The 70,125-nt window shown below is 48.5% G+C and overlaps 3 protein-coding genes across 7 annotated transcripts; all 3 read right to left on the reverse strand.

Moving 5' to 3' along the window:
• Window positions 1-2,888: 2,888 nt before the first annotated feature.
• Window positions 2,889-24,802, reverse strand: BUB3 (BUB3 mitotic checkpoint protein). 4 transcript variants are annotated; one of them, XM_023637695.2, is made up of 8 exons: window positions 24,513-24,711; window positions 23,896-24,090; window positions 23,273-23,342; window positions 21,139-21,290; window positions 18,457-18,615; window positions 16,513-16,690; window positions 16,032-16,248; window positions 2,889-3,174 (listed from the first exon to the last, which is right to left on the reverse strand). In XM_023637695.2, exons 2-8 carry the CDS (start codon window positions 24,088-24,090, stop codon window positions 3,123-3,125), a joined length of 1,023 nt encoding a protein of 340 aa, XP_023493463.1. In that variant the 5' UTR covers window positions 24,513-24,711; the 3' UTR covers window positions 2,889-3,122. The 4 variants fall into 4 exon arrangements, with proteins under 4 accessions (XP_023493463.1, XP_005602229.1, XP_005602228.1 ...); XM_005602172.4 differs by lacking the exon at window positions 2,889-3,174 and adding an exon at window positions 10,398-12,729 and having other exon boundaries at window positions 24,513-24,743; XM_005602171.4 differs by lacking the exon at window positions 2,889-3,174 and adding an exon at window positions 12,357-13,820 and having other exon boundaries at window positions 24,513-24,802.
• A 3,471-nt stretch (window positions 24,803-28,273) lies between these two features.
• HMX2 (H6 family homeobox 2) lies at window positions 28,274-36,733 on the reverse strand. 2 transcript variants are annotated; one of them, XM_070256029.1, is made up of 3 exons: window positions 36,581-36,733; window positions 30,301-30,569; window positions 28,274-29,399 (listed from the first exon to the last, which is right to left on the reverse strand). In XM_070256029.1, exons 2-3 carry the CDS (start codon window positions 30,566-30,568, stop codon window positions 28,846-28,848), a joined length of 822 nt encoding a protein of 273 aa, XP_070112130.1. In that variant the 5' UTR covers window position 30,569; window positions 36,581-36,733; the 3' UTR covers window positions 28,274-28,845. The 2 variants fall into 2 exon arrangements, with proteins under 2 accessions (XP_070112130.1, XP_001916060.3); XM_001916025.6 differs by lacking the exon at window positions 36,581-36,733 and having other exon boundaries at window positions 28,277-29,399; window positions 30,301-30,925.
• Window positions 36,734-39,599: 2,866 nt separating this feature from the next.
• HMX3 (H6 family homeobox 3) lies at window positions 39,600-42,970 on the reverse strand. Its single transcript, XM_001915038.4, has 2 exons — window positions 42,276-42,970; window positions 39,600-41,650 (listed from the first exon to the last, which is right to left on the reverse strand). The coding sequence occupies exons 1-2, from the start codon at window positions 42,673-42,675 to the stop codon at window positions 40,974-40,976; spliced, it is 1,077 nt and encodes a 358-aa protein (XP_001915073.2). The 5' UTR covers window positions 42,676-42,970; the 3' UTR covers window positions 39,600-40,973.
• Window positions 42,971-70,125: the final 27,155 nt, after the last annotated feature.

Below are 70,125 nucleotides of genomic sequence, written 5' to 3' on the forward strand. Positions count from 1 at the left end.
AAATTAAAAGTCTTTTTAGACTAGGAAGAGAATATTAGATTTAATGAGTCCTGTAAGTCTGCAGAATGACACTCCTATAGACCAAAAGAAAAAGGAACAGAAAAAATAAATAGGAATTTGTGTTTATTTTTGTCTTTGTTGGTCAAAGACTACCTTCAAAAGGAATATTTATATATATTATATGTAATAGCCAATAATGTATAATATTAATATAGTATATAACTAATTAGCATGAACTGAGCTCTCACTATACGCCAGGCTCTGGGCTAGGTACTTTACATACATTTTCATTTAATCCTCCTAACAAATGCTTTTACAGAAGAGGTGGTTGAAGCCTGGGACCTAGGAAAGTTGCCCAGGATCATACAGCTAGTCACTAGCCAAGCTGTCTGGTTTGGAATTTTCCATTCCATAAGTCATAAGGTTTCAAGATTTTTTCCTACTGTTTCAATTGTCTTTTTTGTAAAACTTAAGTCCAAGCCCTGCTTTGCTCACCAAGCTACTCCCACGCACTTCAGAAAACGGGAGCCCCTCTGAAGAGGGAGGATTTCTATCAGCCACGCTGCAGTTCTCACATGAACTCGTTGCTTCCCACTTACTGACAAAACCTTTTTCCAGTGAGAACATGTATAGCACACACTCGATTGGTTCCATTTGGATTGTCCCACACATTACATGCTAAAGGTACAGGACTGGACCACCTTACGGACTCACAAGACAGTTGGGTAGGGTTTGTGCCTCCAAAAATAAAGCTCCCAATATTTAAATGTAATAGCATATATCTGGCAATCAATAGTCAAGTGATTTTTTAACTACGCTGCAGAACAGAAAAACAGCCTGCAAATGAGCCTGTAGAACTGCATCCCAGAGACCCCAACAAAGTATGCAAGAAATGCAATAGAACGCACAGCCCAGATGCCGCTGCAAAAAATATCCCTAGACCAAATGTTGGGGTGGAAGCAAGATCTCCACATCTCAGGGACCCCATGGTCCCTGCTCCTCAACGTACATCTCTGCTCCCTTCTCCTCAACTTACTTACCTGCTTGCAAGTAGACCAGAAGTGGCTCCCCAAACCCCTAAATGTGTAGGACCCTCCATTCAGCTGCAGAGCCCACCACCAATTGGCTCAGTCTCTTTAGTGCCCCAGGAGTGAATTCTAGTTGATCCAACTCATCTTTCTTGAGCAGGACAACAAAAGTCCAAGGTAACTATCCTAGGTCCAACCAAAAGATCAGATGCCCTTGGGCCAAGTATCCATCTCAAGTCCCTTTAAATATGGGGTGGGGGTTGTATATAGAGTTCTGTGGCTTTGGGTACCATCCAAGTTAGGGACTTGGTCCAGGACTGAAAGAGCAACTCTGCAGAAGATATGTTGGGGAGGTGATAATTTGGGAGACTTTTTTTCTTTCTAACAATGATTATTATTACAATTATGCAATATATTTAGACTTTATATGTATCTACATGATGTTCATCCACTATGCCACCAATATTTCTAGGCTTAAGAGAAAAATACCTTTTATATAAAAAGGAAGAAAGACAAAAATGTATGATAATTCAAAAGAAACTATTTATCAGGGAAACTGGAAATGACTTGCAGGAACTCTGGAACTTGTTCTAATGTCTTTGCTCATTCATCTATCTCTGAAGGTTGAGAAAAGAGGGCTTATTTCTAAATGGCATTAATTCATGTCTCCTTCCTCTCAGCCTTAGGCCACTTTGCTGGCTTCTCTGCCTGCCCCAGACCAGTGAAATACAAACTTCTCGAAGACAAAGATTACAGGTGCTTCATCTTTGACTAATAACAACAGTTATATGTCAATCATATCTCAATAGAGCTGGAAATAAACAACAGCAGGAATTAACATTGTGTACTGGTAATATACACATATTGTGCTAATCACTTTACACCCATTATCTCATCTAAACCTTAGAACTACCCTATAAAATAGGTACTGTTATTAATACCACTTAAAGACCAAGGCTCAGAAGTTAAATAACTACCCCAAATTCCACAGTGAGTTATGGCACCTGCATTCAAATCCGAGAGGTCTGCTCCAGAGCCCACCCTCCTGAACCCAATGATATGTCCAAGACAGCTCATTCAGAAGTGTTAGGATCAGGATGTGGGTGGATGGATGGATGGATGGGTGGATGGATGGATGGGTGAATGTATGTAAGGATGGACGGATGGATGGATAGATAGATAGACAGACAGACAGACAGACAGACAGATAGATGGATGGATGTATAGATAGATAGGTGGGTGGGTGGATGAGTGTATGGGTGGAGGGAGGGAGAGATGGATAGATGTATGTATGGATGGATGGATGAAAATGTTAGGAAAACAAAAAGTGACCCACAAAGTGTGTACTTTGGTGGCCAGTGAGCTTAGCGGCATTAAGGCATGTATCTGAACGAGGTTAAAGGCATAGATTTGCTATATTCCTGGTTTAGCTAAAACCTGGACCCCTAATAAAAAGTCCCCACGATTGATCCTAAAAGCATAAGGGTCATATGCGAGGGAGAGAGGGAGGAAGGGATGAAGGACAGAAATAAGCGTGTAGTGAGTGTCAGTTCTGCTTTAGGAGCTTTCACAAATCTGAATTTGTCTGCATCAGCACAAACTCACCTTCACAAATGGGAGTAGGTCAGAAGAGTCATCTTCATATAAAAAAGACATCTCATTATGTGTCCAAGACCACAGAAGCAAGTCAGAAAGGTTTTAGCACCTTCGTCCATCTCTAAACACTGGCCCTTAATGACAACTTTAAAAGCAAAAGGCTTTGAAAGAAAGCCCTTTTGAAAAAAGATTTCACACTTGCTTCTAATTCTCCTGCTCCTTGTGTCAGTCTAGGTTCAGTCAGGGGAGCAGAGATACCACGAGGTCACAGAATAGGGCTTTATTACAGGAATCCAACTGTACACAGTTATGGGAGGAGCTGGGGGAGGGGCGTGAAGGTCTGGAAGGGGTGCTGGAGGATCAGCAGTCAGTCACCAAGCAGTCCATCTGAGAGGGCAGGCATCTCCAGCCACCAACAGGACTGCCAAGGGAAGCTGGGGAGAGGCTTCTGAGTACCTGCCATCCTGGGGTCTGTGGCCATGCATCTCGTGGTGGGCCTTAGGCTCCAGCTGGGCACCAGGGCATCAGGGCCAAGAGTAGGGAGGAAATGCTGGATGCAGATCAGAAGAGAGCAAAGACAAGCAGAAACCCATTAGGTACTTCTGCTGCCATCCATCACCACACCTGACAGCCAACAAACCTCGGAGAGTAATGGCCGTCCCAGTCTGTGTATATTCCTCTTTGGGCCAACTCTAACCTGGAACCACACAGGCAAGGGGATGCTGGGAAATGTAGTTCTCAGCTTAACCAAGGCAACCCAGCACAGTCCACTAGACACCCTCAATTAAATATAGAATACTTAAAGTTATTATTCACATCTTTGGGGAGACTACATTTTAATCATAATTACATGATAAATATTTCATGGAATATATCTTTGTCATATAATTAGGAATAAAAAATGTAATCTCAAAAAGATGCTAAATAATTCAAACGGCTGAGGACGTGATTAAAGCCATGACTGAAATATGGTCAGAAGGTAACTCAAGGTCTTCAAACATGAGCTCCCAAGAAATGTGTCACAACCAGGTGTTTAAAAATAAAATGAATGGAAATGACCCAAAAGAAAACATTTTGTATGGCTTTAAATGTGGGATGAAATCCTAAAGAATATATCCAGGTCATGTTACAATCTGGCAAGAAATAGTCAGTTTATGAAATCAATATCCAGTCTTCTCTGGCCATTGCTAAGTGGTGGCATTCATTTCCCTCAGTCATTCTGAAGATATCATCTTCCATTTTTCAAACCCCTTGAGGTTAGGCACTGCACTATGTTACTTCAAAAGGCCCTCACAGAACCCAGTCCAAGGATGATTGGCACTTTGGAACCATCTCTTGACAAATTTCAACCTAATTCCATATTTGCTGCATCCTACCTCCTATAAAGCACTATGCTTGGTGCTAGAGAGCTGTGAACCAGGGGGGTTCCTGACCTCTAGAGGCTAATAAACGAGCACTAGAGACCACTCATGCACAAAATTTATTCTGAAATAGAAATAAATTGGACTTTGATAAGTGCTGTAACTGGAGTACAAAAAAAACATGCTTTGGGAATACGGAGAGAAGTGAGATTGGCATCACGTGGGGAATCAAGGAAGGCGTCGTACAGAAGCTGGGAGCAGGCCTTGAAGGCTAAAACTTAGAAAGAAGGGGGTGTGTATGTGTAAGAGAGAGAGAAAGACAGAGAGAAGCAGGGAGAGGGGAAGAGTATAGCTGAAGATAAATTGAGGAACTTGTTGGGGGGTAAACTGGGGTGTGACTTATCAATGGATCAACTCAAATATTCTCCATACCTGTGGCTTCCATCATTATATTCTCAAACACAGTAAGAAACACTCTTATCAAGTTTTACATCCAGGGTTTAAAGAACTCATGCCCTATGGAGGAAATTGGAAACTCTTAGACAGGTCAAGCAAACTCTTTTTCTTTTCTTTTTTCCTTTTCTATTTTTTTCAGTGAGGAAGATTGTTGCTGAGCTAACATCTGTGCCAATCTTCCTCTATTTTGTATGTGGGACACCGCCACAGCACGGCTCGACGAGCAGTGTGTAGGTCCGCAGGGCCACTGAAGTGGAGCACATGAACTTAACCACTGCACCACCGGGCTGGCCCCTCAAGCAAATTCTTTTTTTATTTTTTAAAGGTTGGCACCTGAGCTAACATCTGTTGCCAATCTTCTTTTTTTCTTCTTCCTCTTCTTCTCTCCAAAGTCCCCCAGTACATAGTTGTATATTCTAGTTGTAGGTCCTTCTGGTTGTGTGTGTGGGACACCATCTCAGCATGGCCTGATGAGCAGTGCCATGTCTGTGCCTAGGATCTGAACCGGCAAAACCCGGGGCCACTAAAGCGGAGTGCGCAAACTTAACCACTCGGCCTCGGGGCCGGCCCCTCAAGCGAACTCTTGTATCATGAAGTACATCCACTCTTCCAGGCAGTCATTCATGTAGCATGCATATATTTATTAAGCACCTACTCTGGTCCAGGCACTATAAGGAAAATGAAAATCAAGACAGTCCCTGCCCTGAATGAACTCATTACCTAGCACAGAGTCTGGAGCTGGGATGGGTCGATAAACATTAAAGGAAGGAAGGAAGGAAGGGAGGGAGGAAGGGAAGAAGAAAGGCAGGCGGTAAGGCAGGAAGGCAATAATACATGTCATCATCAACCATAAGACAGAGAAACAAAATGGTATAGTGGGTGAAGTGTTCAGGCTCCAGAGTTAAGCTGGGTATGAATCCTGGTCCTACGGGTACTAGCTGTGTGACCTGGAGGATGTCACTTAACCTCTTGCGGCTTTGGTTTCCTCATCTGTAAAACAGGAAATGGGGTTCATAATATCACCCTCGTGGTTTGTTGTGAGAGGGAACACTATATAAGGAAAAAATGATCCAGCGTCCTCTGGGAGGGCTGACAAAGTCATTTAAGAACTCTGAGCAGGACGACGTAGAACACTTCAGTTTTTCTTACTCCAAACCTTCATCTACTGAAATACTTAAGAAACATAACAAGTCCAGACTTGTAGAAGCTGAGAACCTCTGTGTTTCAAAGGCAAAGGGCCAGCAGGTCAGGCCACAGCGGCCTGGAGAGGAGCCTCAGGGAGCCTTTCAGAAAAAGCTGGAGCCTTAGGTCCACGCACCCCGGGGCACCCAGTCAAGTGGGGGACTCGGGCCTCCTGACGAGCCCGAAGCTGTTCCTGCTACTCCACATTCTCCCCAGGAGTCTTATTTCAGGGTGGACACTTTGTTTCAACAACAAGTAAGTTCACAATACCTTCCCAACACCTTCCTCTTCAAAATTACAAGTCTTGGGAAGTCTATACACCACCTAAACAGTCGCCTTACTAATGTGCACTTTTTAACATCCAGTGGTGCCCCAAACACTTGCCTTCCGAAACTACAGAGGCATGTTTTTCTAAACGTGAGCTGCGCCCAGAAGTGGGGATGAGAGCATCTCCTAAGTTACCGCCTGGCAGAATCCCTCCACAACACGTGTTTCAGTGTTTTAATGTACTGCAAGTAAAATGTGCTATTTCACTGTGCCCTCAAAAGGCCCAATCATTTCATAACACGTGCCAGATCAGATCCAATGCTTGGTCTTGTGGGCAGCAATGAGCTGATTTATCCATTGCCACCCACCACCGCCTGGACCAAAAGGCACAATGGAGTCTCAAGCATCTATTTCAAAACTCCACCAGCAAATGGCCACATTTTCCTAAGTCAACTTTTGCACAAATGCCTTTTATTGTCTGCCTATTGATTAAAGGAAAGAAGAGAGAGAGAGGGGAAGAAGTGAGAGAGGAACAGAGGAAAAAAAGAAAGGAAAGACTGCATGCCCTGAATTACAGATCTGTCATTAGCTGTTAGCAGCGACGAAGGGAAGATCTTGAATGACGTGCCATCGGACCATTCAGCCTGGTGCACGGGCCTCTGATCTCTGACGGTTACGAGGCTATCATGAGAGACTCCCGATATTTTTCCCAGCAAGCAATGGGCAGTGATGGATGATTCCATTAGAAGAATGGCCATGACTCCATGTTTTCGATGAGGTGCTCAACACTCAATAAGAGGTCAGGCATCAAGAAGCTTTTGAGATCTCAGTTCTTGGGATGTCCAAGGAGTTGGTATATCCCTCATTCAGCAAGTTCCAATATAGGTCAGAGGAGGCTTGTTTCAAACTGATTTCTTCAGTTTCCAATTCCCAACCTTTATCTGTATTTGTGCAGGGCTAATAAAAGCAAAGATGAACCCTCTTCTCCTAAAGGTACTGACAAATCCACCCACAAATATTATAGGCTTAGACTCTGACACAGCTGTCACCCCTTCCAACATGTCCACTTCCCTTTCTTGCCAGGGTCTTCTCCTGAGTTACCAAAAGAGCAGAACTTTTTACAGGCATTTTTGTCCCTTTAATTTCAAATCTAAAATTAGATGCTCAAGGCAACAAGTATTGAAAACAACTTTCCCTAGGGGCCAGCCCAGTGCCATAGCAGTTAAGTTCATGTGCTCCACTTCAGCAGCCTGGGGTTCACCACTTTAGATCCCAGGTGCACGGACCTACACACTGCTTATTAAGCCATGCTGTGGTAGGCGTCCCACATATAAAATAGAGGAAGATGGGCACAGATGACGGCTCAGGGCCAGTCTTCCTCAAAAAAATAATAACTTTCCCTAATCTTACTTTTCCTTCTCATCTGCTCCACTAAGAAGTTCTAATCAGGGAGAAACCAGTTTAGAATAAAAAGACGAAATTGATCAGGAATGTTGGCAAGAGGAACAGGAATAATCCTCTCTTCTGGATTCCATTCATTTTGGATCAATAATGATAAGAAAATGCTTTCTGAAATTTTGAGTGGTGGCCAAATCAAAATTTTGCCTTGATAACCCGATTTAAATTTCAGGTTAGTCCTACTGTTTCCCAATTAATCCTAAGAGGCTAGTTTCTCTGCACGTTTCCACTGTTTGTCCCCAATCACCAGCTTAGAGGTCTTGGGCAAATCAAACTGTTTCACTGTTTTCAGCCAAAAAGCGTTTCTTCAGAAATATTAAGTGTGCCCAACCACAGTAATGCAGACAGCTACTCAAGTATTTCCAGGCAGAAGCTCTGTCCAACGTACAGATCAAATATTACTACGATTATCAACCATGTGTTAATATCCATTAAGAACTTCCCCATCAAGAGTTAAACATATTCCCTCTGCTCTCATTTGCTTTTTCTCCTAAGTCAAGACAATTTATCACAAATTCTCTGTCAGTGGAGTCCAAATAAATAAGATTTCTCTTACTCTTCAAGAGCTATAGATTTGAGTCAAAAACAAAACCTTGGATAATGATGGGCAGCACGAGCACAGGCCATTTTTGAAATGGCTGCAAGGCAGAGGTGAAGTCCAACATTTAACAATACAAGTTCTATTAACATAAGCACAGTAAGTGGAAAGCCAAGCCACAACCAAGCATCAAGCTCAGTGAAGAGTGCCCATTCTAGATTTCTGCTGGTAACTGAGGTCGCTGTTCACCTGATGAACGGCGACAAAGGGTGACGTGTTGAGAGCCTGACTGTTAACATACTTGTCCGCCACTTCCATGACCACCTTTAAGTCGGTCACATGGGGACAGCTGGGCTTCTCCTTAATGTCACCAGAAATCTTGATGAACTAACAGTGAACCCAGCAAGAGAGCTGCTTCTATATCCAAAGCTTGATGAAGGTGGACATTGCCACTGATCCAAGCAAGGATATTTCTTTAAATGGAGAATGCTAACCACTGACTGCGATGTTAAGTTGTGAAATGATGAAAGAATTGAAGGATTTTTGTGAGGCGATTCAATAAGAATGTTAGGTCTTACTGGCTGAGAAGATGTGTAATATAACCGAAGACAAATTGCCTGGGCTCTTTAAGAATACATGGCTGGTGCTAAGAAAATCTTCAAGAGCCAAGTATTTTGAGAATTATAAAGTGATGTTATAACAAGGTCAGGAGTCTAGGTACATAGGTTCTAAATTACTGCAATAGCCTATAACAGAGTCCTATAAAGGGGATGAAAGGTACTTCGTTACAACCTTGGAAAAGCAAACTGAGGTGCTTCTGAGACCAGTGGGTATAATTTGTATGGCTTCTTCAGGTTTGCGTTAACTACACAAAGTTGGCTAGGATGGTCAGGGCTCAAAGAATATTTCTTCGGAATTTGGTTAACGAAATAAACCATTGGAAATGAACCTTCAATTACCTCAGTCTGACAGTCTACTGCATTAAAGCCCAGTAAAGCAAAGCATCTCTTTTTCCATTTCTCTATTCAAGCCAGGTGATTTGGAAAGTCGTACCACCAGCAGTGTATTCAAGCAAAACAAAATAAAACCAAAAGCTTTTCATTTAAAATAGTTCTAAAAGCTGGTTGCCAAATCATGAGTTACATTAAACGGGCAGGGTAACTCATGTCCTGTTGCCCCAATTCCCATTCTCTATAAGTCACCGTAGAGTCTAATTTTTACCTTCAGATTTCTTTGCATCAGGACACAAAATACTTTCCAACTAAGAAGCCAATACCCCATGACAATCCCAGGACAAGTTCTGTGGGTATCCTTCGAAAATGAAAGCATCGTTGCAACACACCACTGATCAAGGGAAAAGTGCCTTTTGTACTCAACGGTCCAATTGGTATTTGTGGCCACCAGGCTCGGCAGCTTTCATTTCTCTTAGAGCTAGTTCCAAAGCAACGTAGCCAGGTGCCATTTTTAAAGGAAACTGCTGTAACCAGTCCCAACAGTTTAAACCAGTGCTTTCCCTAGTGAAAGATGGGCTACCCAGAGACATTTCAAAGACTTAGGCGGGGAAGCCAAAGGAGAGAAGAACCATGAAAGGAGAGCTACGGTTTACTTCTTGGATGACAACACGGATGTTTTATTTTTAATACACCTAATCTATTGTGTACTCAGCTCGCTCACGTATTTTCCTAGGGGAAAGAAGTGTTACATGATGCCGTTTTCACCCCTGAAAGAACCAACCAGTCAGAGAACTGCCATGCCTTCTGTAATGGTGGCTGAGCTCATACTTCCAGAGAGGAGGGCGCTCAGCTCAGCCACTCCACTGCACAACCTTGGGGCTGCTTAGTTGTCTCCCTACAACTAGGAAGCGATCCTTAGTAGCTTTGTCCCTTTCCTTCTACATCTTATTAACCACACCTGACGTTGAACAGGGGTGGGTTCATGCCAGGATAGAAACAGCACACCATTTATGCAAATTTTAAAAAATATATACATGGATATTACCTGAACATAAAGGCATACATAGGTACAAAGCGTAGTAAGAACGGAAAACGGCAATGGGGTGAGAGAGGGGTACAATTGAGGCTTCAAGTACGTGCAAAGTTTTATTTTAAAACAAAGAGTTTAATATGCCAAAATAACGTTTTAAAATCTAGATGGTGGGTTTCTGGGTGATTCTCTGAGTTTTTCTGAATGTTTGAAATGGTTCAGAAATTTTTTTCTTGTTTTTTGGAGTTTTTTTTATTTTTCCTTTTTCTCCCCAAAGCCCCCCAGTACATAGTTGTGTGTTTTTAGTTGTGGGTCCGTCTAGTTGTGGGATGTGGGATGATGCCTCAGCATGGCTTGATGAGCAGTGCCATGTCCTTGCCCAGAATTCGAACCAGCGAAACCCCTGGCTGCTGAAGCCGCTGAAGTGGAGGGCGAGAACTTAACCACTCGGCCATGGGGCCAGCCCCAGAAATGTTTTTAAAAAGATAAACATACCGGCAAATTTAAGAACTAGAAATCCCATAGATATCTGAGATCTACATTAATTTATTAAAAAGAAAAAACCTGAAATCAGCTGACTAATAAGTGAGCAACGGATTAAATATTTTTCATCCAAAGAGAACAGGGATTTGCTGTTCATTGCCTGTGTCAGGCGCACCCTAATAACCAATGTATATACTCATTTATAACTCCATGAGTTAGGTGTTATCTTCATTTTACAGATGAGGAAACTGCAGCTGAGAAGTTAACTTGGCCAGTGACGCAACGAATTCAGCACCGAAGTCAGGATTCAAAGCCAAGTTCAAAGGCTGGACTTGCCCAAGGCCTGACTCCTCTTGCCACCGTCACAGGATCTCCTGCTTCCAGGCTTCAGATGCTCCAGGGGGTGACCAGCCACCCATTACTTCAAAGAACACTTAGGATGCCCCTCCCAAAGTAAATGTCATGAAGCCACCTGGCCAGTACTGCATGTCACACCATCTCAAACAAAATCTTCAAATTTGTTCACCCAGGCATTTTCACATAAGGCGGTTAACAAAATTCAGAAAGAATGTGCAGAAAATTCTGAAGGATGGATAGACACCAAAATGTTATCTCCTATTATAGGATATAATTATATGACAGTGTAACTCACTTTCTGCATGTTGTCACCTACATTTTTCTACAATGAACATACTCCTCCTCTAATAGTTACTAAGTGCTTATTGAATAAATTAACCAAGCTAACGGTCACATGTCCAGTGCACTGGACACCAAGTGGCTCTATTCCAAAATTATATTGAAAATTATTTTGAAAAAGGGACCATCTCTATCACTCAACAATACCAAAGTGGCCCAATGTTCATGCGCCAGAGTATACATAAAGACGTGGTCCCTGGTCTTGAAAGAATCTAGGAGAGGATCAAGACGTGCACATATGAAAATACTAAAATGCCAGGCAGTAACTGCCACAAGTACATAAGCAGGAGATGCCTCATCCAACTTTTGAGAAAGGGCACACTCATTTGTGAGCTGGAGCAAGGACAGAGGCCCTCATGGAAAACAGGATCTTGAATAAGACCTTGGACCTTGCAGAAGGATTCAAATTAAAACTGTACGAGCAATTTGGAAAAACAAAAAGCCTGAACAGACTGTGAAAATTGGGAACCAACATGGGCATCTGAGTAAAAGTGAAGCGAATAGCCTGGCACTCTGATTAACAGAATCCCAGTAAACTCCAGGGGGGGAGGAGTTGGTGGGGGAGGCGATTACAGAGAGCAGAGGCTCAGGGTCAAAGAAATTTGGGGAAAACTGGGTTAAACGAAGTCACAGGCATTTCTTGTACTGCTTGAGTTCTCCAAGCTCTTAGAGGCTAACGTGGATGGAGTCTCCTCCCACCAAGCAGAGAGGCCTAGTCTTATTTGACCAGAATCCTTTTTTAACTGAAGATGTGCAAAGCACAACACTGTACGAAACCTCAAGTTGAACAGATACAGAAGGCAAAACAATGAAGTGCTTGAATGCCAACGCAAACTGGGTAGTCTGGCCTTGGTCCTTCTAACAGGGCTGGATATCCCCGCCTGCCCGGAACAAAGGAGGACCTGCTAATACACCTTTAAGTTTCTACACAGTAGAACTCAGAACCAGATATTGCTGCCACCAGAACATTCCTATCCAAGTGTCGGAATTCCCAGCGGAGGGCAGCCCAACCCCCATTCTTCTGAGAGCACCTGGCCGATCAGCCGGTCCCTTCCTGGGGATCTGCAGGCCTCGGAAGATGCTCACCTTCTTACAAAGTGACTAAAGGGCTACCACGAGCAAGGGGGAGCTCTGGGGGATCCCACGCATGGCAGGATAAAAAAAGTAAGAGTTTTTAGTCCTGTGTGTAGACAGCAGTTTTTTTTAAGTTAGAGGCGGCAAGGAACTTGTTATAAAATCAGTTCAAGGGGCCATAACCAGCATTTCTTAAAAAAAATTTTAAAAAAAAACAAGCAAGCAAGCAAACAGTACAAAGGGCAAGTAATGTTTTATAAAACTTTTCTCTGTTACACATACTGTATTGACCTCTGTGTTCTGGACTGCGATTCAAACGTATTTCTTATTTGGGTTACAGCTTAAAGGTTTGAAAGTCACTGCTCCAGAAGGTAGAGGATTTAGGGCCGAGACTGGAGGCTGCCACATTCCCCCGGATGGGCGGAGGGGCCCCTTTAAGGCGGTGGGACAGTAGCAGTAGAAACAAAAGATAAACAGAACAGACACTTAACAATAGAGAAGAGCATTTGGCTAAGGGAAACCAGTGAGAACGCCAAGGCCCTGGTCATCTGGGGAAGGCGGCCACAACCATAACAGGCACATCGTGACAGGAGCCGGTTAAGAGGTCCTAGGGGAGGCAGGGAGACAGGGTCAGGGTGAGACACATTTGGTTTCAAGCGACAAGAGGACATCCAGACGGAATTACAAAAAAAGCTCTCCTACACCACGACCTAAAAAACAGGTCCCCAACATTTCTTTAATTTAGTCACCTTTTACGACACCATATTAATTCTCTTTCAGTTAAACAATGTTTTAAATTTATGTTCTGTCCTCAACCAAGTGGTTATGACTTTAAAAAGCACATAATCACACTAAAGAACCAATACCATCAGTTAGTCTCCGGCTATTACATTATTTACCATCCCAAGGGCTTCACTGTGATTTAGCATTTGATGGATAAGGACAGGCGGGCCTGTCATTTGGCTCTGTGTGCGCGCCCGATGACTGCATCAGCACAGGGAGGGGAAGCCGCACGAGCCCGCCTGCACTAGCACTACCCGGAGAGAGCCGTGCCAAAGGGCGCCCGTCAGCTGCCGCTCAGGCTGTGCCCATCCTGGGAGGCGGCACAGCTGGCTCAAGGGCCCTGCTGATCCAGCAAGAGGGCACGAGGGAAATGGCAGAACTCCAACAGATCACTTTATCCAGGGCTGAATCCCCAGCGTAGAGCAGAATAGACGTAATGGAACGAGGCAGTGTGGACCTAAGGGTAAAATGTCATCCCCACCAAGCCCTGGATGAAGGGACTGTTGCTTTACAGAAGCCTTTTTATGAAGTTAATTACATTAATTACCGACATTTAAAAACATGCAACATTTAAGGGTTCTGAATCTCTGATTTATTAGACAGCACGGAAATAACAAGTTTAGATTATTTTACAAAAAGAGCTCAAGCTGCTCATAAACAGCAACTGGGCTTGCTGGAGGAGAAAACAATTCTTCACACTACTGCACAAGGACACAAGACTCGCCATCCTACACAGAGTCAGCACGAAAGGGCACAGAGACAAGGATTTTTAAGACAGAAAACAGAGAAATCCACAGACTAAATAACATGTCCACAATGACTATAACACACCCCTGAGGGGATAAGCACGTATTTGTAGGAAGCAAAACAAAGCTTTCCACAGAGAAACCACTTTGACGAGATGATTAGGTGGACCTGCAATGAAGAAAATACATTTCAAAAGATGGGTTCAGACTTACACTCAGTTTTCACCTTAAAAATAAGACCCTTCTCTGTATTAAAGAATTTTTCTTAAATACACCACGGATAAAATAAATTTCAGTAAAGGTCCAAGTCCCATTCAGAAACATACATTTGCAAAAATATAAACAAAAAACACAAAGTTTGACAACAAAAATACTATTTGGAACCACCCAGAATAGGCCAAGCTAAGTTCGTGTTCTGCTTCAGGGCATTACATTGAAATGAATCTCATTCTCACTGTAATTTTTTTCTTTTTAACCTTAATCACCAGCGGCTGGGCAACTGAAATGGACATGAGAACTATATAAATGTCAGAGAAATATGTAAACCTCATTAATGTTTCCAAAAATTCATTTAGAGATAGAAACAGGTCCAAATAGATGCCTGTCTAAATGTACTGCAATTACGTTACAATTATTTTTCCAAATACACAGATATGCTCTGTCTTTTCTCAGCTCATTACTAACTCAAACAATTTGCCCTTCTGGGATCAATTGTTTGCTAATAAATAATTGTTTACAGTCACAAAATGATGTTAGGAGGTTTTCTTATTAGTTTTCCTTCTGCACCCTAATAAGATTGAAAACTAGCTGATTCCCAAGAGTCTAACCTTAACCTCGCTTTGTTTAACAGCCCAGGAAATGATGAACCATCTGCTTCAGAAAATAATGGACGGCCGAGAGGAAATATTGTTTAATTGTAGATTAACCTCCTCATGAGGCAGTCTGAAGCAGCTTTAGAATTAGCAACTATAACCAGCAAAAGAAACAAATGGCTCAAGAGCCTTTTCCTCTACCGTTTAAGGTCCAGAAAGAAGGCAAAGGGATTTTTATTACCTACATTTATTTACAACATTTATTTCCACAGTGGAAACAAAAATCATCAAGGTCAAAACTGACTCTCAGAAGTGCAGTCACTGCCCTCCACTTTTGTTTGCCCAAGTACCTTTAATGCAGCAAACCATCAAACCATCTCATGCACTTAAGAAAGTGTTCGTTTAAAAAAAAAATCAACAAAAACCTCTTTTCCATTATTTTCAGGTTCTTATATTATTTAAATTAATATTTTTCCCTGGTTTCTTTGTTAATAGTAATAAATCCACCATTGGGGAGTACGAATTGTTTTATTATCATCAACATGGCACTTAAGTAAATGAAATCTTGTCAAGTACATGGTGACCTACAAGTTCAAAAGAAAAAAGAACAGCATGAGATCAAAATGGCCGGCCAGGACAGGAGACACAAAAGTGAGAGATTAAATGCAAACACAGCCCTTTATCCAACAGGCTTCACATACTAAGTCTTTTCTAAAGTCAAACCGGTAAAGGCATACATGCTATTCAATATTTAATACTCTGCCCTCTCAGGGACTCCCCCAATTTAGCAAGGGCACTATACCATTTTAATTCAGGACAGGACAGGAATCTGAAAATAGTCAGTTACTCTGTAAATATTTACTGAGGAATTCCTTCAAGCGCCTGGGTAGAGAAGGACAAGGAACGGGACAAAGACACTTGGCGTGGGTATTTAACGCTTTAACAAGTGCCTGGACGTCAGCTGCCCCTTGAGCCTCGTGCAAGTAATTAAGGACAGAGCTTTGCCCTGTGGTACCAAAAAATGAAATGGTTCCTCTCTGTCAAGTTACAACCAAGAGCCAAAGACATCTATGAAAATTTCAAAACTAAGGAAATTTGCTATTCCAGGCAAGGCCATATTACTCTGCGTTTCCAATAAGACCCGAAGGTCATTCGCTTTGTGTAAATATTAAAGAAACAACCTCTGTGGAGAGGAAAGATTTTTGGCAGTTCAAATTCTTAAATATCTTAAATAGAATTTGCTAAAATAAATTATTCTTGAATTCCTCAACTTAATTTTGAAGCAATGAGCTAGTAATAACTCCAGAGATTCAAATAATAGTGCCTATTCAAGAAGAATGAGAGTTTGACATTCTTCTCTACAAAACAACTAGGCACAATTTTATCCATCAGACGTCTATCAACCTACGGATATTGAAAGCTTGGGAGAACAAGATAAAATCAATTCCAACCCTACAGTCAGCTGTAATATCGGGCAGGCATCAACAACGCTATTCATGAATTTAGAAAATTAATAAATCCTGGGTTGAATGCAAGAAAAGGCTCAAACACAGGTGAAACATACTCACTTGGGTTTTGTTTCTGCATCTGTCACTTGGCGAATGAAGATACCATCTTCTGGATGTTCTGTGTCATCCATTTCATACATATATGATGATGCTATTGCAAGTGTAGTCCCATCATTACTGAAGGCAAGTGATGCGATGCTGGTGGGGTACCGATGGAACTGACACAGTCGCTTTTTGTTAAATGGATCCCAAATATTTACGAATCCATCAGAACCACCTGCAAGTCATTTCAAAAGACTTAAAATGGTTCTTAAAAGCACATACAGAAATAACCATTATCTTAACAGCTAATCTTTAAGGTCATATAGAAGTTACACTTTGCCCAAGGAGCACTGTACCAGATTTTTTTCCCCTAAATACCATAAAAAGCAAGCACAAGTTTTTAAAAAATTTTGCCTAAGCATAAACATCTAGTGTTCAATTAAGAGCAAAAATAATGTTGTCTTAGTAATTAAATACAGGTTAGCATGCCATACTTTACCTGTGGCAAATGTATTGTGGATGTTGTGGAAGGAAATGGCATTGACCGGGTAAATCTGCTCAATATTGTTTTCTTTTAGTCTGTGACACTTGAAGGCGTACTTCTTCTTTTGCACCTCGGGGCTTGGGTCCAGGTACTCAACTGCCACTCGGCCTTCAATAGAGCTTAATACATAACCCTGCCACGAGGGAACCAGAGGACAAAAATGGTGACTCCAGCTTCCAAAAGCAAGGCACTAATTCTGAAATTCAATCCACACTAAAGAAAGATAATTATTTCAGAAAAGAAAAGATGCAGAGCCAGGCACTATTTAACTAAGGGTTTGAGCTGTACTAACACAGCTATGATCATTCCAAAAGCTTAAAAACACTAATACCTGTTTGATTTAAAAAAAAAAAAAAAAGGCTGTCATCACTTGCTTTCTTCACTGTACCAGTGCCTTGCACACTGCAATCAAAAATGTCCAGTTATTTTGTCAAACCTAAACGAGCATTTTAAAGTGTTTCAGTATTATTTACTTATTGTCCTGTCCAGAAGGAGACTCAGATTTGTCCCATCAGCTGCAATGTATTTGTCTTTGCTCTATGCCTCTGCATCTCCAACAACTCTAAGAACCAGTGTGTTTCCTTCACTGGGGCTATCCATAATCTAAACCAACTGGAAAGCCAGCTCTCCCGCTCAGTCTCTCCGCCTCTTGCATTTAACTACAGCAAGTTGAGTTTACACACAAACAACAGATTTTCAGCAACGTTCAAAAGTGGTTTACAATTTCAAACCTCTTCTCACTTTTCTTTGAAATGACACTATGTCAAAGAAAGTACGGGATAACAGAAATATGAAATCTATATTTTATTTAATTTTTTAAATTCTTCAAGGTATAAAAAAGATTCCTGAAAAACTACTTATGTATTTCTTACAAATACATAAGTATACAACTACTTTATATTTCTTACAAAGAAAAATAAAAAACCAAGAAAACCTTACTTTTAAACTTCCATTGTGAACTGGAAACAGTGACAGAAGATTTTAGATATAAGACATAAAAATAATATTTATAAATGCAAGGAAATTTTAATCATGTATTTAAATCTCTGAAGTTTCACATAAGTGCAATTCCTTCTCTTCAGTGGAAATTTATAATTTCCTGAGAAAAAGAACTGTGACCACCATTTGAGGTGCTAGCCTTCTGAGATAAAGGGCCAGAAGAACTGACATAATTGCTTCAAGCTCCACAGTCTGACTAAAGGACAGCCACGAGATTCCAAAGATATCTGCTGTTTTTAATGACTTTTCCTCTTGCAAAATTCCTGTAGCAGCTAACCACACCACCAACTCCCCTTCGAACTTTCAGGATTTGGGGGGAGCAGCTCACTAATAAACAGGGTAACGGCCTTTAACAATGTTGATGGAAGGGTGACCGGCCCGTACACCGCGAGTTAGTCCTGACAGGAGGGGCGTTGCCTCTCTAACTTCAGTGGCATTCTTTAAAAAAAGAAAAAGCCAAGTTCTGCTATCAGGTTGGGGAAAGAACTCTATTAGTATTAGGGTTACAAAGAGGCAAAAAAAAGAGAACAGCAAATTCCATAATCCTAAATATCCAGATTTAAATTTTAATTCACTGGTTACTAAACTGAAACACCTGAAAAGCTCTTGGATCAGTAGACACCTGCCAAGCCTCCTGGACCGGGATCAACAAGGAATCAGAAGACCTCTATTCAAACCGGCAGATGACTTGACCACTCTGAACATCCGGGTCTTCTCTAAAACTGGGTTATTAACACACTACCTTTTAACAAAAGGCTGTCAAAAATAAACCTAACAGCAAATTCTAAATCACTACTCAAAAAGAGAGAGGAAAAAAAGCAAAGCTTTAAAAGGCAGTGACCAAAATCATGATTATATAAGACCATGCTTTCAAATTCCAAAGGGGTGGGGGGTCAGTACCTGCTTGTTCGGAAATGCCCGTATGCAGCGGGTCTGGTACTTGAGGCTGGACTCCCGGCGCTGCTGCACGTAGCCCATGTTCCGTAGGTCCCACACCAACACTCTGCGGCCCGCAGTGCCCACGATCAGCCGGTCTCCAGACACAGAGAGGGTGTACACCTTCAAGAAGGAGTAAAACTTCCAAAAATCATCTATTGCCTGAAAATGGCATTCTGCCCCAAAATAAAGTCCACTAAACATAAAACCACAAAAAAGTTAGCTGATGAGGTTCCCAAATACAAGTACCAAACTTTAAATATTATAGTTACACAAACCAAGTAATTTACAAAAAAGAATAAACCCAAGTAACACTTAACCAAGTATCATGTAATGTACATTCAATTACTTCTGCAAAAAACACTCAAAGACTTAATTTTCTTTGTTACTAAAACAAATTAAATAATTAAACAATTTTTCCAGTCTTATTTAGTGACAATATAAAGGTGTAAAAAATACTCAAAAAGGAGACAACAAAGCCATAAAACAATTCAAGATACCTTTCAATGGGCTTGTGGCTTTTCATAAAACAATCATATTCAAAGTTACTTTTCTACGATCACCTTTTGGAAAATTTCATTTTGCAACTCCAAAAATCTTGACTTTCCCAGCTGCCACACTGAATAAATAAATAGGCTTTTCCAGGAAGAGTGAAGGAGCCATCACTAATTAGCTGCTTAGTTGGTTTTGATGGCATACAAACTCAAAATTAAAAGACAAGGATAGTGGTCTGGCATATGACAAAACAAATTCTTGTGCCTTGATGTCACACTAAACACTCAAGACAGAGTTCATCCTTAGGGAAAATTTAAAAAGTGTTTTTTCCCCTAAAAGCATCTATTTTTTCCCTCTTAATGCCTTTTCTTCAATATTAAAACAACTTCCACAAAAAATCCCTTTATAATAAATCACAGAACTTGCTGCAAGCAAGCATTTAAAGTGGTTTATTTTCAAATATGTTATTTGGGGACCAAACAGAGAAAGCCATTCACAAAAATGATGGCAAAATGTATTTTCCTGATCATGTTAAATCATTTCTTTTTTTAACCTAGACTTTAGATACACAGTTGCTCTGATTACTACTTTCAATTAATAAGCAACTCTAACTTAATCTAATATTTTAAAACCCGAAGAATTGCTACAAAAAATGAAAAGGCCCCAGGACCTGGTAAGATATCTCTTTAACATTCAGTAATTAAACCATATGGTTAGTAATCACTATCATGTTAACTATATACCACCAGCCAAAAAACCTAAGTTAGGTTTAACAATGTAATGACACAACAGTCTCTACCACCTGGCCTTAAAATTCAACAAAGAATTTGACCAAGGGAAAAATAAGGAACTAAAAAGATTCAAAACAGATTTAACATAGGCGTAAGAAAAATACAAGATTTACTGTAATTTATTCAGAAAACAAAATGCCTGCAGAAAAACAGAAACTAACCTAAGACATGAAACACCAAACTTAGAAAACACAGAATCCAGATAGAAATAGATTTATAATAGTACAATCAGGTTGGGAATTTTATCTTAAATCTTTACTATACAGGTGACACACAAGCTTCTAATAGTGCTTTCTATCTCCAATGATCATAAATCAAGTGAAACCACTGTCATGCTACTGACTAGGTATATACATTTATCAAAGAAAGTACTAAAAAAAGTGACATAATGAACCTTGCTGAACCAATAAGCAGCTTGATTCAGTGTGGCTGTCCATTATATGATATTCTGTCAGCAATTTATCACGGCTCTTAACATGTTACATACGACCATAAATCAAAACTAGAAACAATGCAATTATTTTATTCTGAACAAAGGTCTTGCCAGGAGTAGATTCGACTGTGATGTGACAAAAATAATGGCTCTTTGGGTGCACTACAGTATATAATGACGGCTAACAGGAACTGAATAGTATATTTACACTGAGGAAACAGACTCAAGTGAAGGGTACCTTTAAACTGCTAAAACAATCAATCTTTAAAATTAACTACCACCTGATAAAGTCTGATAAGGATACAGCAAGAATGCTCAATTACACTTTCATTGTAAAGATCAAAAGGTTAAAATAATACGGTTTCCGTTTTAAGAAGCTTTGTTCACTAGAGCCTTCAAACTACATCCGTCAATATTAAAAATAAATAAATAAATAAATAAATGGTAAAAGCCAGGGAATATAGGACACCGTTCTCACTAAACTTGAAATGATAACCCATTTCACCCTCTTAACAGTAAACTCAAACGAAACCTCAGGTCGTAAGTGAAAAGGAGTGATGCTCCATCCTACTTTCTGGTTTGGGCACATCAAACCCAATTTAAGGCAATCCAACAGTCTTTGCTAAATGACTTCTCTGAAAATGCAGTGAGTCGCTTTTCAGTCTTGGGACTGAAAGCATTAGCCATTCACAGAAGTGAGTTTATTTAAGCTAGTGCTCTCCAGTACAAATATGACAACTGACAGAAAAAAGTGGATCAACATACCAAAATTAATTTTCCTTTCATCAAAATATTTCTATGTAGGTGGGTGCGTAAAACAGACTGGTCAACTTTTCACTTCTATATTTATTACCATATTCATCAAACATGTACCAAGTCAAATCGCCCCAAGGACGACAAATCCTATTATGAATATAAAGGGCCTACCTTTTCGGGCTGAGAGAAGGTCCCAGCATTACAAGGAGTTCTGGGATCCCACAATTTGACTGTCTGATCCCAACTCCCAGTAACCATCACATTCACTTCTGGACAGTATTCAACACATCGGATAGGGGCGTCATGGGTTCCAACAAGATTTTCTAAAGGAAAAAAAAAAACCCACCTAGGTTTACTACCTCTGCTAAACAAGGATTGCTCAAGTGAACAAGAGAAGGAAACATTCATTCAACTGTAACGAATCCATTTCTATCAACTCCACAGAAAAGTCTGCATACAGAAAAATTTCTCCATGACTACAAAGAGTCATCCATTCCTCTGTTCACCTTACAGTGCATAATTTGATGCGCTGGCATGGTACATATCAAACGCTGACTTGAATTCCAGATTACATTAAAATGGTAGCATTAAAATCTGTTATTTTCTTCACTAGACTCTAGATTCCTTAAAATTAGGAAGTTTGTTTAACTCTGCATAGTCATGTATCACATAATGACATTTCAGTCAATGACAGATCTCATACAGGACGGTGGTCCCCTAAGATTAACACCATACAGCCTAGGCATGTAGTAGGCTATACCACCTGTGTTTGTGTAAGTACACTCTATGATGCTCCCACAACAGATAAAATTGCCTAACAACGCATTTCTCAGAATGCGTCCACGCATGAGCGCAGTTCTGACTGTATCTAGTGCAGGATATGACACACGGTAGGTGCTCAAGAAATACCTGTGGAAGGAACAAATGAACGGAGAACTCTGGTCTTCTGCATCTGGATAAAAGTTACCACATTAAGCCAGTGCTTATAAGAAACTTATTTAAGTGGTAACAGGATTATCTGAGAGCCGGCAACACGAAGGCAAGGAGTCTTATGATTACTCCACTTGGTTTTCATCATGGGTCAAATTTCCAATACATACACAATTTCTTTCCTCTCAATTTCAACTTTTTACGCTCATTCCTTCATTCAACTAACATCTACTAAATGTCTTCCATGTGTCAGAACATATGCCACATGCTAAGGAGACAGCAAAGAACAATATGTGGTCCTAATTTTCAAACAGAAAGACTACATGTTTAAAAACATGTCACTTAAATAAGAAAGAAAAGCATCTCATGAAGTTAGGCAATGACCTTCAGAGAGTAAACAGCTAACTCCCTTCATTTCGGTCTCCAAGATCTTAAGTTCGCTTTTCAGTGTTTTTTTTCTCCTAAGTTTTCAAACAAATAGGACCTAAACCTGCAAACTAACTTACTGTGTAGCGTCAGCTGCCAGCCAACAATAGCAAACACCTGCAGTTCTAAGCTACAGGCCAAAGTCACTTTCTAATTGGGTGCTTATTTTTTTTGACAAAATATTGTGCCCTCCTTCTCACTGTCCAACTCCTCTTCATCTAGTCATCTCTCTGTGCCTTGCCATCTGCTTCAAGTACTTCTATGTCTAATGTACGCACACACCAAAAAAAGCTCTGCTAGAGAGCTCTGTGCATTTAGATTCCATTCCAATCTCTGCTCTGCTCCAAAGTCACCATAAAAACTTGAGTAAGTCATTTCACACCTAGACCTTCTAAGAAATGAACTAAAAGAAAATGTGTCATCTTGTTATTCATTCAACAAACGCCAAGTGAAGCATATTCTATCCTAAATAATTATACAAGCAGGACTAATACAGCACATGGACACGATTGGTTATGTTATAATGCTAGATTCTTAAAAATCTATCTTGCTGTAGTCTAAACTTCAGTAGCTTCTGAAAAGAGAACTCAAACATCAGCACTGTCCTGAAAAGTCCTAATGAAAAGTGGACCACTACAAGAACCAGTCCTCTTCTGAGGACAAGGTGAAGGTCAAATACTGAAGTGTCACTTCATGTAAACCCCTGGGATGGAGATCATTACGGGCTTTACTGAAAAAAACACATGCATAATATTTTGTGATCAGTAACTTAACGGTTATCATTTAAACAAAAAAATCTTAAATTCAAACCACTTCTATTTGTATCCAAGCAACTTAGGAACTAAGCAACTCAGGAACTACTCTATCTAAATAAACATTTATACTCTCATATGCTAGCTGAGAAAACAATAAACTGGTAAAAAAAAAAAAAAAAACCTGGCCATATTACCTTGATCAGTGTTCAAATCATGCATTTTCAGTTGATGGTCTAATCCCCCACTCCAGGCATGCGTTGGATCCTACAAAATAAAGTTTCAAGTTATTTAAAACTTACAGAGCTTTACAAAGTGTTTCAGAATTCCTGTTTCTGCAGCCAACTGTCCAGTTTACACTCAAGATGTACACTGGGCTCAAGCACTCACTGTAAACAAAAACAGCAGAAAAAATAAAGCAAGTGGTCAGAAAAACTACTATGTCAGTAAATTAAGGAAGCACTATTCACCACATAGCCTGAGAGTAAAGAGGCATTCCTACTTCCTAGTGGAAAAAGAAAAAAGTCTTCCCTTTAATGAGGCAGCCAAATTTTACTGTCTTGTTACAAATTTCAAATACAACTGTCCTATGTCCTGAAACTCTGCAAGATGACTCCACTAGACTCCACTTGAAAGGGGAGACCGAGTTTCCGACGTCTGCATGTCCCCAGAGCCAAAAAAAACGGTACCTGGCTCAAGGCAAGCGTTCAGGAAACGCCAAAGAGCTGTCCAAACAACTCCACCGACAGAAGCCTCTACCCAATACTCGAAAAGGGACACTATTCAGAGGAGAGGGCGGCGGCGGAGAGAGGACACCTACGTAGAACGCGCAGTCCAGGACGGCGCCGGTGTGCTGGTACTTGAGCCGCATGGAGTTGGCCGGCACATCGTAGAGGCGCACCGACGTGTCCCAGGAGGAGACCAGCAGGAACTGGGAGGTGTTGGGGCTGAACTTCACCGAGGAGATGCCGTCCTCGGGGGGCTGGTTCAGCTTGAACTCGTTAGAACCGGTCATCTACGGAACAAGCGCCCAGAGTCCCCAAGGGGCCGGGGGCTGGGCTGGCTGGCGGCCGACCAGCTGGGGGCCCCATCCCAGAGGGACCCAGACCACGTCGGCGACGAGGCCTCTGCGCCTGCGCACAGGCTGCGCGCCAGCCCCGTCGGGACTCTGCCCCAACCCCCGCCCCTCCTAAGCGCCCCAACCGGCCGGGCCGGCGCCGCCGCACCCCTAACCCCAGCCCCCAGCCCGGCCCGCCGCATCCCTCCCGGCCGCGGGCTCCTGCACTCGGCCCTCCCCGGGGCCTGCCGCCCCTATACTCCGATAATAAAAGAAAAGCGATGGGAGCGAGGCGGGTTCCCTGCAGGCGGCTCCGCCAGCTCTGGGCCCGGGGAGCCCCGAAGAGTGCTCCTCTGCGCCCCGATGCCTCTCCCCGCTACCTTGGACTCCCCTCAGAAGCAACTTTGCCGCCGCTCGCCGCCGCCGCCACCTCCTTGCTTCCCGTCAAGCACTCGCAGCCCGGGCGAAGAAGGCGGAGAGGAAGCTCCAGCGTATGCCTGCCATTGGCTGATTTCAAAAGCCAACGTCTCCTCCTAGGCAGCCGATTGGTCCGCTCGGAGGCCCGGCGTCGGTCAACGCAGTCATCCTGTTCCGGCTCAAAGGCAAACCGCGGGTTTTCCGATCACGTGGTCTCGTTTCACCACCAGGCGGAGGCGCCCGCGCTCCTGCTGGACGAGTGAAAACTACAATTCCCAAGGAGCATCGCGCCAAGGCTGCGCTCACGCCCTCCCCAGGCTTGTGCGGCACGCTGGAAGATGAAGTCTCCCTGGGGTCGAAGCCCTGCCTGTTCTCTGGATAGCAGGCGGGAGAGATGCTCTTTCCAGTTGGACCCGTGGCCCCTCCTCATCTCAGTTAGTCTCTCGGACACAACAACCCCATTTTGATCAATACATCTATGGAGCTAAATTATTCTCCCTTTCACTGGACGTGCAAATGCCTATGAAGTTAACCAAAAATTGAAGTGGAGAGGAAATATTTGCTCTAATCAAATGTATTATTTTGCTCTGGTTTTTTCTTATTTTCCTAGAGTTTCCACCGATGAACCAGGGGCTCATATTTCCCATTGTCTTAAAATCTCTTGATCTCACAGAAACTCATCCTTATTTATACTGTGCTTTATCTCTCCATTCTATCTTTTCGAAAACATTTATTGAGTGCTTTCTGCCAGGCCTGGAGAGAGACTCTGGGAAGATGCATTAATCAGACCACTCCCTGCTCTGGAGGAACTCCCTGTCCGGAAAAGTGGACAGACTAGAAAACAAATAATTACGATGTATTAAAGCTCAAAGGCTTCTTTTAGACATATTTTTAAGTAGGATACCAAAATGACAGTTACAAACTTCTCCCCCACCATGCCCCCACTCCACCAGCTCCTTAGAGTTGAGGCTCAGTTTGCTCCATTTTCTGTTTCTAGAATCCTCCAGAAATAGGAGAATCAAGAAGGTTGCTTCTGTAATGAGAAATGATTTGATCCCCATGGAGGAAAAGCAATACTTGATCTATAACTAGAATGCTGTGACTTAGTTACTCTTGACCAGCAAAAACCCACTAAAATTTTTCATTTTAATCCATGCTGTAACCTCTTTTTCACTGCCTTTTGTGAAAAAAAAACTCATTTTATTATGCGATTTCGTATGAAGTGGGAGGAAACTCGGGGTTAAAGTGTTTAACTTTTAAGGTACATTAACAGAGGAAAAAGTGTTGTTGGTCTTTATGCATTCACATACCCTGACTCAGGTACACTTCCTTTTATGATTCTTGACATAATAAACACACACACACAACAACCACCCTTCTGTTTGCTGTATCAATGATATTACTGCCCTCCCCCCTCACCAATCCTCATACTTGGTTCTCTGTCTTTTCTCTTTTGAAAAGTTAATGGCTAAGTTCAGAATTTTAAAATGCAGTGCCTTGCCTCCATTCTAACTTTGGCTAAATATTTTATCTCCAAATAATTTTATTTGGTTCCCTCTCCCAGTTGTTTATTTAATTCTATTAGTGTTTCGAGATTCTGAACATGAATTATCCACTAATAAAATCTAAGTGTATTTCATTATCCAGTGTGTGTATGATTCAGGCCCCTCTGGGCATGCAGTTGCAGCTGGACTCGATATGAGTTTTAAGAAACGTCAATCTTTTAAATCCAGTTTAGAGCCTGAAAGGAGGCTGATGATTTTGCTGATTATTCAAATGAATTGATAGTCTTGAGATAGGAAATCTGACAACAATGGAGTCTTGAACATTTTAAATCCAAATGCACAGTCATGTTTGTGTGTGTCTGGGTGTGTGTGTGCATTCGTTTGTGTTAATACTTAGTTACCTGCAAGAGAGGGGAGTTCCTAGAAACTAATGACACTGTTGGATCACTTTTGACTGCTAATTGCTGGATTGGTAAAAAGAGTGAAACATCCACTATATGACAAACTAGAAAAAGGTCATCCCTAAAATCTTAAGGGCAAAATACTCTGCCATTAAGTGCCTACAGTGGCTAGAAAAAAACCACTTCCTATAAGAGAAGTAAGCTGAAGGAGGCTATAGTGACCCTATACTGTTAAAACCATCATCTGTGGAAAAAAATGTAACCTATTGAAACGCTAACAAAAATGGTATAGATGGAATACTCCTATACAAGTAGTTCCTTAAAAGCAGTTTGGTTATTTCTGCATGCAATATTCAAATAGCAACTTTAGAGAAAAAGAAGAATTTAAAGTGGGTCACCTGGAAAGAGAGAAATTCATTGAAATAAAATATGTGTACCAAATAAGTCAGAAGAAAATGGATCCAGTGTCACTTTTGTTTTCTCTCTCTGAGTATCCAATACTTAGCCTAATTCTCAGCAAGTACCTGAGCCCAGTAAATATTTATTGAATTGAACTCAGTTGAAATGAAATAAATGCAATTGAACCAACTTAGTATTGGCAAATATGTTCTTGGGTAACATCCTTCTGACATCAGCTTGAAACAGACAATGATTTTTATTAAATTTAATGTGAGAAGAAAAGATGACCTCCAATGGACAATAGACCAGGCATTTTAGAAGACTGAAGGTCAATTGGCGGCTTACAGATATTCCGTATATTTTCACGAAATGCAGATAATTTCGATGCCTTTCTGCTCAAAGAGATAAGACTATCATGCAAACAGTTTCCCTTCTACAAGATGAGATCTGATCGCGCCGAAGACTCCTGGCACCTTCGCAACGGCTAAGCGGGGCCCCGGGGCCAGAGGCAGAACTAGGGAGCTCACCCCACGTGACACCAAACCACTGGCCTACTCCGGCTTCCTTTTCCGACGTTTTACAAGGAACAGGTGGCTGCGATCTAACCTTTCGAAAGTCTGCTATTTGCATGACCCTCGTGCGGCCATTCTGTCGGTGCCGCGCCCCTCCAGCCCCGGCGCGGCGGCAGGTGCTGGGGCACGCAAGTCCGTGGGCGCCCTGGCCGCGCGCCACGGTTCCATTCAGCGTGAGCGGCCACGTGCTTGGCAGCGATCCGGCTATTTAGTCACGCACAATACTATAAACAACTAGAAGAAAGTGAGAAGAGGCGCCTTTGCCTCTGGCGCTTTCTTTGCCTAGTCTCCAACCTCAGATCCCTCCTCAGCCGAAGTGCCGCTTCCGCGCCCCGTCCCCGCGCCGCACAACTGTCCTCTGACCCGGGAACCGTATGCAGCTGCAAGCCTGTCGCGCTAGTGGGGTACGAGCAAAGCGGGCTCTTTACCGGGTCCAGGCAGTGCCGTCCCACGTGCCCTGCGCCCTCGGAGAGAAGGCGAGTGTCAAGGGTTGGGCGACGTCGCACGGCGCCCTACTGCAACCAAGCCCAAGGCGCTCCCAGTGCTAGGAAGATGCTCATTCCCGGGAGGCAACTGTATCAGCAGCGAGGTCTGCCTCCTCGCCTTTGTCCCTCTCTGCGCGGACTCCGGAGCTGCATTTCGGCTGGGGCGCGCCTCGGCCCGCTTCAACACTACTAGAGAGTGGATGGAGGCGCAGCGCCAAGGTCCCGAGTTTTGACCCCTGACCCCGGCCCCACCCTCCACGTGGGGCGAGCCAGACCTCAGTGACTCACGCTGGCAATCCCTCCGCCGAAAAGCCAGAAAACCTTCCGCGCTCTAGCACCCCAGGCAACCAATCACCAAAGTTAGCAACGATGCTTAAAATGTTTTATTTTTTCTCTTTAAAAATATTTACAGATCTAAAATCTCCCCCTTTCGTCCCTACCCATCCTCGGGACGAGAGAAACGAAAACAGGTGTTGAGATAATTGCCTAAAGCCCCCGAGGGCTAGCGTGGCCGGCCGTGTGTGCATGTACATATATACAGGTGTATATATGGGGAGAGGAGTGTACTTGGTTTTGTTGGTGTTTTTCTGGATTTTTTCCTACCAATCAAGGTCGATCTGGCCGAAACTCCCTTTCCCACCACCACCACCCGAGAACATCCCCTCCGAATGGTTTTCAAAGCGTATTGGTTTGCTTTGGGTAGAAAGCAGGCGATCTGGCTTGAGGAATGCCGTTAAATACCCGAAACAATCAAAACAAAAAGTAGGGCAGAGGCCATAAATAAGAGATAATGAATACACATGGTGTATTTCTTAATAGTTTCTGGAAACACGCTGCGTTGCTCCGGAGCCCTGCCAAGGGGCAGCCTGCGCCAGGCTTGCAGGCAGCCAGAGACGGGCCAGGGCGGCCGGGGAGCAGGCGGGCCGGCGGGCCGTCAGTAGTCGAGCTTGTTGTAGAGGTTGTAGAGAGGTAAGGCCGAGAGGTTGCTGCCCGGGTAGTAGAGCGGCGCGGGGAAGGCGAGCGAGCGCGGCACTGGCACGCGCAGCAGCGAGCTGTCCCGGAACACCAGTGGCATTCCCACCAGAGTCTGCGCCGACGCGTGCGCCATGTTGGCCGCCTCCAGCTCTGCCGAGAGCTGCCGCTTCCACTTGTTGCGGCGATTCTGGAACCAAGTCTTGACCTGGGTCTCGGTGAGCTGCAGGCTGGAGGCGAGGCAGGCGCGCTCCGAGCTGCTCAGGTAGCGCTTCATGTCGAAGGTGGACTCGAGCTGGTACACCTGGCTGCGCGAGAAGACCGTGCGCGTCTTCTTCTTAGCGGTGCCTGCCTGCCGCTCGGCTCCGCCGTCCCGCGGCCGCTCGGGCCCCGGCGACGGCGAGCCCGCGGGCAGGAGCCTCTCTTTCTCTTCCTTAAAGTCCGGGTGCGAAGGAGAGAGGAAAGGCGTGCGCTCCGAGCTCGCCGGTCCCGCACTTCCGCTGTTCTTGGGAGTACCTGGAGAAGGAAAACAGACGGGAAGGCCATGGAGTTGGGAGCCTCAGAGACCCCCAGCTCTGGCGGGGACCGGGGGCTTGGTAGGCGGCTGCAGCCTTAGTCCCATCTTCCTTGGTCCCAACCCCTTCCTCTTCTGTCTCTCGCGGGCACCCAAAGCCCAGCAACCCGGCCTTTAGAAAGCAACAGGAGAGGGACCCAGCCACTTGAGTCTGGGGTCTCTGTGCTCCCAGCTTCGTGAAAGGACTTGTGGCAACAGGGGGAGGAGGTCTGGAGGGAGAACATTAGCATCATTTTGAAAGGTGATTTTGCCTTGTAATAACTGAGCTGGAAGAGTTCCCCGAGCTTTATAGGGTGGCATCATTTCACAGGCCGTTTGTTCGGAAATCACGCTAAGGACTAATGCGGGGCTCCCCTTCGTCAGATGTTGTAAAGAGGAACCATCTCTGAAAGGCACCATTGTCAATCATCTTGGAGTGCTAATCATTCCGAGGAGGAGGAGAGACACAGAGAGAGAGGAGAGAACAGACGCTGAAAGAGATTGCGGTAGAGACAGACGGACCGCTCAGACCCGACTTCCAGACGTGGTGTTCGGAAAGTAGCCGATGTGCAAAGGGGATAATGAGGGCAGAGCCGCGTGTGCGGCCGGCCCTGTGCCCAGCCCCCCGTGGTGCACTCTCCCTCCAACCCTACCTTCCCCAAGACCGCGGCGCGCGAGGTCTGTGTTCCCCGTCTCCTCTCGAACGCCCGCAGGGCCGAGCAGGCAGCGCCGCGCGCGCGTCCCCTCCCCTCGGCCCCGGGCGGCCGCGGCTCTGGCCAGAGGGAGCCCGGCGCGAGATCCCCGACACAGCTTCCCTCCCCTGAGAGCTTGCTCTCGGCCGGCGGGGCGGCGTGCGATCCTTACCCAGGCAAGGAAAGGGGATGGGGGGATGGTGCTTGGGGCCCGGCTCCTTGGGGCCGTGCGGGTCTGGGCAGAAGCAGGCGGGTGCCTTCCAGCCGTCGTCCGGCTCCTCCTCCTCCGAGGACACCGACAGGCTGCGCTTCCTGGAGGGCCACCCGGCGGGCTCCCGTGGCGCCTCCGAGGGGCCCCCGCCCAGGATGGACTGAATGGTGAAGCTGGAGACGCCGCCGGCCGCCGGACACCCCTTGCCCGCATCTTCCTTGCTGCCCATCCTGGGTTCATAAGAAATCGGAGGAAACCAAGAACTCCCTTTAGAGACGATCTGAGTGGAACGTGGTGCAGGCAGGAAGGCGGGGGGAGGGGCGGGGAGGGGAGCCACGGGGAGGGGGTGACGAAGCTGGTGAGGCGTCCCCTCCGCGCGGGGGACACGCGGGCTCGGGACGGCTGCGCGGGGGCCCCTGCCCGCCCAGCTCTGGGTGCGCCCGCCCAGTCCCGGCGCGAATGCCCCTTCCTTGCCGGCCAGCTCGCCCGGTCTCCGGCTGCGCGGAGGTGGCGCGGCCTCATTTGCATAGAGGTTACCCGAACGCGGCCAATCGCAGCGCCGCCGAGCGGCCCCGGAAATTTTCAAAAAGCCCAGGGCCGGCACGCAGCGCCTGTGAGCCCCGGGGCGCGCAGAGCCCTGCGGGCATCTGATGTGTCCAAGCGAGGAAGCTAGGACCAAAAACAGCACAGATTCCAGCCCGGGTTCCAGGCCTCTGTGGCGGCTCTGACCGCTCGGACCCCGGCCGGCTCCAGGGCTAGGGACTGCGCGGGGCTCCGAGCTGGAAAAGTCCGACGCCAGCCTCAGGCGACCGCTCCTCGCATCCTTGGAGGGGCTCTCACAGGCTGCTCCACGACCCTCCCTCAGCCTCCCACCCCTTCTCGTCCGGGCGGGCAAGCAGGGCTGGCACCACGCCCCCCCCCTCCCCCCCCCCCCCCCACCATTGCGCCCCGTGCGGGAGGAGGAGGATTTAGGAGCACGCACCTCTGAACTATTCTCAGTGCTATTCCTGGGAGCTTAGCTGGGAGGCCCAGGAGCAGACAACTTCCGCCCTTCCTCGCCTACAGACCCCACCCCTGTCACAGGCCCAGAGGGGCTGCCTGATCTTGGAGGGTAAAGGGGAAGCCCTAGAGCTTGTTTCAAGAGATCCTGGTTCAAGCCCAGCACCGCCGTTCACACGCTGCATGAACTCGGACAATTCCAGTCCCTATCGGAGCCTCACTGCCCTCCTAGGCGAAATAAACTTCTCGTTAGCGTCTGCCCCTTCTCCTGTTTTGAAGGTCGCTTTAGGCAGGAACGGAAGAGCCCCCGAAAACCTAGCAGCACTAGGAGCTCACAGTAGGTCCTCTGTAAACCTTCGCTGAATAGGCCATGGCCCGCCCTCCTGTTTTGTAATTCTCCTTATTTGGCAAATTTTGAGTGGTCACGAAATTGCTGCGGAAATAAAAGGGCTTTGCTCCTGGGAACGGGAGACGGAGGTGAGAACGGGGACAAGGTTTTAGGATCGGGCAAAGTCGAGTCAAATCTCGGCTGGGTGAGCTTGGACAGGACACTTAAACTTTCCCAGCCTCGGTCTCCTCATTCCTAAAATTAGGGTAAGCAATGCCTACCCGCAGAAGCCGTGTAGAGTCAAAGTGCCCAACTCCGACCCTGGCACACGGTAGGCGCTCAGTAAACTCTGGTTCCTCCCTTGTCCTCGCGGCTCCTTCTGAGTCCTGGCTCTCGCCCCTTTAAATCCCAGATCAGCTGTTACCGGATCTAGAATCAGCCTGGAGCAGACTAAACGGCTCGGGGACACAGTTGTCTACACAAGCTTCGAGGAAACGAAGGTGAGGCAAGGCCCCAAGGCGCTCAGGCAACCCCACCCCCTGGGTCCGGGACCGCTCCGTCAAAAGATCCCGGAAGCCCTGCCCCTAGGGTCCCCCCCCAAGTGCAGCCAAGGGTGAGAGGAGACTCTGGAATCAGTCCTCACAGATGTCCAGACGCTGCACCATGACGATGCAGTTCCCTCCTCGCCCGCGCCGCGCCCGGGTTATTGAGTAAAGCGCTTATAATATCATTAGCCGCGGTGAGTTACCGACTGCAGCTCTACCCGTGGCAGAACCTCTCCCTACTTAACTCCTCGAAGGGCTCGTTAATGGGCTAATTGATTAGGAGTCGGCGGCGCAGCCGGGGCTGGGGCAGGCGAAGGGCGGGGGCCAGGGGCTGTGCGCCACGGCCCGGGAGGCCGGCGAGGGGCAGGTGCCGGCCTCCATCACCGAATTAACCTCTTCAGGGCTCGGCGGCGGGGTCGAGACACATTACAAATGGTCAGCTTTAATCATGGTGTCAGCTCATTAACCCGGAAGGACCCGGCGCTGAAATACAATTTGTGCGTCCTCCTCTGCGCGGCCGCGGCACAGACTCCCGTGCCACGTAGCAGCCGGTCCCGCGCGCTCCCGCACGGTCCGGGGGTAGAAGGAAGGTTGCTGGAAAGGAACACCCGACTCTCTCACCGGCCTGCGGCCTCTCCGCCTACCGCAAGCACCCTGACCGGGCGCTGTCTCCCGGACCGTGGCCAGGTGGCCCTGCGGAAAATTGGCCAACCCGGCAAGCAGAGCCCGCCACTCGTTGGGGAAGAAAGAGGAGCTGGGGGAGAGGGGTTGCACACTTCTGAGCTAGTGAATACTTGGTGCCAGCAACCAGGAACACGCTGGGAGCATCCCATCATTCTTCAGTTTAATCCTCACAGCAAACCTGCGGTGTAGATCTTTACCTCCAGTGTACAGGCGGGGAAACTGAGGCTCAAGACAAAAAAAAAGTGACTAGCCCAAGCAGAGTAAGCTATATTGAAACTCAAGGTCGTTCCACTGCCAAAATCAGGCCCTTGGGAGGGGCGAGGGTCAGAGCAGGCATGGGTACTGAGCTTGGGGAATGGCTGCAGGGAAGACGGTGAGGACCCTCCCCCCATCTCAGGACGGCCGGGGCGGATGTGAGAGTGCGGTCAGGGGCGAACAGGGTTGGTCTCTGCCAGGGCAGGGACGGTGGGGGCGGCGGCAGGGCCTTTGGGGTGGGCCTTGGAGAAGCAGCTCCCAGGCCCCAGAGCGGCGAGGAACTGGGGGGCGGACCCGTGCAGCCTGGCATGAGGATTCTAAGCTAGGAAACTATGCAGCTTCGAGACCCCACAACTTTCCCCCGACTCTGCCCCGAGCTAGTTTGGGAAGTCAAAAGGAGCCATCCGCCTCGTACTCCGCCTGCTCGCCGCACCCCCTCACACTGACCGTCTAGTCTACTCAGAGGTGTGCTACAACCGAGTCCTGTGCAGCATCTTCCTCTCCCACACCCTGCACATTGTCAGACGCGCACGCTTTAAGCCGCGTGCACTACACTTGCATAAACACTTACGCACTCACACACATTCAGTCAGAAAATGTCCACTGAGCTCCGACTAGTGTGCGCGTCACACACACACACTGTACACTCAACTAGGGAAGTGATGTTGGTGGGCGCAGGGCGGAGGCAGGGAGGTGGTGGCGGAGACGGGGAGACTCCTGGCTCTGCAGCCCGATGGACTCTCCCCCAGGCTGTCCCCCGCTCTCCTCAACTGGTCACCTGCGGGGTCTGCCGCCCCTGGTGCACCGACAGCAATTACACCGCTGGGGCCAGAGGGCCAAGAAACGATCTTCCTGCTGTCCCTTTGGGACATCTGAGAGTCACCAAGACCTCATCGAGAGCGCAGAGGCCCAGACGCCCTCTTCTGGGCCCAGTGCAGCTGCAAAACACACTCCCAGGAACCCTCAGCTCCAGGAAGCACCACCCGAGACACCCGGTCTCTCTCCCCTCAAGTGCGGCAATCCTTCAACTCAGGACCACCTCCCGCCCCACCCTCCCAGTCTCGAGATAGCTCCGCCCCTCCCTACTCCATTCAGGTTAACAGCCACTACCCTGGAGAATGGCCTCTCCTCATTTTGAGGATGTCTTCCCCCACTAGGAATTAGTCATAACCTGGTTCCAAAGAATGATAAACTTTCCCAGACTGAAAGGACGCTTAAAGTTTAGGTCTCGAGATGATGCCACTGCTCAATATTAAAGCGGCCCAGAGCAAACTTGCGAGGAGCCTAATAAAAATTGATCCTCTCTGCTCTGCGGCAGTTGCGAAATAGGCTGGCTGAGCCGGGTAATAGCGGAAGAAGGCTCCCTCCGAAATGACAGATGAAGTCATAAACAAGTTTGATCTTGGAATCAAGCTTCGATAAATATTAAACACAGTCTGCACCCCCCCTTTACGCGAGTGGATTATGATATATGGCGCGTCCAAACTTTAAAATAAGGAAATACCAGAGAAAATGATCTCAATAAATTTTCTAAGTATAAACGTTGATTATGTTTCGATTTTCATTCAAGGGCCTCTGCTGTTCGTTCTTTGGTGCAAATGACATCTCGCAATAGGCTTTTGGGGAAAAGGGCTCCCTATTTGAAAAAGAGAGCCCCAGAGGTGTACAATTTATGTAATCTGCGGCTGGAAAATGAATTGTGTAATTTATTGGAAAACAGAAAGTCATGAAGATTGGATCAGCATAGCCGAGTCCCGACAACCCCCCACCCCCCATCCATCAAGTTCCAATTAACAGCCTAACCAGAGAGCTTTAATGGGTTTCCAATCTAGTGGCCTGATAGACTCATCAATTCCTCTGGGAGAAATTAAGAAAATCGACCGCCCCTTGGCGACGCAGTGTCATTCCTTTCTGCAACTATATGTCAAATTAAAAACACAATTAAAATTTAAACTGTTTCAATCAAAGGGTGCCCTGCAACCTATGTTTCACTTAATAGAACTTTGATGAAAATCTGATGCGTGCACTCCATCACCAAGGGGGTCCAGGGCGGCGAGAGAGCTCACGAAAGAAGGGGATTCTTTCTATTCCTTTAAAACATTAGCGCTTGGGTGAGGCACACCAGGTGACCCCACCTCGCCTCTCCTGACTAAGCGATGGGCGCAGTGAGCTCTCCGCGCTCGCTCCCTCGCTCACTTTGCAGCTCTCCCCCAGCTCTTTTTCCTCTCCGTCCACTGCAACCAGAAGGGATCCTTTTGGAACCCCGGCGACCCAGATTTTGGGCAGTTTCGCCCCAGAGACGCATCACCTGGAGCAGGAAGGAGCCAAGGAAGAGACCTGGGCGAATATAACCAGTGTGCACCGTCTGGGAACTCCCGAAGGAGGCAGACAGCCTCCGGCTATCCCTTGCTCACGTCTCCGAAACTGCCCCGACACTCGAATGAAGTTCTACGGGACCCTGAAGGCAGAAGAATGGGAAGAAATCCAGGCGGATAAATGGACCCCCGTAAGAGCTAGGGCAGCGCTGCCATCTGAGAGCCGATTTCCCAGAAGCTTCGGCTCCCCACGGATAAGCCTTCAGGGTACTTCCGCAGGAAGGGCACACCCTGGGATAAGAGCAGCCCAAATCTCAACTCAAGATCCCAATCCGAAGCACCAGGCAGGGCTCCAAAGTACAGCCAATCTAGTTCTCTTCGTGGCCCTTTCCTTTCTTTTGCCGCCCACCCGACCCCGCCGCTGTTTGTAGGTCAAGGGGTCAGCATCTACCGTGCACACCCAGACGGGCGCACGTGCACACTTCCAGATGCGTGAACCCAGACGCACGGCTCGCTCGCACTCGGAAGCCAGGGAGCGCCTGCAGGCAGGGCTGAGGGGCGGGCTGAGAGTAGGGGGAAGCCTGGAGGAGGAGCCTCGCGGACCGCCTCTGCGGGGCCACTTGTACGTGCCGGGGCGGGCGGTGTCCCCTGGGCCTGCCTGGCTGCGCTTTGGACCCCAAATCGGGGATTTCGATGGGGCTCATGTTTCTTGCACCTTGACCCTGTCGCGGTGACCCAGTAGAGGGGACTTTTCCTAGTCCAAGTTTGTATCGCAAAGGGGAAGAGGCCCCCTAGATGGGCCACTGGGCCGCCAGGCGTGGACAACCGCGAGAAGTGGGGCAAAATGGAGACTTGGAGGCAGGCAGGGCCGCGGCCAGCGAAGTCTGCGCCCGGCAGGGCCCCTCGAGGGAAGTTCAGGTGCCTGCGCGCACAGAGAGGAGGAAGCAGGAGCGCGTGGCCGGGTCTCTGGCAGCCCAACACTTCGAGGCCTGGCCAAAGCTCCCGAAGAGGCTGCACAGTCTTCCGGGTCCCCACTGCTTGGATCCCGACTCCCATCGCCCTGACCCTAGCTGGTGCAGCGTGCGCCCCCAGAAAAGAAAGTAAATCCCACTGACCTTCTCGCCTCCTCCTCTTTCTCCCGGCTCTACCCTCCAGCGCAGGCTCTTGGAGCGAGGAGAGGAGAGCGCTCTAGGGTTCTCGCGACGTAGCCTTAGGCTCTGGATACCCAGAGCCTGCCAAGGGGACGTCCCGGCTCAGAATGAGCCCCCAGTGGCGGAGGAGGGGCAGTTTATATCTGTCTTGCTGTTGTTTGATGTACACACACCCACTGTATTTACTACCAAATAAAAGAAATACATCTGTGTTGCCAACAGAAACAGCTCAGCTCGCGCGCTGGCTCTGCCGTCTCCGAGGGTGCGGAGGCGATTGCGGGTGCTCAGAGCCCTGCCCTGTGGGGAGTGAGGTCTGGGCCCACTAGGAGAGTCGGGGTCCGCGGTGGGGTGTTGGCGGGCTCCGTAGTTTGTCCCAGGTGACTAAAGAGGAGGGAGCACGAGGCATCCCTGCCTGAAGGATTTCAGGCTTCATGCAGCAGAGTTAGGAGCGCCACCTCGCTCCCTGCCCAATCCTTTCCAGGGGATTCTTCTCAGCTTGCCTGAGCCTAGGGCCCTCAGAGAAAACCAGCTGCCCAGGGTCACCTCGAACAAGGTGTGCCTGACTGTGTCTGAGCATTAGTGATCTCTGTGGCGCTAAACACATATGTGGGTGAGTGTACTGGGAGCCCCTGGAAACTGGTGTCTGTTAGGAAGTCTAAAGTGCGTGTGTTTGGGTGATACAGAAAGGATGTAGAGGGGAAGATGATGTCATTTGCACTAACTTGGAGATTAACTGAGGGTCAGACAGAGATGGCTCTGAAATTAGGGTGGGTGGAGAGAAGGCTGGGTTCCAGGCTCTGAAAGTGAGAGGATAAAATTGGGGATGTTGGTTCAGTGTCCTAGGGTGGGGCAAACGGGCTGCCCTGGCTTCCCACAATGGAATGTCCTGGAGGAATTATGCAGAGGCACCCTCACTCCCCCAGGTAACCCCCTCTGGTGAGTGGTTCCAGTAGCTCCCAGCAATCCCTGCAGAGGCAGCAGGGAGGGCTGCTATTCCGTGTGGGGCAAGAAGATGAGCCCAGCCAACTCTGGGGATGTGACAGTCCCATTCAGCGCTTCGTGGCCTGTCCTGACACAAAGGCCTCAGAAAGACTTGCAGTGAGCCTAGGATGCTTCGTGGGCGGAGAGATGCTCGGAGTCCCCACTCTCTGGCTCAACTCCTCTTGCACTGTGAGAAATACCACGACCCCGACCCGACAGGAGGGAAGCGGACGTTTCCCGCCGGGGCCGGCTTCTAGGCTCACACAGCAGCCAGTCCCAGGCGGCGTAGGCGCCGCCCTCCTCCCCCAGGGCGCGCACTGTGGCTCCTGGGAGGGACCTGCCGACCCAGAGCAGCCGGGCTCCCCAACAGGAGGGAAGGGTAGGCTGCGGGAAGCAGGACAAAGAATAAACTGTGCTTGTGGAGAACCAGTTATTTCTCGACTTTGTAAAGACCGGGTCAGTCAAGAACCGTTTTCTAGAATCCAACACAAATAAAGAAGTATATTCTTGGCGTTTGATAACATCGTGTTCTGGCTGTAAAATCTAAGGACGTGTTTGCTATTGCAACATTATTTTTAATGAGCTGTTACTGGCCTGTCCCGCAGTTAGTATTGCCAACAGTAAAAGGCATCACTGTATTTGCAGGTAACACAAGAAGCAACATATTTTGACCCTGAATTTCTGTTTATTTTTCATTGACGACACATGCCCTCGTTTTTATTCCAAACCAGAGGGAAATAAAGGGAGATCTGTCTTCACTGAAGTCCAGGCTAAAATTTTCCCCAAAATACGCAAGCTAGTTTGTTTGGGGGCAGTTTCCCATCAACAGAAAACGATAGTCGACGTTTCAGCCATAGTGGAATCAATTGTGTCGATTGGGTTTGAGGACGCCAGCAAAGCACTGGGAGAGGGAATGCAGCGTGTGCAGGCGCTCCCCAGCGGACGCGCCCCGCGGCGTGCTCTTCGGCATCGTCACCCGCTCCGGGTTCCTCAACTGCCCCTCCCGGTTCCCCAGCTTCAAAGGTTCGCTGTCAGGAGTTGGCCGTGCAGACCCGGTGCTCTCAGGGGGCCGCCTCGCGGGGCTGGCGAGGGGTGCCCAAGCACCTGCTGTCGCGCGGACCTGCGCTCCCGAGCAGCTCCCGCGCGCCGCGTCTCCGCAGGCCGCCCAGCCAGAGCGCGGTGGCTCGGCGCCCAGCGGGTGCGTGGGAACGGCTAGCTTTGCGCTTCCAGGAGTGCACTGGGACAGGGGCGGGGAACCCAGAGAGGCCACCCTTGAGGTATTGAGCGCAGGGGACAGAAAAGGACCTGGCCGGGAGGAGACAAGGTCCTCTCAATTGCTCTTGCCGCAGTTGGGTGGTCTCTGTTCCCCGGCACTCGACACACCAGCACAGCACCCACACCCGAGACGCCCCGGGAGCCACAGTTCCTCAAGGCCTGCGGAGGCCTCCCTGTTCTGCAGATGGGCTGGTTGGCCTCCCTGGGGGTGCCCTCTCGTGGCCTGGCCTCTCCCAGCTGGACTTCACGATCCGCCTCTGGACGCAGCTAAACTCTCAGTTCACGCCCTTCTTTCCTCCCCCCACCCCACAAACATCCAGGCCCGCTGATGTCCTGTCCCGAAGCTCGCGCTCCGGAGGAACTGAGGCCTGGGAACGGAATGCGAGGCGGCAGCCCTGCGTTCGGAAGCAGCAGCTGTCTCTGAGCTCGCGGCTGCCGCTTCGCCCCGTTTCAAAATCTAGATAAGCCTAGGTCCTCGCCGCTTCCGCCCCGCATTCTTCCCTGCTCGCAGGGCGTTTCGAGCTGCGTTAAGGTTATGGGAAGAGAGCGGCCCTGGTGGCGAACAAAGCCGCCTCTGTCTCCGCCGCCTGCCGCATGACAGGCCTGTGCGTCCAGGTCAGACTCCGCGAGCGCAGAGGCAGCCAGAGAGCGAGGCAGAAAAGAGTTTCGGAGACACCTGCTCTGGGGAAAACCGTCCCAAGTTACACACTCTGGCAACACCAAACGCTTCGCTTTTCTTTTCTTTTTAATTAATTCAATTTCACGACAACATTAAGTGTAACAATATTTTGTGGGGCTTTTTTTCTCTCTCTCTTTTTCTTAAAAAGGGGCTGAACCCGGGCAGAGGTTAGGGAGGCTGGGGGTGGGGACGACAAACTATCGCAGAACAACAGGTGTAGCCGACAGAAAGAAAACAGAAAACTGGGTGCCAGAGCGAGGAGCCCTGCGGAGTTGAAGGCGAAGTTACAAGAAATCTGTACATTTATCAAATAAGTTAAAATTCTCCTAAATTGATTGTCCTTCACTTAAAGCGCTCCAGTATGCGTATCTTTCTCCTCTGAGCATTGCTATCTACCCTTGTTTCCTTCCTTCCCCTCTTTCTCCTTCTTAATTTTCTCCTCCTAAAGGAATGACCGGGATTACACAGTGAAAACGCCTGCTTCTCTCGGTGGAGGTAGAAGCAGGGCTCTCAATTTTGTACAATATTGCACAGGTCAAAAGTACCAGTTACTGCAGAACAAAAAGGTAGGGGCAGATGATAAAAGATACAGGTTGGGTTTTTTAAATATTGAAATCTCTCTTGCAAAACAGTAACACCAGTAATGTTAATAATTTACCAACCAATGGAATTCCCAAAATAAAGGCTACTAATAAATAAGACCACTCACGCCAGGCCAGATGTGGAGCCGTTTCAATAATCTCTTGGCTGTCTTGTCTTTTCCCTTTAAACACTTAATTAGGGAATTCTTCGGCCACAAATAGAGATGAAGAGGTCAATTGCGACAGACCTCTGCCGGAGAGAAAAGAGGTCTGAGTCGGGATTCTTATAAGAGGCTGATCAGACTCTGAAAACTGGGGAGGAGAACGGATTGGGAGTGGAGAGGAAGAACCACACCCAGAAACCCAGAAATAAAAGTACTACAATGTGAATTTTCTCCCTTTCTCTCAACTTCTGAAAATAGTTCTATAGAAAATGAATAAACCAGAGGGGTTCAGGCTTTTGCGCTTATTTTCCTTTTATAAAAATAAAACCCAAAAAGCCAGAGCGCAATGCAAATTTGGGAGAGGGTTGCACATTTTACAAAAGCTTGCAGCCGAAATATTTGACCCGGGAATTTTGTCTTTTTCCTGCTCTCTCTTAATATAAACCAAAACCAAAAGTAAGAGGGGAAGCGCCTCAAATCCATTAGGGGTGAATTGCACGAAAATGCATTGCAAATACTTACAAAACGCTACCGACTGGGGGAGGGGAGGCCGGGGCAGTGCGCCGAAGCCCCGGTTCCCGAAGGCCGCTGGACGTCTCGGCGCCCTCGGCCCGGACCAGTCTCCTCCGGAGTTTGGGAAGGGGGCCGGGCGCTCCCTTCCCCTCCCCTCTCAGGCCTCAGACCGGCCGTAGCAGCGGCACGGACGAGACCACCGGGTGCGAGTAATAGACGGGGTGCGGGAAGGTGAGCAGCGGCTGGCTGACGGGCACCGGGGCCCCCGCGGCCGCGGCCGCTGCGCCCTCGGCCGCCGAGTTCTCGTGGTAGAGGATGGGCACCCGCACGATGCGCTGCGCCGCGGCGTGGCTCAGGTTGGCCGCCTCCAGCTCCGCCGCCAGCTGCCGCTTCCACTTGTTGCGGCGGTTCTGAAACCAGATCTTGACCTGCGTCTCGGTGAGGTGCAGCGACGCGGCCAGGCCGGCGCGCTCCGAGCTGCTCAGGTAGCGCTTCATGTCGAAGGTGGACTCGAGCTGGAAGACCTGGCTGCGGGAGAAGACCGTGCGCGTCTTCTTCTTGCGGCACGCGGGCTTCTTCTCGGGGCTCTCGGCGCCCTTCTTCCAGTCCTCGGCGCCCGGCGTCGCCGCCGCCGCCGCTCCTACGTTCGCCCCGGCCGCGCCCGGCGTCGCCTCGCCCTCCTTCTTGCCTTCCTCCGAGTCGCTCTCCTCCAGAATGATCTCGTCCGGGCTCTTGGAGTCCAGCTCCTTGTGGTCGGGGTCGGCCTTGAGCAGCGGCTCCGGGGAGTCGCGGTCGGTGCCCGAGGCAGGGGAGGAGTCTCGCAGGAGCGCCTTCTCCGAGGCTGGGGAGAGACAGACAGACGGACGCACACACACGCACACGGACATCGCCTTCAGCAAGGCCTGGCGCCTGGGCGAGGCAGGCTCGAGCCATACCGGCCTCCTGGCCCGGGCCTCGAGGCCTCACCGTTCCCGCTGACCTCCTCCTTCCCAGCTGGTCTAGAATAGGGGCGCCGCGTCCTGGGATCCCCCTCCTCCCGAGGACGGGCGACAGAGCCCCGGATGGTGGCTGCACCGCCGCCTCCTTTCTTTCCCTCAGCTCCCTGGCCAGGGGCCCGGGAAGAGATTCGCCTCTGGCTTGGGCCCGCCCGGGTCACTCACTTCATCCAGGCCATGTCCCCAGTCCCAGCCGCCAGAAGCCTCCCCATTCGTGCTCCAGGCCACTTTTCCCGGGAAGCGCCACGCCCGGGGCTCCAACTCCACTTCTTTTCTCAGCAAGTGGGATTGGATTCCCGGGGAGCGCAACCCAGCGCGCGCGGCAGGAGATGCAAGCCAGGGCCGGAGGAAGTTAGCCAAACAACGGGTTGGAGGATGCAGGGGTCCCAGGTCTGCGGTGGGAGGTAGCAAGGGGCGGGGATGGGACAGGCGCGCGGGGAGGACAACGAAAGTTCAAAGAAAGGTCGGTACCTTCGGGTCTCGGGAGGTGGCCGCCGGCGGGGGTAAGGGTGTAAGGGTACCACCAGGCCGGGGAGCGCTCCAGGTAGTGCGCGGGCAGGGCAAACCTCTGCGCCGGGATCTCAAAGCGGGGGAAAGCCAGGTCGCCCACCTGCGAGAACGCGAAGCCCGCGGCACCTTCCAGGGCCCCCTTGGCCGCAGCGGCAGCAGCGGCGGCGGCGGCGGCGGCGGCCGAGGCCGGCGCGAAGAGCGTCCGTGGGGGTGGCTGAGGCTTAGGGGGCGGCCGGTGGTGGTCTCCGTTGAGCAGGTTCTTGATGGAGAACGGGGACTCCTTGGGCGCAGGAGGCGGGGGTGGCGGCGGCGGGAGCTGCGCGCTAGCGGTGCCAGGGGCGTCCGGCCCGGGCTCCGGCATGGTCCCCTCTCCTCGGGGTCCCCGGGAGGGAGGGAGCGGGACAGGAGGGCGGCCGGGTGAGCAGACGGGCGGCCGGAAATCAGACCATAAAGAGAACTCAACTACGGGGCGCAAAGTCGGGGGCCGCCCCGGGCGCAAATCCAGCGGCGGGAGGGCGGGGTGAGGACCTGGCTGGGGCGGGCTCGCATGGGGGAGGGGTCCTGAGGGGCGGGGAGCGGCCCTGCCGCGGCACCGAGGGAGCGAGGCGGCTCGGCGGCGGCGTGGAGCTCTCGGGGAGGAGGCGGCGAGAGCAGTCCCCGGCTTGGGGCTGCGTCAATCCGGCGCCGGATGCTAATGATGAAATCAAAATGTCATCCAAGTTAAATGCGGGGAGTATACGGCGATTGGGCGCGTACAATGGCAAATAGGATTAGGCAGGCGAAGGCGCAGCGGAGCCCAGGCCCCGCAGCCGCCTCCGCCACCGCCCCCTCCTCGCCTTTCCTCGGATTTTGGCGCTTTGGCTTCGGGCTATAAGAGCCCGCCTGTTATTGGCTTTATATAGTCCAATTAGGCAGCAAATGAGGACAAGCCTATTAGCACAAAAGGATATTGGCTCCTGCTAAAGAGGCGCTTGGAGCGCTCCGGCGAGCGCAGGAGGCGAGCGAGGGACGCGGAGCCGGCGGCGCCCCCGGCCGGAGCGCAATGACAGCCGCGGCGCCCGGAGCCCGCGCCTCCCTCTCCCCCCTGCAGCTCCGGGACCCGCTTCCAGCCGCCTGGCCTGCGGGAGGGGGAAGGGGCGGGCCAGGCCCGCCCGGGTCACCTCGGGGTTATCCGCGCTCGCAGCTGCCGCTCCCCCGCCCCCAGGGGCTTGGCAGGGGCCCGCTGCCCCCACGCAACTGGAGAGCCACGCAGCGCCGGCCTAGGAGGCAGGACGCGACCTCTGGCCCGCGGCGAACTCAAGACTTTCTTACTCTTTGGGGTCCGGCGGCCTCAGCATTTTCCCCAAAGCCTGCTAAGGGTGCGGCCACGAAATGGGAGTTTTGGGTTCCCTACCCTCGTCTGGTCAATAGGAAGGGAATCCGGGTGTAAGTCCTTGCACTGCATCAGCAGGGTCAGGAATCCGCGTGGCCTTGGACTTTGGCCTTGGGAAACCGAAGAGTGAGCCTTCCCGCGGGAGCTGGAGTGAGTGTGCGTCTCTGCGCACCCGCGTGTGTGCGCGGAACGAGCTGACGCCCGCGCGTCACTCGGCTGGGCGGCTGGGGCCGCCGAGTCCCGGCACCGACGGCTACGCTCCGAAGGGCCCTCCTCTCCTCTGGCCGCCGGGGCCCAAGGCTTGCGAATCAACTCAGGGCCGGCGGCCCCGAAGACAGCACTTTCTCCCGGGAAGTGTCTCCTGCCGGCGTTTGGAGCTGTCTAAAGCTTTAACGAGGGCAATGCGAACCGAAGGCACAGCAGTGTACCTTCCTCGGCCGTGGCCGTGGCAGCGGCACCTGCAGCACGTCCTGACGGCCGCTAAGTCCCTAGAGAACCCTGTTGGGCCTCTGAGAGCCAGCTGGGCAGAAGGTCACTCGACTTCATAGACTTTAAGAACAACTCCCAGGTTGCATGAGAAGCCCGTAAGATAGGCATTTAAGACTCTAGATTTAAGCATCCAAAACATCAGAATTGCTCGTGGGATCCCTTCCTGAGGCGCAGCTCGCTGGTCAGAGAAAGTTGGCCAAGTGGCCATCACTCCCTTCCACCTCCTGTGAGTTTCTGTACACCTGAGGTCTTTCTGCGGCCCCTTCGCTGCCCCATCCCCTTCCTTTTCTTTAGATCAACCCTCGCCTAACTCAAGTCCGCCCCCCATGGGCAGGTGCGACCGTTTGGTTCCCCAGTTGAGAAGTGGACATGTTTTATTTTCCCATCTGGGGCTTCAGACCCTTCCCCACCAAATTTCGATAGGCACATTTAATGCTTCTTTTAGTAAACATTGATCTATAGCAGTAAACCCTATTTTTGCTTTGGGAATCTGGAAGATTTGTAAAGGTCCTTCTGTAAACAATTACTGTTCTCATTATTAGTTCTCCCTTGAGTTTGTACAGGGCTTTCCTGGAATGCAAAATGTTATATTATCCAAAATCTGAATTGAAACCAATCACAGCCCTGAGACTCAAGCAAGGTGGGTGTCACACTCAGGTTTTATAGTTGGAAACGGGCTCCCGGAGAGGAGGCGACCAGGCCAAGGTCACCCAACCGATGCTGACACCCAGAAGTCATTTTCTCCGCAGCTGCGGAAACAGCTCTATGTGCGTGATGTCTATACAGATTCGGTGGGCACTGCCCGCCCTCGCCGGCCACGTGGCCGAGGGTGTGGCGGAGAGGCCCCTGCGCGTGTGCGAGCGTATTGGGGGAGCTTTCCAGTACGAGGCCGACGTGTGCAACTTGGCCAAAGTTCTGACGCGTGGAAGCCACCTTTAGACTGAGACAAGCAGAAAAGTTCATCTCCCAGGTAAAAGAAGCGCGTGGCAGACGGTCGCCGAAAACTTCTGGCTGGGGAAGGGGGCTCTTGGCTGATAGCAATTCGGGGACTAGACCCAGATGGCAAGGGGTCCGGGCTGGCAGGGGAAGAGTCCGGGACAGCCTCGCCTGCACCCTGCTGCGCCCCTACCCGAGCCTCACTCTCTCTTCTTGTCCCCGATTCTCCCGGTGTCTCCCCTCCGAGGGGATGCGCAGGTGCACTGGTGTGTATGTGCACGCATTTTGACCAGAAAGAGGAGTTCCTCGGGCGTCAGCACCGCAGCCCATCCTCTGAGTTTCGGGGGTGCTGGGCTTGAACAGCCAGTTGCACAAATTAAATCTTTCGAGCAAGCTCGTGGATATGGGGCCGGGAGCGCCGACACAGCCCTTCACTCGCCCTCTGGCGAGGGGTGTCGCCTGCGCTTACCTGCGCCCTGGACTCCATTCAAAGTCAGGCAAACAGCGCCCTCTATGGGACGTCCTCAACCAAACCGCTGGCTCCGCGGCGGGAGACATCACAGCCCCGGCGCAAAACATTTAAAAGCCGTCAGATCTTACTCTTCTGGCCACGGTTAGAGAACCTTTTTGTCTGGATCCCAGAAGAAACAGTGAAATCGCCTGGAGATCTCTGCTGATCTTTACCTGGCCACCATAGGAACTGATCTCGCCTGCCTCTCACCCTCTTCCCCTCCTATCCTGCCCCTCTTTTAGGGCCCACTTGGTTTCCGCTTGCAACTGATCCCCGAGGTGCACATCCTGTCTGCAGGCTAGATGTGAGCTCCTGGAAAGCACAGGGCTGTGGCGCTGTCTTATGCGTCTTCCCAGGACTCCTCGCACAGTGGGCCAACCAGTGGTGCTCAGCAACTGCGTGTGTTAATGCCTGAGTGAATGAATGAGTTCACAGTTCTCATTGCAGAGGATTTGCCTGGTCGATTAGGGGCCTTCAGATAGCCTGTTTGTACCCAAAAGCAGTTTTTAAAAAGTTTAATAGGAAGCTGAGGTCTTTTGATGATGCATTATACAAAACCTAAAGAAGCCCCAGCGAGGGGACCTCTGGAGGACCCCTTCACAGGCTGATCCAAGCAGGATGGGCTGTGCAGAGCTCAGGGGCACACGGAGCAAAGAGGCGGGGGGCCTGGAGAACACTAGTGATTAACACCCAACTTTTACACAAGAGAATGAGGCCTGGCAGAAGTGGGCTGAGAATGGGCCTCACGCCTCCCCACCCACCACCACACACACACACACACACACACACACACACACATATGCGCACGTACAAGTCAGTAAGTAGTGAGTGCCCCAGGGGAGGAGGCATTTCCGTATTCTCCAAAACTTCTTCTGCCTCCCTCCGTAGGGCCCTCCTTGGAACAGCTTCCTGGGATAGACCACCTGCTTATCCACAGGGTGGGAGAGACTGTTTAGGCTTTTAGCCAAGGCTGTGAAGCTCTCAGACAGGGAGGCCCCCATAATTAACATAGCCAGTGTTTGCACTGCTTCTGGGGGGTCACATTCTACCGCCTGACTCTCTTGAGCTGCAGGTCCTTCATTTGTAGGCAGAATGGGCGAAAGCCTGGAGTTGCGGCACAGGAGAAGCTCTGCCCCAGGCTACATGTGCTCTGGCTTTCTTTCCTGGAAAGTTCTCTCTCATCTCTTCCAATGCTGCCCCCTCCAGAGTCTCCTCCCTTTGGCTAATGACTGTGACTCTGAGAAAATGCACAGCCCTCGGAGATGGGTCATAGCCATGCTGTCCTTGATCACATATGCATCCGGAGTCACATACAATGTCCTTAGACTGGTGAATGTCTAGCCCTTTCCTGAGGGTAAGGGCGATAATTATAGAGGTAACATTAGCTAAGAGTCACCAAGTCTTCATTATATGCCAGGCACTATAACCTGGTGCGGTTGGTATCGTTAGTACACGTGAGGAAACTGAAGCACAGAGAGTGTGACGAAGGGGAGGTGGAGAGAGTCCTAAAAGACCTTTAGCCTCAGAGGGTTGTTATAAGGACCATGCAGATGCGATGTAAGTGTTGGCTCTTGTTGCTGTTATTTCTCATTCACTCTTCAGGATGAGCCCAGAATGGGCCAGAAATCCACGCTTGTAGGTTTTCCCTGAGAAAGCTAGCACAGCCTCACCAGGGAGGGATGCCCCAGGAATTGCTCCCTTGTCTCAGGGAGCCCTTCCTCCACTATCAAGGAGCAAGCCAGCTCTCCCACACCCCCTTTCTCTTCCTGGTTCTCATCTCCTTACTAAAGTCTTTCTCCCCAAACCAAGAATCTTTCACGTGTAGTTATTTGCAGATTGCTCTCTATCTTCTGAGTTCTCATTAGGGGAAAATAAGTTCAGGTTTTTGCATTTTGCTCCATCAAATCTTACTGTTTAGAAGGGTCTGGATAGTTTGTGGGCTCTGGCTGATAATTTGCTGTGAGCTTTGACAAGACACTGAACTTCTCTGTGTCCCAGCCTCATCATCTGAAGAACAGGGTGCGTCCAAATGACCCCATTATGAAAGCGAGGCAGGGCGCCCTTCCTGTCTGGGAAGAAGATTCTCATTGTGGAAAAGGCTGGTCCAGACAAGGTCCCTGACTCCATCCTTGGGCCCCACCCTCCCTGCTCTGGCCCTCGGAGAACTGCTGTGCTCTCCACACCAGGACTCAGGGAGGCTGCTACCCCTGAAGTTGTGCGAGGACCCCCCCATTGTGGACACCGACACTCTTCTTCAGTTTCTCTTACATTGCTGAGACAAGCTGGGGTTTCCAAAATAAATCTTGTTAAATACCAAGAATATTGCTAGAATGTATTTAACAAATGTGCCAGATTCTGTTCTAAGGCAGTGGGATGCCTCAGTGAACAAAGTAAAGATCCCTGCCCTCCCAGAGCTTACATTCTAGTAGAGGAGCAGGTCAATTATAAAGTGTGTTGAGGGTAAGTGTTATGGGAAAAACTTAAAAGGGAGCAGGAACACTGGGTGGGTAAGGGTGCTGTAGCATTAAATCAGGTGAGGCTGCATTAAGAAGGCAAGGTTCAAGCAAACACTCCTGGGAGGTGGGTGTTAGGATGAGCGTTCCAGGCAGAAGGAAGTGCTTGAGCAAAGGGCTCAAGGCAGGAGAGTGCCTGGGGTGTTCAAGGAACTACAAGGAGGTGTGACCAAGGGGAACACAGTAGGCGAGGTGGGGGAAGTCAGAGTTGCCCAGCACATGGGACTCTGGAGGCCCTGGTAGGAATTTTGTCTTTACTCTGAGTGCAGTGGAAGACCACTATAAAGTTGTGGAATTTTTTAAATCAGCTTTTTTGAGGATGATGCACTGTGCAAAAGAATGTTCACATTCTGAGAGAGTGGTTAGATAAACTTTGACAAACATATATACCTGCGTGAGTACCGCTCCATAAGATACAGAACATTTCCATCCCCAGAAAGTTCCCTCATGGCCTTTTGCAGTCAGTTCCCCCAAGCCCCACCCCAAGAGACCACTGATTTGATTTCACCATTAGACGTTAGTGTTTCTGGTTCTAGACATTCATATAAGTAACACCATCTTGTATGTACTCTTTCTGAGTCTGGCTTCTTTGACTCAGTATGTCTGTGCCTTTCATCTAGTATTCCTATGTCATAGTATTCCTGTGACAGGGTTGTAGCAGAAGAGTGGCACAATCTGGCTTAGATTTAAAAATTAATTTTAGAGTCATCAAGTTCCAAAGGGATTCTTATCCTAAAAAACCCACATCCCAGGAATGGATAAAGAAAATGTGGTATGTCTGTACAACGGAATATTATTCAACAATGAAAAGAAATGCAAGCCCCATGGAGCTGGTCCAGTGACACATCTGGGGCTCCCTTAATTCTTCCCTCTCAGTTCCTGTTTCTGCTGGTGGCTGGGCAGGGAGCGAGGGACACAAGGACCGTTGGCTCAGCCTCCTTTGTGTGAGAAACTCTCTCCCAACACCACAAGGGGCAGCTTTGCCCTCTCAGCCCTCAGTGGGGTCATACCACCTGCCTCCAAGCTGAGCCTCTTGACAGCAAACCCATCCCCATGGCCCATGTGGGGCTGTTATCCTGGATGCCCCTCTTCCAGCTCTGATGTGCTTTGATTCCGTGCTCCTCATTTCAGTGTCTGAGGAATGACCCATTCTCGCTGAATCATTCGTTTTCTTCTGCCATGTGAGGGTGGCACCGTCAGGACAATCGATGGTCACGTAGTATAAAGTCATGCCTAGGCCAGCATCAGGCCTGGCTCTGGAAGTACAAGACTAAACCAGTCACAGTCCTGTCCTTTCTGTGCTCGCGGACTAGCGAGGGAGACAGAAGGGAGCAAAGAATGGCAAGGCACTGTGAGAGGCAGAGTGCCTCCAGCACAGGGATTTGGATCACAGAGGAGGAAGCCGCTAATTCAGTCTGGTGGTGTGGTGTGGTCCATGGAGGCTTCCTGGAGGAGGTGATCAGCTAAAGCCTTGATAAGTATGTTGTTAGAGAAGAGCAAAGAGGCAGAAGAAACAGCCAAGGCCTGGCATAGAGGTTGGGAAAGGGCTTTGCATGGTGGGGAGGGTGCACAGAAGGCTGGGAGGGGAAGCCGGAGCCTGGGCAAAGAGGCTGTTCCCTCACGTGGGCCCTTGACTCCCTGCATCCAAATCAACAAGACTCTGCCAAACCCACCAAATCACTTCATGGTGGTGGTGCGGGGTGCGTGGGAGGGGATCGTGGACTCAGGAATCTGCAATTTCTGCCAACTGCAATAAGCAGACTTCTGGCTTGATCCCTGTATTAATTTCCTAAGGTCACTGTAACAAGGGACACGGACTGCGGGGGTTAAAACCACAGAAATTTACTCTTTCACAGTTCTGAAGGGCAGAAGTCCAAAATGAAGGAGTCAGCAGGGCCAGGCTCCCTCTGAGGCTCTAGGGAACAATGCCCCTCTCCCAGCTTCTGGTGGCATCTGGCAATCCTTGGCATTCCTGGCCTGTAGCTTCATCTCGCCAATTTCTGCCTCTGTCTTCACACGGCCTTCTTCCCTACATGTGTGTCCCTGTGTCTTCACATGACCTTTTTATGAGGACACCAGCCGCTGGATTTAGGGCCCACTTTAATCCAATAAGATCTAATCTTAACTTGATTCACATCTTACATCTTAATTTACATCTTCAAAGAGCTTATTTCCAAATAAGGTCACAGGTATTGGGAGTTAAGACTTCCACATATCTTTCTGGGGGACTCAGTTCAGCTCACGAGCCCCCAGCGATCCTTGCTTCCTGGTATTCACAGCTGCCTTGAATGTGAGCTGGACCTAGTAACTTGCTTCGGGCCAGTAGAATACTGCAAGGATGATGGATGTCACTTCCCTGACTGGCTTAAAAAGTTAGCAACATCTGTCTTGCTTGCTGACTCTTGCTATTCCTTCTCAGCTTGCATGCTTTGATGAACCAAGCGGGGCCTCTTGAAGACCTGGACAATGGGGAGCCATGGAGGCATTTTCAACAGGAAGCAAGAGGATCTGATCAGATTTAAGTTCTAGAAAGGTCACTTGAATAAGTCGAAGGATTTGTCTGAGGAGGGAGGGACGGAAAGCTGGCAAGTTCAAGATCAAGGTGCTGGCAGATTTGGCATTGGATGAGGACCCTCTGCCTGGTTTGCAGGTGGCTGCCTTCTTGCTGTGTCCTCACATGGCAGAGAGAGGACTCACAACTCACCTTGCATGGGCACTAGCCCCATCATGAGGGCCCCATTCTCATGACCTAATCGCCTCCCCCAAGACTCATCTCGAAATACGATCACACTGGGGGTTAGGGCTTCAGTATATGAATTTGGCGGGGAGGGGACACAACTCAGTCCATAGCAATCAGGAAGCCAGGTTCCAGGTGGGCTCAGAGCTGAGGTGCCTACAGGAGACCCTGGTGCCCCCAGAACTGCCCGGCCTTCCCAACCAGGCCTCAAATATGTTCAACACTGAGAAAAGCACTTTCCCACCCAAACTCCCACATCTTCCTTATGACTCTGGGATTAGGGAGATTTATTATTCCCTTTCAGAAAATAAAACAAAAATGCTAAGTCTCAGGGAAATTAATCGACTTGCCTTCCTCTTCCTCATCCAATTTGCCAAAGCTTTATCCTCCCTGACAACTTGGCTCAAACTCATTTATCAGAAGTTAGCGCCAGGCCCTCAGCTGCTGAGAGTGGCTCCAGACTGAGCCAAAGGCTTCACACAGGCCTCAGAGTTCTTCTGCGATGTCATGAAAGAAAATTCTCTCCTCCTGTTGTAGGTTACCATGGGCCTGACAGAAATAGGAATTCGGTTGGGAAGTGGGGAGCAGTATATACTGAGTGGTTTAGAATCACACAGAACTCAGCCACTTAGAGGCTGTGTGAAGTTTGGCAAGCCGTTTGCCTCTCTCAGGTTTCCATCTCCTCGTCTGAATGACAGCAATGACGCTGCCCTTTCTGAGGGGTTGCAAGGCCGAGATGAGGTCACGTGTGTGGCACGCTCAGCACAGTGTCTGGCTAGTACATGCCCAGTAAATGGTAGCTGCTCAAAGGTTGAGGGTGGACAGGGGGCAGAAGGGAGGTGACAGTGTGTCTTAGTCCATTTGGGCTGCTATAACAAAAATCCCACAGACCGGGGGGCTTAAACAGCAAACATTCATATCTCATGGTTCTGGAGGCTGGAAGTCCTAGATCAGGGGGCCAGCATGGTCGGGTTCTAGTGAGACCCTCTGCCTGGTTGCAAACTTCTCACAGTGTCCTCATATGGTGGAAAGAGGGAAAGAGAGCTCTCTGGGGTCCCTTTTATAAGGGCAGTAATCCCACCCATGACCACCCCGCTCTTACGACCTAGTCACCTCCCAAAGGCCCCACCTCCAGATACTATCACAGTAGGGGGTTAGGGCTTTGACATATGAATTTGGGGGGACACAAACATTCACTCTGTAACACAAGGGAAGCACTGGAAGCCTGGATTGGGTCAGTCCTGGTTGCAACTGACCTCCTGCATGGCTTGGCCGAGTCATTTCGCCTCCCTAGAGCTCAACTCTCCTTGTTTCCTCATCCATAAGGTGAAGGGTCACCCTGGATAGATCCAGCTCGAAAGTGCCCTGATTGTGTTGACTTTGTCCTCTTCTTGTCTCCTGAGAAATGCTTGTAGGTTAGACAGAGTTGAAGGAGGAGAGCATGACCACTGTGAGTTCCTGACTGACCTTCCACAAGGCTGATTCTCTCAGGGACGTGACCAGAAGGAAGTCATCCCGGGACATGAGTCTGCCCCAGTCTTCTCTCTAACTAGGAGGTTGAAAAGCAGCGACAGCCCTGCAGACTTCCCTCTGACAGATGTGCGCATTTCCTAGAACTCGGAAAGGGCTGTAAGGATCACTGAGATGGACTGACTACCCTGAAGCGTGCAGGATCCCGAGATCTGTGTGGTTTGCATGCTGACACTCCCTGGTGTGTCTGTTGTTTTTCGGGAATGTGGGGTGACTAGAGTGCTGAGACAGTGAATTCAATTTGGCAGGCATGCATTGAGCACCTACCCCTTCAAGGGGCACAAGTTTGATGGAGGTGTGGTTTCTGCCTTCTGGGATCTTACCATCTAGGGCTGGAGGCAGATAGGGGCCACAAATAGCTATAAAGTCAAGTGGGAACAGGATAAGCACTGGCACAGAGATAGAGAGAAAGCACAGGTGAGACCTGAGAAGATGGAGATGAATTCTGAAAAGAGTGCATTGGAGGGCAGCTCTCCTGGAAAGTCTCACTGTGAAGGGAGAAGGGAAAGGTGGCATTTAAACCAGGTCTTCAAGACGGAGACGATTTCAACAAGCATGGATGGGAGGGGGAGGAAGAGCATTCCAGGTAGAGGGAACAGCATGTGTGGAGGCCCAGAGACTTGCAGATGCAGCATGGGATTGACCCGTCTGCTGTGCATGGAGCATGGTGTGTGTGTGTGAGGAGGGGGCAGTGGGAGTGAGAGTAGGCTGTAAAGACGGATTGGGTACAAGTCATGAGAATCCTAATGCCAGACTAGGGAGCTTGGATATTCTCATGGTAAAGGGGAGCCTGAGAAGGTGTTGGAACAAGAGCATTGCAGGATCAGAGCTGTAATTCATGGAGATAAATCTGCCATCTGAGTGAGGCTGGAGGGGAGCAGGGAGAGTCTGGTGTCTATGAGACCAGGCAGGAGGTGATGGCTACAGTTCAGGGGAGAGATTACAAAGATCTGAACCAGGAAAATGCCCTGGGGATGGAAGAAAGGGACAGGACTTGAGATTCACGGAGAACACAGAGCCACAGGACCTAGTAACTAATTAGACACAGGACTCAGGGAGAGGGAAGAGATTGCAACATTGAGGAGGATGCTCATAAATTTCGGAATTTCCACGATTCTAAGACAGTGCCAGTCTTAAAGTGAGCCATCAATTTAAAAATTGCTTTTTAGGTAGACAAAGAAGCAAGAAATCACTGCAATAAATGTACACACTAATTGTTGTTCATATTTCCAATTTAAAAAGTGTTAAATATAAATGCATGGACACCTTATAATTGAGGAAATAATACATAATTTGGGGAATATAAGAGGAAAATCTGGTTTAAGGATATGACAGATTACATTGCTATTCAAATAGTCAGCCCATCCATGGAGGGTTGTACTTCCCGCTCAGCCCTGGGCTTGCTTTGGCCTTGTGATGATGAGTGTACATGGCCATCTCTTGGCTTCAGGCTTAGCTCTCTGATTTGCTTAGGCCAGTGGGATGGTGGCAGGCATGTTGCAAGCAGAGGCTTGAAATGTACTTGTACAGTGGTCCTTGTCCTTTTATGCCCAGAGATGAAGAGACTTTCCCTGGGGAGCTGCTGTCCTTTTAGGTTGGGCCCCAGAAGAAACAGCCCTGGGCCCAAACCCTGGTGAGGAGCCCAGTCCAGCTGGATACTCAGCTTGAAGCCAGAGTCACTCAACGAAACTGAGCCTAGATCAGCAACTCGCAGTAGTGACAATAAATGGCGGTTATTTTAAGCCACTGAGTTTGGGCTGGTTTGTCATGTGGCAAGCGCTGGCTGATACAGGCAGTCCTCACAATGAATCTGGGTTTAGATTTGTTGAGTAGAGAACGATCAGAATAAGAGAAAACAATAAGGTAGAGTGAACGGTGGTTTACCCAGAATATTCTAGGCCTGACGTATTCCAGTTAACAGTGTTTCTGGAGCTTCAAACATAATGCTGAACAAATGACCTGATAGTATGTTTCTATATGTGGGCATATAAATCATAATTTCAAAACTTAAGCGCAGTGATATTCTGCCCAGACATACAAACCTCCTAAAACTGTAGTGACTTGTGATGTTCCTGTGTCCAGCTCTACTCTGTCCTTCTTTTGTCAACCAGACCACCATGGCATCACAACTTGGTGTCCACAGCCACCGTGAGTCACCCTGTGGGGCAGCACACACTCCAACAAGATCAATATTTATCGAGTTCTTTCTGAGCGCCAGGCTCCAGCCCATGCCCTCAGGAGACAGGAGTCACTAGGACAGACGAGGGCCCTGATCTTCTGGGGCTCACATTCTGGTGGGGACAACAAACTAGGAAATGAGAGAAACAAGATTTCAGACTTAAAAAGAAAAGAAAACAGGCTAATGGTATGATTTTTTTAATGGTTGGTCGACTGTGAGAAGTACTGCTATGGAACAATTCTCTTGTTTGACAATTCTAGTGTTTAGTCTCCCACATGATTTATCTTCAGCTGTCGATCTAATGTCCAGATTGCCAAACCTAGAGATTCAGCCTAGTGATCAGGAAAGCCTTTAGCAAAAGAATGATGCCTTTCTCCCACTCTTTCATCCAAGTGTCCTGGGTATCTGGGTATCTACTCTAGGGCCGCATTGTGCTGGGCACATGTTGAATGAATGTCATCTCATTCAATCTTCTTACATTTCTGCAAGATTACACTTGAGGAAGCAGAGGTTGACCAACCTGCCCAAGGACCCCAGGCTATAGGGGCGGGACTGAGATATGAACTCCAAGGCCAGCATTCTTGTCACAGGTCATTGCCACCTTCCCTTGTGCCCGTGGCCTTATGCTCCCACCTCCAGCATGAGATGGACCTCAAGTTGTTGAGATGCCTCCTTGCCTGAGAATTGCCTCTCCTCCCTTGCCATCCTCCATTCCTAGTAGCCACATTTGTAACACATGACAGGGCCCTGTGATGGGAAGTGTTTGGACACCCTTCACTAGCGGCCTGCATGAAGAAGTGGAGAAAGAAGGTCTGGAAAAGAGAAGCAAGAAGTTGTCTGGTAGAGAGGAGCTGGCCCCATCTCTGATAACTTTCTTATCCCTGGTCGCACTCACTTCCTGAGGCCTGGTGGCATTTCTGTATTTGGGCTCTGTGTCTCCTTATACTAAATTCCCCTTTTCTGCTTAGGCTAGCTTGAGAACTTATGCTTCCCGATCTGTCAATCTGGAAAGAGTTTGAGTGATTCTTGCTAACATAACTAAAAATCTCCCTAAGGTATTTGTAGTGTGTGTGCCTACAGTCAGTCATGATGCTAAATGCTCAATATACCTTGTCCACTTTAAGCCTGTGCTCTCAAACCCATGCTATACCACGTCCCTGGTAGAGAATATAGTAAGTATGAAGCTGTAAGCTTGGGATGTGCAACCTCAGCAGTTAGCCTGGAGTTAGAGGGTCCAGGAGAATCTGGGCTGATGGAATCAGCAAAAGGCTCCCTGGCCCATCGAATCCCCACCACCGCCTCCTTGGCTGACCAAGCTGAGAGGCCAGAGGTGGCACAGGCACCTTATGACTTTTTTCTCCCTCAGCAAATCTTGGTCATGGCATTAGGATGTAGCCTCTATGCCCTCGTGTTGCACAGGAGTTTTTAATCCACAAAGGGAGCAGGCCAGCATGGGCACTCCAGGAAGCTGCGTGTGTGGATGGGGCGGGGGGACATGTCCATGAGCCATGCGGGAGCCTCTCGCAGCAGGAGAAACTGCAGGATTTGGCTGGGGAAGCATGCCGCTGCATCTCCCTGAGAGACCATGAGGTCTGCACATAGGCGGTGGTGATGTGGCAGTGCCCATGACCTGGACGAGCTCCCCTTTCTTCCCTGGGGACAAGGGTGAGACAAAGTGCTAGAGTGAGCATCCCCTGTCCTGGGGTGAGCCCAGGCCCCCTGTGCTTCACCCACTGCTTCCATGACTTTCTCCTCCGGTCCACATCATAGCTCTGCTGGGTGGGCTGCGCTCTGCATGAGGGAGGGGCGAAGATGAGATGTTCTGCAGGCAAAGCCTGGGTTTGAGTCCTGTTCCTGCCACTTAGCAGCGGGATGAATGTGGACAAAGTGCCAACTGCTCTGTACCTCAATATCCCCATCTGTAAAATGGGGATCACGTGAGTACCTTTCTCCTGGAGCCGCTGAGAGGATCAAATGGGACGTGTGGAAGGTGCCTGCGTGGAAGGTTCCTGGCGCACACTCCATAAATGCCGGCTGTTGGCAACAGATGGGATGGGTGTTACAATTTTGTCTACAGGTGATGTCTCTGAAGCACAGAGGAGGCAGGAGGTCTGCCAGGGTCACTCAGTCAGACAGCAGCTGTCCCAGGTCGGGTCCCCCAAGCAGACCTTGAAGTCAGGATTGCTTGATTAAAGCAGGGACGGGGGTGGGGGTGGGGAAGGAAGCCAGGCCAGGTGCAGCCTCAGGCCAAGTTCTGCAGTGCGTGGGCACCTTCTGATCCCACGGGGGAGCTCCACACTGTTGGTTATGCCTGAGCGTCCTTGTGAGAGGCAAGGATGCTGGCTGTCATGTTCCTGCTCCTCCGAGTGGTCTAGTCACGGCTGCTTGGTGGGGGAACACAAACCCCCAGGCACTTCCAGCAATCTGGGCATTTGGGTGAAGTGGCCCCGGTGGCCCCAAGCGGTCCTCCAAACAAGGGTGGCAGATGCTTGCAGCTGGAAGCAGAAGCACCCAGGGCAGTGCTTGGCGGGGCGAGGTGGGTGTGTGCACAGGGTCCGGGGTGCTGGCTGGAGCACCTGTCCTATTCAGCGGTGGAAGCAGGACCCCAAACTGTCATTTCTGGGTTTACGTTCCCTCCGTCCCAGGCTCCTCCATCTCTTAAATGACTTAATGCGGCAAGATATGCACCAAGACAGACACGATCCTGCCATGTTGGCCCCTTGGGGGCTATCGCTGGCTCCCCCCATTTTGGTGGCAATATTGAAAAACGGGAGACCAGCCTCACTCTGAGGACAAAAGAAGGCCTTCTCCTCAATCTGCTCCTTGTCTTTGGAAATTTGTGGCAACCATTTCGGTTTAAACATATGACAATTAAATCGTTAAGAGTTCCGATGCCGAATTAATTACCCAGTGGAAAAGGGATCAATTGTGTAAATATATCATTTATGTAATGAGTCCTGGCTGTGATTTAGATGTCCAGATTGGTTTTTCTTCCAGCTTCTGTTCTGAAAACAAGTCTAGCCTTTGGGCCAGGGCCAAACAAACAGCCTCTATTAGGTCCAAATCCAGAGCATTAAGTGGCCCAAATAGACAGGTGGGGGCAGGTGATACAGGAGCCAGGATTGTGGGAAGATTGAAGCAATTTGCCAAAATGGGCCGAGTTCTTCCTATTATTCTTCATGTCTCTGCAGAAAATTACTCTTCAGAAACAGGGAGTGGAAGTTAAACATCCCCTTAAGTGTCACTTCAGGCACGGCCCATTTCACCCATCCTGCACCCCCTCCACCAGGCGCCATCGTCCAATCGTGACAGCCTTTCCTGAAAAAGGAGTCACCATGGGTTCCAGGAGGCAACAGAGGCCCCCCAAACATTTTGCATTCTTAGGGTCATAGGAGCTGGCCCTCCAGCATGCAGCCTGCCGGCCCAGCCCATGGCCAGTTCGTAAATTCACTTCAGGGTTGCTTCTGGCCAGGGCATTAGGCGAGCTCCTCTGGAGGGAAGGAATCTCAGCTTCAAAAACATTTTAATCCACTTAACGCTCTTACTGAGTGCCCACTTTGTGTTATTGTGTCCATGCCTCCTTCTCCTGACTCCCCCAGGCTGAGAGAAGCCTCTCGCCCAGCAAGCTCTCACCACACTGAGTTTATTCGCCCCTCATGGCTGCACACAGCCCACAACTGTCCCCAGGTTGCCTGAGAGCTGCAACTGCCCCATCGTCCAGTCTGCATCCAGGGCCTGCGTGGAGCCCAGCACCTAGGGGACACACAAAGGTTTGCAGAACGTCACCCAGCCTCAGGGGGCTTGGCATGGAGAGAGGGTCTTCTCTGCACAGCCTTCTCAGCCAGTGCCCATCACTCCTGGATCTCCCAGGGGACCTCCCTACCCTGAGATACAGCACATGCGTCCAGCTCTCTCTAGTCTCTTCCTTCCTTCCTTCCGCTCTGCATAACGGACTACCCTGCCCCTGCCTTTGTGAATTAGTCCAGTTCTCTCTAGTCTCTTCCTTCCTTCCTTTCGCTCTGCATAATGGACTACCCTGCCCCTGCCTTTGTGAATTAGTGCGGTGGAAAGTGAGCCGACTTGAGTCCCAACCCCAGCTCTGTTTGACCCCCGAAGGTGGAGGAGGGGCATCTGGAGGGGTCATGCAGGCTTTTGCCTCCCCAAGACTCAGTTTCCTGATTTCAATAACAAGACCACTAATTTGTGATTACAAGATCCCCCGCCAGCCCAGCTCCTCCTGGGTGGGATGTCCCCAAGAAACCCTTCCTGGGGGAAAGGGGCAGGAAGCTCATGCTGGATTTTAGAGGGTAAAACCTGGAACATAAATGGTCCAGGAAGCCTTGGCCTTGGGGAAAAAGAGATTGGAGGGGGGCGATTATGCATCAAATGCCATGTATTTGTCAGGAATTCATTTCTTAATTGATGTTTTACTGCTCCCACTGACACGTGTGATCGAAATGAAATTGCATCTAAAGGGGAGGAAGTGAAATTTATTTCTGCTTGTATCTTAATGGAGGGAATAAAGCGTCAATTAAACAATGAAGATGACATATATTTGATGTATGATCTGAAGAATGAATATTACTCCCTAAAATGTTATTTTACAATTTACAGTAATGGAGCACCTGGCAATAAGGAGAGGCACAGTTCACACATTTTCCATTATTTAAAAATAGCAAAAAAAAGTATCATTATTAAATAATACAAGAAAACTTCACTTTTAATAGCATAGTATAAGCGTTGTACCAATAAGTGCTCTGCTGAGTTACCCAGCTAATGAATAACGGGTACCCGGCAGAGGAACGGGAGAAGTAGAATGGGAGTAGACACATCTTTTTCCTGATCTTTAAGAGGAATTGGAAAAGGGAACTCGGGCAGCCAAAATCACAGTAGGCGCTGCTTACTGAGCTCCCGAGTGCCAGGCTCTGTACTGAACTTGACCTTGATCCTCAACCTCCCAGTAGCCCTGCTTTACAGACAAGGAACGGAGGCTCGGAGACCTCGCCCAAGTGAACAAGCAGTAAATGCAGAACTTGAACTCAGGTCAGCCTGACTGCAAGGGTCCTCTCTTTCCCTTCTGTCAGCAGATATTTAATAGACCGGGAGGAAAATAAAAGACGAATGTTCACTCAAACCGGGGAAGACTGGGGTACGGAGTAGGAGAAAGTTTTCATGAATGCAGACACCAAGGTCGGGTGGGGAGGCGTTTACGAAAGATCAGAGGCCATGGGAAGGGAGTGGAGGGGGAGGAAATGAGAATCACAGGGAAGCACATGGAAAATTCTGAAAAAGAGGAGGCCAGGGTGGACAACCAGCTGAGTTACGTGCCTTTCATACAGATTGCCTTTAGCTCAGAAGTTAGTTTAGGAAGAGGAAACCACAACCTACTTCACGAAAGAAGTAGATTCGATGAATTGAGTGTCTGTATGTCAAGTCTAGAAATTTTGTATTTCTTCTTGTTATCGAATTGAAAGTTCAGTCCTTTTCAAAAGATATATGGCCTCAGTATACCACCAAAAGATGCCCGTGAATATAGAAAAACGATCGGAAAAATTTCTTGCAGTAATATAATAAAGAGTTAATATCTTTAATGTTTAAAAAGTGTTTATGTGTCATTATAAAAATATTTAAATAGTATAGAAATCTAGGCAGAGACTATAATCAGCAAGTCACAGATATAAGCAACAGATTATGCTATCAGTCAGATAAATGCAAATTAAAACCTCTATGAAATACATTTTTATTATTAAGATAGAAAAACTAAGGGGAAAAGGTAATGCTCGATGCTAGTGAGAGTGAAGAGAAATATTCTTACATCACTGTTGGGAATGTACATCAATATAAATTTTCCAGAAAATAATCTGGCAATAGGGATTAAGAGCTTTTAAAAAGTTCAAACTTTTACCAATAGGTTCCCTTTAGACTCTATCCTAAAGAAATATTTATAAGCTTAAACACACACACACACATACCCACATACACAAAGATATACATTCCGCTGTTATTTGTCATACAGTATGATCTAAATAAGCGAATAGTTAAATAAATTGAGGGTATAGACAAACAGTAGAATGGAGTGTTACTCAAAAATGGTGTTTTGAAGTCTTTCATGACACTGAAAAGTCCTCATGATATAACCTTAATCAAAAACATTATGTTACAAAGTACAATACGGATACAATTTTAAAAAACATTGTGTGTGTTTAGGAAAATAAACTTGAAAAATATAATAAAACGTTTACAGTTCTTTTTAATGGTGAGATAATGGGTAATTTTATTTTAGTTTTTGTACTTTTGCATAATTTTCAAATTCTCTAAGCAAAAATTATTTTTGTAATCAGAAAAAACATATTTTAAAGAACAGCAAAATATGAGGCCTGCCCGGTGGCATAGCGTATAAGTTTGTGGGCTCCACTTCAGAGGCCTGGGGTTCGCCAATTCAGATCCGGGGCACAGACCTGTGCACTGCTTATCAAGCCATGCTGTGGCAGCACCCCACATATAAAGTAGAGGAAGATGGGCACAGATGTTGGCTCAAGGCTAATCTTCCTCCAAAACAAAACAGCAAAGTACATTTGAAATGAAACATTTGAAGGAAAGTATTTTGAGGCTAAAGTATTAATGCTATTTGTAGCAAATCACAAAAGGGTTGGTGTAGATTTCTATCAAGCATCAATTTACTTTGAAATCTAAAGACAAAATGACTGTCAAATAAATTCAAATGAGTTTATTTAAACAAATGCTAGTTGATTGGGAATTCACTTAATGATGAAGCTGATGGTTAGGAATAAGTTGAACTGGTTGTGCCCTGACAAGATCACCAGCCCGGTCAAATAGGCGTTAGTCTACCCCCTGCAGATTCCATCTGAGATCAGGCTGACCAGAGTGGGTTTACATGTGTGCAGAATATTAGTATTTTGGCAGCATGGTGCTTCCTAGCTAAACACACAGTGGGATTTAGGATTTGGCTCATTTTTAAACTGGAGACCTGAAGTTCTCTTTTTTAGTAAGTGAATGTGGAGGGAGTTGGTTTTTTTGTTTTTCTGGCAGAGGGAAGAGCGAGAATTTTGTTTTATTTAACTTGAAAGAAAGATGAGAGAGGAGACGAAGAATGGCCTGCTGTCAGCCCCTGCTCCCGAGCCCCGTGGGCTGGTTTGGAGCCCTGAGAAGGAGAGAGGCAGAGAACAGAAAGTGAGGGAGCTGTTTTCACACAGAATTTGAGAGACTCTGAGCTCAGGCACCAGGAGGGAGCCCAGTCTTATGCCTGCTTACAGAGGTGACACCGAGCACCCCATGGCACGGGTGCATGGTGGGCCCCAACAGAAGTGGCAGTGGGCTTGGCAGAGATAAATTCTTTGGAAGAACATGGGGCAAATCAAGAAGAGATGGGAAGCCTGGAGACCAGGATTAAAAGAAGCAGGACCCATAGGACCCTCCCCGTGGCTGACTGGTTAAGTTTGCTCGCTCCACATGGATGGCCCGGGGTCCGAAGGTTCAGATCCCGGGCACAGACCTACACACCACTCGTCAAGCCATGCTGCAGCAGCATCCCACATACAGAAAGTGGAGGGGGATTGGCATGGATGTTAGCCCAGGTCCAATCTTCCTCACCAAAAAAAAAAAAAAAATTTAATGATAAAAATTTTTAAAAAGAAGGACCCAAAAGTCTAGCTGGCAGTGCGCACAAAGTCCTGCCAGAAGAACTTTCTAGTTGGGTCTTGGCTGCCACAGAAGCTGCTGCCAGCACAGGGCCTCACCAGCATGGCCACCAACCTTGGCTAGGAACAACCAGTAACTGTCCTCCTCCTGTCCTGCTCCCTCCCAAGATGCAAAGTCCCAGCAAGAGGATCTAATCGATTAAGCCCAGGTCACTTGCCACATTCGAGCTGCCAAGGGTGGGAGCACAGGAGACTTGCCTCACCTCTGTAGCTTCTTACCGGAAGAGAGGCTCTGCCTCCACCTCCAAGAGCTGAGCAATAATGAGGGTTCCCTGTATGACGCTGATGTTCCCACATTTGGTGGCCAAACACAGTGAATGTCCACTGCACGACTTGACGATGGTGAGAGAGTTAAGTGAGAAAATGAACACAAAGCAATTGGTACAGAGCCTGGAATACAGTACGGGCTCATTAATGTCTGCTATGACCATTATTATAATATTTCGTATTATTTTAATAATTATTGCACATCGTACTTAGACTTGGCCAGTTGGATAATCCTGCCAGGCACTCTGACTCCTGGGAGAGTGATGCAAGTTTTGTACAAAGGCAGTAGGAGACAATGCTATCTAATAGAATTCTGAAGTGACAGCTTTTGCACAGAAAACATTCCATTCAGAAGGAATAATCAATAATTGTTAATCAATAAAGATCCAATCATTAGCCAATATCGGTAATCATGTGCACTGAGCTCCCCAGAATGGGTTCGTGGATGTCCTTGGATCCTCAGTTCATTTGGGAGGAAGAGGTATTTGAGAGAGAGGCTGCTGGCTGCCTCTTGCGGCATCTTCTCCCCTCTTCCAGGTGACAGACCCCAGTTTTAGGAGGGCACTCTGCTGCCTGGAATAAAGGACCTACTTGCAGTGAGGAGTGGCCATGCTGTTAGGTTTTAGCCAGCCAGGTCTAAGTGGAAGTGTTGTAAATGTGTTTGGGAAATCTGCTCAAGGCTTCTGTTCTGTGCAGCCCACATTAATCCTCCCCAGCACAGCATTAGGTCTTCATCCGTGTTTAACGGACGGAGAAGCTAGGCTAGGAGGACTTAAACGTTTTTGGATGATATGAGGTGAGTCCATGAAATGTCGGGGCTGGTGAGGTCAGGTCGTCTCACCTCAAGAACCGTGCTGTCTTCGACGTGCCACACCAGCTTGCCTTTTTAAAAATCAACATGCCATAAAAGTGTACGAATTTAAAGGGTACAGTTCGACACGGTTTGTCAAATGCATGCACCCACGTAACCACCACCACCAGCAAGACAGAGAGCATTTCTATTTCCCCAGAAAGTTCCCGGCTGCTTCTTTGCAAACCCTCTCCCTCCCCCAGCCTCAGGCAACCACTGACCTGCTTCCTGTCACTGTAGATTTGTTTTGCCCATTCTAGGATTTCACACGAATGGACTCGTACAATATGCACTCTTTTGAATCTGGCTTCTTTACTTCAGCAGAATGTTTTGGGGCTTGATCCCAATTGTCGCTGGTCTCAGTGGCTGGTTCCTTTGTCTTCCTGACTAGTACCCAGCTGTATGGATGGACCACCATGCGTTTATTCCCCTGTTGCAGCCTAGTTGGGTTGTTCCTAGTTTAGGGCTGCTATAGACATTTTTGTGCATGTCCCTGCGGACATATGTGTTCATTTTTCTTGAGTAAATGCTTACGAATGGAATTGCTGGGTCCCAGGGTAGGGTTATGGTTAAGTTTATACAAAACCGGCAAACAGTTTTCAGAAGCTTTCCAAGATATTTTTCCCTCTTAGAAATTGATTTTGAAAATCTGTTTTTTAAACAAATTAATTTTGAAATTCCTGATTTATTTAGATGAGGTTCAACCTATGCCCCTCTGGGTCACTTGCTGTGGACACATGGTCCCTTGGATCCTGAAGATCAGGTTTGAAACCTGCAAGGGACTGAATGTTCCCCAAAATCCCTATGTGGAAGCTGGAAGGCCCAGCGTGATGGTAGTAGGAGGCGGGGCCTTGGAAAGGAATTGGGATTAGATGAGGTCATGAGGGTGGAGCCCCCGCTCCCCCCCCTGCCCCACCTCCCCCCCCCCCCATGGGATTGGTGCCCTTACAAGAAGAGGAAGAGACCAGAACTCTCTCTGCCATGTGCGGACACAGCCAGAAGGCAATTGTCTACAAGCCAGGAAGTGGCCTCTCACCAGAAGAAGCCATCCTGGCATCCTGATTTCCAACATTCAGCCTTCAGAACTGTGAGAAATAAATGTCTGTCATTTAAGCCACTCAGTCTACGGTATTTTGTTATAGCAGCCCAAGCTAAGACAAAATTCTTGATCAGCTTCTAAACATGACCTTAAGTTATGTAACCTCAAGGGGAATTAGCTTCTTCAGCTATAACATGACTGATAATAATACTATCCACCTCACCCGGCTGTTGTCAGGATTCGGTGAGATACTATTTGTGGAAATGCCTGGCACATCATGGGGGCTTGTTATCTTGCCATTAGCTTTACGATGAGGGAATTTTACCGGAGAATAAGGCACCTTTTGTACCCTATGGTCAGAGAGCAATCCATCATCACGTTTTATAAGTTGTAGAAGTAAGTCCTTTCAAATGGATTTGCTTCAACAGTTCATATTAGAATTGTTGACACTTCCTGGAGTCGTCATAGTCTAGATGGCTGTGTGTAACTCAGCAGGTGGGAAGGCCGTTGACAACATTAATTGTTTCATAAATAGTGTCAGGATGGGATTTTTTTTTCCCCCTTTGGCTTAAACCAAGTTACTGAAAAACCAATACTGTGCCACGTGTTTATACTTTTCTTGGCACATAAACCAGATATTTTACAGACAGGGATGGGTAATAAAAAGCAAGGATTCGCTCAAGTCACATGTCTGATTCGCCATCAAAGAAAAACAGCCATAACCATCCCAATTCCACGGAAATTTTATCAGAATTAGTTGTAAATCTCAAACATTGGAGACAGTACCTTAAGTAGAAATGGTTACAGAACTAAGGAAACCTCCAGGGCCCTTCCAGATAGGTGACATGTGGAGTAAAATTCTGAACATGTGCTCCATTTTCTCACTGGCTTTCAGCAGAGCAAATAAGTTAGGTGAAATAAATTTGGCATTAGTAAGGATAACCAAAGAATTGTCACTATTACTCAGGGTGAATTTGGTGACTCATTGGAATTTTTAATAGTTGAATTGTTATGAGTAGATGACCCCGAAGAGCACTGGCTGGCCTCCCGCCTGGCCTGTGTCATTTGCCGTCACAGAGGAGTTGCTTCATGCGCACATTCAGCCTAAGTGCATCGCCAGTAACCAGAGGGTGAGAGATCGATGCTGTCTGAGCGTGTGCCCTGGGGTGCTTTCCCTTCAAATTGCTCTTCCCTTCAAAGTCTCCTTTCTATGCCCCTCTCTGAGTGTGGGAATTGCACCAACGTTGAGTGTGACTCCAGGATTTCAAGTTTTGTCTTCCTCATATCACTGGCCCCTAAATGCCAACCAACTATTTTGTGATGGCACTCTGCCCCCAAGCCCAGGGAAAACCCCGGGACCCGAGCCGGGCTGTTTGGGAGATGATATGTCAGTCTCCCAAGTGACAAGCAAACGTGGCGTGGATGCTACGCTGGAGGCTGATTTCAAGAACATTCCAGGGTGATTTTGTCACTTCGCACCAGCCTCATTTCGGACCTGTGCCTTTGCTCCTCTGTCTGGAAGGGCTGCCCACTGTCCTGGCCCCACTAATTCAGGCCCAGTCCAAACCCAGCCTTTGGAGCCTCCTCATGGACCACTGCCCCCTCCCGCATCTCCTCTAGAGGCAGGCCAGGGGCCTTCTCTGTATGTTCTTAGAAAGTGAGCCTTGGAGACAGGCCTTCCTCACATGCTGTCATCCTACTGCTTCCCTTGGCAAGGAGCCTCCATTTCCAAAAGGCAAACACAGATGCGACAGATAGGAGGGGAGCTACCCCCGGGAATCTGGGGGCAGCATTGGGGTTTCAAACAGACCCACCACCTCGCCGACACCAACAAGAAACCACGCCTGCGGCCTCACACTTCTGACGTGTGTAAGCAGAATACAATGCAATTGCAGACATTTAATTTTTTCTGGAAGAAATTACCAGAAACTGTTGACAGTGGTTCCATTTGTGGGAGGGGCTGGGGTGGCAGGTGGCTTTTGCTTTTTTCAAATCCTTCCACTTAAGAGACAGCAGAGCATCCTGGTTACACGAACGGGCACTAGAAACAGGGTGCTGGCTTCGAAACCCAGCGCTGCCCCTTTTTCCCAGGGGACCTCAGCCATGTCCTCACATCGCCTGTGCGTCCCTTTCCTTATCCACAAGCCGGGATGATGACTGTGTCTGCCTTGCACCATGTTTGTCTACTGAGAACCATGCAAGTGCTCCGTACATCTTAGCTACTTCTCTCTTCTGTTGAACTTTCTGAGTGGACCTACCCCCTTTATTTTAAAAAGGTCAATATGTATTATCTATGCAACAAGGTTATCGAATTTTCTTCTTTATAATGTTTTCTATTTATAAAATCCTAATAAGCATTAAGAAAATAAAACATAATTGCCTCAAAGTTTATACAAGAGATACCCATATGAGTCGGGGGAAGAAAGATGGGGTGAGGGACGGGAAGAGAGACATCTCTGTTTTCTGGGGTCACATAGACAGAAACCCAACAGGAGGAGGTGGGCACCTGGCTTCGGGGGTCGTGCCGTCCCACTGCCCCATTTTGGCTGGGCCTCTGCTGGTCCCCGAGGCTGCTCTGGAGACGGTCTGCCTGCATGAAATATCTCTGGGGATGATTAGTCTGGACAGGATTCATTCCAGAAGAAATCAGGCCCTCTGCACCCCTGCCTCTGACATGACTGCTGAAACTTTTTTTTCTTTAACTTATATTTTAATTAAGAAAGTCACTCTTTGGTGAAAATTGCAAAATTCTTGTACTTAAGAATCAATAAAATGTGCACAGTCTAAAATGAGATTAATAATGGCCAAACTATCTATTTTGGGTGTAATTATTTATTCATCAAAGAAAACCAGCTGCTTAAAACCATAGTCCATCATGAAGGCATAAGACACTTCCACTTCAATTCTGTTGTTAAAATTCCCTTCTATTGCTCCATCTGGTGTTAAATATAAAAAGCAGGAAGGTTCATTCTCTACCTGCATACATTTTAAATAAGAATTTCAACATTATCTTGTCCATTTAAAATAATTGTATGAAAATGTGAAGAAATATGATCTTGTAAAAGCTGCAGTCTGACGCACCCAGGGAGCGAGCGAGAAAGAGCAAAGCCGCTATTATTTAAAATTCATGGAGACCGTGGCAAGATTGATCGCAAGAAGCTCCTTCTCAGGACTGTCCTGGAGCCTCCAGGCGGGAGGCTGAGGCCTGGCCAGGGGCTCAGCCAGGACCCCAGACCCCGCAAGAGCTAAGGGACATTCCCTGCTCGGCCTGGGCAGAGACAGGGCCTGGGCAAGCGGCGGATCCTTTGGGATTCCTGCACTGCATGGATGCCCATGAGGCCTGCCTCAGGGAAGGAGGGAAGAACCAACGTCTCAGTCTGGGGTTTGGGCAAGGCTGAGCCTCCCACGTCACGTCCCCATAGGCTGCAGCAGGTGGAGGCTGGGACGGTGGAGTGGGGAGCTCAGGCTGGGGCTGGGGAGAGAAAGGGAGAGATGTAATGTCTCCCTCTCAGGGCTTCAGCTGGAGTTTGAATAATTTACCATCCATCGCTGTTAGCACCGGCTCCCAGAGGGAAAAGTAGCTGGGAATCACGAAATACTTGCCCCCCACTTTGTCTGTCCCTCCCAGCTGGCCTCCGAAGTGGAGGGGTCCTGGAGGAGCCAGCGACTTTGGGTTCAATTCCTGTTTTCTTTCTGTGTGATTGCATTCATTTCCTATTGCTGCTATTGCAAAGCACTACAAATTTAGTGGCTTAAAAACAGTACAGCTGTATTATCTTACAGTTCAGCCGGTCAGAGGGCCACAATGGGGCTGGGTCTTACCAGGCAGAAATCAAGGCATCTGCGGGCCTCAATTCCTCCTGGAGGCTCTAGGGGCCAGTTCGTTTCCTTGCCTTTTCCAGCTTCTAGAGGCTGCCACATTCCTGCCTCCCGGTCCCTTCCTCCATCTTCAAAGCCAGCAATGAAGGGGTGAGTCCTTCTCACAAGGAGTCACTCACTCTCCTGCCTCCCTTTGTCCCCCATAAGGACCCTTGTCATCACAAGGATCATCCAAGATCCTCTCTCCATCTCAAAATCCCTAACTTCATCACATCTGCACAGTTGCTTTTGCTGTGAAGGTAACATATTCACAGGTCTGGGGGATTGGGATGTGGGCCTCTTTAGGCACCATTGTCCTCCCCACACGCCGACCTTGGACAAAGTCATTTGGCCTTTCTGGGCCTCAGTTTCTCTCTCCTAAAGTGGGACTGTGCCCAGGACCTCACAATGTTCTTCTGATGATCTAAGGAGATGCAGCAATAAGGATGTTTTGTGATGTGTTAAATTTCTTACAGAGAGAAGCTATTTTTGGTACATTTAAAGACACTCAGTTGAAAAGTCCTCTCAGAGGGCACTTCAGAGCTGGATTCTCTTAATTGCATTGAACATTTGTTCCTTCCTAAACCAGTTTGTGTTTGCAGGCAACTGGGTTTCTGCTGTGTCTAACACCTCAGATTAGGGGTAAACTGTGGACTTTAGAGAGCCCTACGTGTGACATGCAGCCAGGACATGTTCACACATACACTTTGCTTATCAGTCCTCAGATGGAGCCCGGGACAGAGCTGGCCCCACACATGTAGAAGGAAGCAGTGGGTGAAACCAAGGCTCCATGGCGGTGATGGTGAAACAAGCCCGTGTCCCTGCCAGTGAGAAGAGGAGGCCTGTGGTGCAAGTGCCGGCTCTGCCATCTTGTGGTTGACCTTGGGCGGGTCATTTCAGGGCCACAGCTCCACTTCCCCATTGGTAGCTTGATAGGGATGAGGGTGTGAGGTATTGGTCCCCACTCCTAGCCACTCATTCGTGTCTTCAAGATGGCAGATGAAGCCACTGAGTTTCAACAAGCGCCTGGTTGATTTGGGTGCAGCTGCGACTTGATGCCCCCCAAAGTCCTGTCATCATGGAAGGTCCAGGAATCTGGCTCTAGACCTTGACTCTGATGAATTCACTGATTCAGAGTTTCCCAAAGTGCGCCCTTGGATCATCTGTCTTAGAGTCACCTTTGGAGATGGGTGGGAATTTGTTCAAATACGGATCCCCAGGCCCCATCTCAACCTCTGGGCTGGAACCCAGGAAGCTGCATTTGAACTCACAGCTGATGTGCTCCCAAATTTGAGAACTACACCTCTGACCACAGGGTCGGCGGCATGAAAACAGGGCTCAGTGCAGTTCTGTTGGAGACTTTCAGCCTTCTCTCTAAGCCACCCAGAGCCTCTTTCTCAGGACTCTGATTAAGCATTGATTTTCACAACCCTACCCAACCTCCATCTCTTCGAGACCACGTGTCCTCGGTTCTACCAGGAAAGAAATCCCCCTATGGGAAGAGAGCTCTTGGACTAAGGAACTTCCATATGAAGGAGAAATGATCAGGGGCTGGGTCAGCCGGCCCCACCTCCATATCTCCTCCCAGCAGGTGAGCCACCACCTGTCTCCAACTCGCCCCAGGCTGCGAGAGAGAGCGTGCCTCATCCCCTCCCCATTTTTTCCTTTAAACTCTGTCATTTGTACAGCCTATTAACCTTTAGCTTTATGACTACCCAAAGATGAAATACTGGCAGCATTTAAGGTTGAGAATACTCCAGCCCTACCTTCTTTAGTTTGCAACAGGGGTGAAGCACTTTCTCTTAAATCAGT

Source organism: Equus caballus, chromosome 1 (assembly GCF_041296265.1).
Source record: "Equus caballus isolate H_3958 breed thoroughbred chromosome 1, TB-T2T, whole genome shotgun sequence".
NCBI lineage: Eukaryota > Metazoa > Chordata > Mammalia > Perissodactyla > Equidae > Equus > Equus caballus.

Bases quoted from the DNA above. Each gene is read 5' to 3' on its own strand.
- BUB3 (XM_023637695.2), bottom strand. From the start codon at position 24,090: ATGACCGGTTCTAACGAGTTCAAGCTGAACCAGCCCCCCGAGGACGGC. The intron at 16,691-18,456 runs GTACTGACCCCC...CCCTCGTGGCAG, and splicing joins GGGCATTTCCGAACAAGCAG to GGTTATGTATTAAGCTCTAT. The intron at 3,175-16,031 runs GTGAGTATGTTT...ATCTGCATCCAG, and splicing joins GATGCAGAAACAAAACCCAA to CATTTCCTCCCTACTCTTGG.
- HMX2 (XM_070256029.1), bottom strand. From the start codon at position 30,568: ATGGGCAGCAAGGAAGATGCGGGCAAGGGGTGTCCGGCGGCCGGCGGC. The intron at 29,400-30,300 runs GTAAGGATCGCA...TTCCTTCTCCAG, and splicing joins CATCCCCTTTCCTTGCCTGG to GTACTCCCAAGAACAGCGGA.
- HMX3 (XM_001915038.4), bottom strand. From the start codon at position 42,675: ATGCCGGAGCCCGGGCCGGACGCCCCTGGCACCGCTAGCGCGCAGCTC. The intron at 41,651-42,275 runs GTACCGACCTTT...GTCTCTCCCCAG, and splicing joins CCACCTCCCGAGACCCGAAG to CCTCGGAGAAGGCGCTCCTG.